Below are 72,089 nucleotides of genomic sequence, written 5' to 3' on the forward strand. Positions count from 1 at the left end.
GCAATCTCAACTCTTTATCACAACTTCGCAAAACTAACCAGCAAGTGCACTGGGTCGTCCAAGTAATAAACCTTACGCGAGTAAGGGTCAATCCCACGGAGATTGTTGGTATGAAGCAAGCTATGGTCATCTTGTAAATCTCAGTCAGGCAAATTCAAATGGTTATAGATGATTTATGAATAAAGCATAAAATAAAGATAGAGATACTTATGTAATTCATTGGTGAGAATTTCAGATAAGCGTATGGAGATGCTTTGTCCCTTCCATCTCTCTGCTTTCCTACTGTCTTCATCCAATCCTTCTTACTCCTTTCCATGGCAAGCTGTATGTTGGGCATCACCGTTGTCAATGGCTACAATCCCGTCCTCTCAGTGAAAATGTTCAACGCGCTCTGTCACAGCACGGCTATTCAGCTGTCGGTTCTCAATCATGTCAGAATAGAATCCAGTGATTCTTTTGCGTCTGTCACTAACGCCCCACAATCGCAAGTTTGAAGCTCGTCACAGTCATTCAATCCTTGAATCCTACTCAGAATACCATAGACAAGGTTTAGACCTTCCGGATTCTCTTGAATGCCGCCATCAATTCTAGCTTATACCACGAAGATTCCGATTAAGGGATCCAAGAGATATCCACTCAATCTAAAGTAGAATGGAGGTGGTTGTCAGGCACACGTTCATAGGTGAGAATGATGATGAGTGTCACGGATCATCACATTCATCAAGTTGAGGAACAAGTGATATCTTAAAACAAGAATAGGCTGAATTGAATAGAAGAACAATGGTAATTGCATTGATACTCGAGGTACAGCAGAGCTCCACACCTTAATCTATGGTGTGTAGAAACTCCACCGTTGAAAATACATAAGAACAAGGTCTAGGCATGGCCGAGAGGCCAGCCCCCATAATCTAAGAACTAGGCGTCCAAAGATGATCCTAAGATCTAAAGTGATCAAAAGATTCAAGTGATCAAAAGATGAAAATACAATAGCAAAAGATCATACTTATAGAGAACTAGTAGCTTAGGGTTTACAAATATGAGTAAATGACATAAAAATCAACTTCCGGGCCCACTTGGTGTGTGCTTGGGCTGAGCATTGAAGCATTTTCGTGTAAAGACTCTTCTTGGAGTTAAATGCCAGCTTTTGCGCCAGTTTGGGCGTTTAACTCCCATTCTTGTGCCAGTTCCAGCGTTTTACGCCAAAATTCTTGTGGTGAATTGGAATGCCTGTTTGGGCCATCAAATCTCGGGTAAAGTATAGACTATTATACATTTCTGGAAAGCCCAGGATGTCTACTTTTCAACGCAGTTGAGAGCGCGCCAACTGGGCTTCTGTAGCTCCAGAAAATCAACTTCGAGTGCAGGGAGGTCAGAATCCAACAGCATCTGTAGTCCTTTTCAGCCTCTGAATAAGATTTTTGCGCAGGTCCCTGAATTTCACCCAGAAAATACCTGAAATCACAGAAAAACACACAAACTCATGGTAAATCCAGAAAAGTGAATTTTAACTAAAAACTAATAAAAATATAATAAAAACTAACTAAAACATACTAAAAACATACTAAAAACAATGCCAAAAAGCGTATAAATTATCCGCTCATCACAATACCAAACTTAAATTGTTGCTTGTCCCCAAGCAACTAAAGATCAAATAAGATAAAAAGAAGAGACTATGCAATGAATTCCAAAAACATCTATGAAGATCAGTATTAATTAGATGAACGGGGCTTTTAGCTTTTTGCCTCTGAACAGTTTTGGCATCTCACTTTATCCTTTGAAATTCAGAATGATGGGCTTCTATAGGAACTCAGAATCCAGATAGTGCTATTGATTCTCCTAGTTAAGTATGATGATTCTTGAACATATCTACTTTATGAGTCTTGGCCGTGGCCCAAAGCACTTTGTCATCTAGTATTACCACCGGATACATACATGCCACAGACACATAACTGGGTGAACCTTTTCAGATTGTGACTCAGCTTTGCTAGAGTCCCCAATTAGAGGTGTCCAGGGTTCTTAAGCACACTCTTTTTGCCTTGTATCACAACTTTTTTTTTCTTTTTCTTTTCCCCTTTTTTCATTTTTTTTTGAATTCAATGCTTTTTCTTGCTTCAAGAATCATTTTTATGATTTTTCAGATCATCAGTAACATGTCTCATTTTTCATCATTCTTTCAAGAGCCCACATTCATGAACAACAAATTCAAAAGACATATGCACTATTCAAGCATACATTCAGAAGTCAAAGTATTGCCACGACATCAAAATGATTAATCTGCTATAAAATTCAAAATTCATGCAATCCTTCTCCTTTTCAATTAAGAACATTTTTTTTATTTAAGAAAGGTGATGGATTCATAGGACATTCATAACTTTAAGGCATAGACACTAAGACACTAATGATCATAAGACACAAACATAGATAAACATAAGCATGAAAATTCGAAAAACAGGAAAATAAAGAACAAGGAGATTAAAGAACGGGTCCACCTTAGTGAAGGCGGCTTGTTCTTCCTTTTGAAGATCTTATGGAGTGCTTGAGCTCCTCAATGTCTCTTCCTTGTCTTTGTTGCTCCTCTCTCATGATTCTTTGATCTTCTCTAATTTCATGGAGGAGAATGGAATGTTCTTGATGCTCCACCCTTAGTTGTCCCATGTTGGAACTCAATTCTCCTAGGGAGGTGTTGATTTGCTCCCAATAGTTTTGTGGAGAAAAGTGCATCCCTTGAGGTATCTCAGGGATTTCATGGTGAGTGGGATCTCTCGTTTTCTCCATCCTCTTCTTAAGTGATGGGCTTGTCTTCATCAATGAGGATGTCTCCCTCTATGTCAATTCCAATTGAATAAAAGAGGTGACAAATGAGATGAGGGAAAGCTAACCTTGCCAAGGTAGAGGACTTGTCCGCCACCTTATAAAGTTCTTGGGATATAACCTCATGAACTTCTACTTCCTCTCCAATCATGATGCTATGAATCATGATAGCCCGGTCTATAGTAACTTCGGACCGGTTGCTAGTGGGAATGATTGAGCGTTGGATAAACTCCAACCATCCTCTAGCCACGGGCTTGAGGTCATGCCTTATCAGTTGAACTGGCTTCCCTCTTGAATCTCTTTTCCATTGAGCGCCCTCTTCACAAATGTCTATGAGGACTTGGTCCAACCTTTGATCAAAGTTGACCCTTCTAGTGTAAGGGTGTTCATCTCCTTGCATCATGGGCAAGTTGAATGCCAACCTTACATTTTTCGGACTAAAATCCAAGTATTTCTCCCGAACCATTGTAAGCCAATTCTTTGGGTCCGGGTTCACACTTTGATCATGGTTCTTGGTGATCCATGCATTGGCATAGAACTCTTGAACCATTAAGATTCTGACTTGTTGAATGGGGTTGGTAAGAACTTCCCAACCTCTTCTTCGGATCTCATGTCGGATCTCCGGATATTCACTCTTTTTGAGTTTGAAAGGGACCTCGGGGATCACCTTCTTCATGGCCACAACTTCATAGAAGTGGTCTTGACGCACCCTTGAGATGAATCTCTCCATCTCCCATGACTCGGAGGTGGAAGCTTTTGCCTTCCCTTTCCTCTTTCTAGAGGTTTCTCCGGCCTTAGATGCCATAAATGGTTATGGAAAAAAAAAGCAATGCTTTTACCACACCAAACTTAGAAGGTTTGCTCGTCCTCGAGCAAAAGAAGAAAGAAGAGAGTAGAAGAAGAAGAAATAGAGGAGATGGAGGTGGCTTTGTGGTTTGGCCAAAGGGGAGAAGTAGTGTTTTGGTTATGTGAAAATGAAGGAGTGAAGATGGGTTTATATAGGGGTGGAGAGAGGGGTAGGGTTCGGTCATGTGAGGGTGGGTTGGGAGGGAAAGTGGTTTGAATTTGAATTGTGAGGTAGGTGAGGTTTTATGAAAGATGGATGTGAGTGGTGAAGAGAATAGTGGGATTTGATAGGTGAGGGGTTTTTGGGGAAGAGGTGTTGAGGTGATTGGTGAATGGGTGAAGAAGAGAGAGAGTGGTGGGGTAGGTGGGGATCCTGTGGGGTCCACAGATCCTGAGGAAAATTCATCCCTGCACCAAGTGGCGAGCAAAATTGCTCTTTATGCCAATTCTGGCGTTAAACGCCGGGCTGGTGCCCATTTCTGGCATTTAACGCCAGCTTCTTGCCCTTTCCTGGTGTTTAACGCCAGTCTGGTGCCCCTTTCTGGCGTTAAATGCCCAGAATGGTGCCAAACTGGGCGTTAAACGCCCATTTGCTACTTTTACTGGCGTTTAAACGCCAGCAAGCTTTCCTCCAGGGTGTGCTATTTTTCTTTCTGTTTTTCATTCTGTTTTTGCTTTTTCAATTAATTTTGTGACTTCCCATGATCATCAACCTACAGAAAACATAAAATAACAATGGAAAATAGATAAATATAACATTGGGTTACCTCCCAACAAGCGCTTCTTTAATGTCAGTAGCTTGACAGAGGGCTCTCATGGAGCCTCACAGATACTCAGAGCAATATTGGAACCTCCCAACACCAAACTTAGAGTTTGAATGTGGGGGTTCAATACCAAACTTAGAAGTTGGTTATGGCCTCCCAACACCAAACTTAGAGTTTGACTGTGGGGGCTCTGTTTGACTCTGTTTTGAGAGAAGCTCTTCATGCTTCCTCTCCATAGTTACAGAGGGATACCCTTGAGCCTTAAACACAAGGGATTCTTCATTCACTTGAATGATCAATTCTCCTCTACCAACATCAATCACAGCCTTTGCTGTGGCTAGGAAGGGTCTGTCAAGGATGATGGATTCATCCATGCACTTCCCACTCTCTAGGACTATGAAATCAGCAGGGATGTAATAGTCTTCAATCTTTACCAGAACATCCTTTACAAGTCCATAAGCTTGTTTTCTTGAATTGTCTGCCATCTCTAGTGAGATTCTTACAGCTTGTACCTCAAAGATCCCTAGCTTCTCCATTACATAGAGTGGCATGAGGTTTATGCTTGACCCTTGGTCACACAGAGCCTTTTTGAAGGTCATAGTGCCTATGGTACAAGGTAATGAGAACTTCCTAGGGTCCTGTCTCTTTTGAGGTAACCTCTGGCTAGTCAAGTCATCTAGTTCTTTGGTGAGCAAAGGGGGTTCATCCTCCCAAGTCTCATTACCAAATATCTTGTCATTTAACTTCATGTTTGCTCCAAGGTATTTAGCAACTTGCTCTTCAGTGACATCTTCATCCTCTTCAGAGGAAGAATACTCATCAGAGCTCATGAATGGCAGAAGTAAATTCAATGGAATCTCTATGGTCTTAGTGTGAGCCTCAAATTCCCATGGTTCCTCATTAGGGAACTCATTGGTGGCCAGTGGACGTCCATTGAGGTCTTCCTCTGTGGCGCTCACTGCCTCTTCCTCTTCTCCAAATTCGGACATGTAGGTCATGTTAATGGCCTTGCACTCTCCTCTTGGATTCTCTTCTGTATTGCTTGAAAGAGTACTAGGAGGGAGTTCAGTAACTTTCTTACTCAGCTGACCCACTTGTGCCTCCAAGTTTCTAATGAAGGATCTTGTTTCAGTCATGAAAGTTTGAGTGGTTCTGATTAGATCAGAGACCATGGTTGCTAAGTCAGAGTGGCTCTACTTAGAATTCTCTGTCTGTTGCTGAGAAGATGATGGAAAAGGCTTGCCATTGCTAAACCTGTTCCTTCCACCATTATTGTTGTTGAAACCATGTTGAGGTCTCTGTTGATCCTTCCATGAGAGATTTGGATGATTTCTCCATGAAGGATTATAGGTGTTTCCATAGGGTTCTCCCATGTAATTCACCTCTTCCATTGAAGGGTTCTCAGGATCATAAGCTTCTTCTTCAGATGAAGCGTCCTTAGTACTGCCTAGTGCATTTTGCATTCCAGACAGACTTTGAGAAATCAAATTGACTTGCTGAGTCAATATTTTATTCTGAGCCAATATGGCATTTAGAGTATCAATCTCAAGAACTCCTTTCTTCTGATTTGTCCCATTGTTCACAGGATTCCTTTCAGAAGTGTACATGAATTGGTTATTTGCAACCATTTCAATGAGTTCATGAGCTTCTGCAGGCGTCTTCTTCAGATGAAGAGATCCGCCAGCAGTGCTATCCAATGACATCTTGGACAGTTCAGACAGACCATCATAGAAGATACCTATGATGCTCCATTCAGAAAGCATGTCAGAAGAACACTTTCTGATCAATTGTTTGTATCTTTCCCAAGCTTCATAGAGGGATTCACCTTCCTTCTGTCTGAAGGTTTGGAGTTCCACTCTAAGCTTACTCAATTTTTGAGGTGGAAAGAACATTGCCAAGAAGGCATTGACTAGCTTTTCCCAAGAGTTTAGGCTTTCTTTAGGTTGTGAGTCCAACCATATCCGAGCTCTGTCTCTTACAGCAAAAGGGAATAGCATATGTCTGTAGACCTCAGGGTCAACCCCATTGGTCTTGACAGTGTCACAGATTTGCAAGAATTCAGCTAAAAACTGATGAGGATCTTCCAATGGAAGTCCATGGAACTTTCAATTCTCTTGCATTAGAGAAACTAATTGAGGCTTAAGCTCAAAGTTGTTTGCTCTAATGGCAGGGATAGAGATGCTTCTCCCATAGAAGTCGGGAGTAGGTGCAGTAAAGTCACCCAGCACCTTCCTTGCATTGTTGGCATTGTTGTTGTTTTCGGCTACCATGTCTTCTTCTTTGAAGAATTCTGTTAGGTCCTCTACAGAGAGTTGTGCTTTAGCTTCTCTTAGCTTTCGCTTCAAGGTCCTTTCAGGTTCAGGGTCAGCCTTAACAATAATGCTTTTGCCTTTGCTCCTGCTCATGTGAAAGAGAAGAGAACAAGAAAATATGGAATCCTCTATGTCACAGTATAGAGATTCCTTGAGGTGTCAGAGGAAAACAAAGATAGAAGGAAGAGGTAGAAGAATTCAAACTTAGAAAGATAGAGTTTGAATTGTACATGTTAGTCCATAAATAGAAGGATGTGAGAAGAGGGGAAGAAATAAATCAAAAAGATTTTAAAAACATTTTGAAAATTGATTGATGATTTTCGAAAACTAAGATTGAGAAAGAAGTAAAGTGATTTTTGAAAAAGATTTTGAAATTAGAAATCAAAAAGATATGATTGAAAATTATTTTTGAAAAAGATGTGATTAAGAAGATATGATTGAAAAGATATAGTTTTAAAAAGATATGATTGAGAAGATATGATTTGGAAAAACAATTTAAAAAAAGATTTGATTTTTAAAATCAATGACTTGGCTAACAAGAAAAGATATGATACAAACATTAAACCTTTCTCAACAGAAAAGGCAACATACTTGAAATGTTGAATCAAATCATTAATTTTTAGCAAGTATTTTTGAAAATGGAAAGAAATTGATTTTGAAAATATATGATTGAAAAGATATGATTTGAAAAAGATTTGATTTTGAAAAATTATGAAAACTTAAAAAAAATTGAATTAAAAACAAAATCTTCCCTTTTGTGCCATCCTGGCATTAAACGCACAGAATGGTATACATTTTGGCATTTAACGCCCAAAACGCTACCCTTTTGGGCGTTAACCGCCCATCCAAGTGCCCTGGTGATGAGCAGATATTTTATACGCTTTTTGGGGGTAATTTCATGTAGATTTTAGTATGTTTTAATTAATTTTTAGTAAAATATTATTAGTTCTTAGGCAAAAATCATATTTCTGGACTTTACTATGAGTTTGTGTGTTTTTCTGTGATTTCAGGTATTTTCTGGCTGAAATTGAGGGAGCTGAGCAAAAATCTGATTTAGGCTGAAAAAGGACTGCTGATGCTGTTGGATCCTGACCTCCCTGCACTCGAAATGGATTTTCTGGAGCTACAGGAGTTCAATTGGCGCGCTCTCAACGGCGTTGGAAATTAGACATCCAGGGCTTTCCAGCAATATATAATAGTCCATACTTTTCACGAAGATAGACGACGTAAACTTGCGTTCAACGCTAGTATCATGCAGCTGTCTGGTGTCCAGCGCCAGAAACAGGTTACAAGTTGGAGTTTAATGCCCAAAACACGTCACAACCTGGCGTTCAACTCCAGAAATAGCCCAAGCACGTGAGAAGCTTTAGTCTCAGCCCCAGTACATACCAAGTGGGCCCCAGAAGTGGATTTCTGCACCAATTATCTTAGTTTACTTATTTTTTGTAAACCTAGGCTACTAGTTTACTATTTAAACAACTTTTAGAGGATTACTTTGTACCTCATGACGTCTATAGAACTGGATTTTATATTCCTTGGCATCATGAGTCTCTAAACTCAATTGTTGGGGGTGAGGAGCTCTGCAGCGTCTCAATGAATTAATGCAATTGTTTCTATTTCATTCAAACGTGTGTGTGTTCCTATATAAGATGTTCATTTGCGCTTAATTGTGAAGGAGGTGATGATCCGTGACACTCATCACCTTCCTCAATCCATGAATGTGTGCCTGACAAATACCTCCGTTCTACATCAGATTGAATGAGCATCTCTTAGCTTCTTTAATCAGAATCTTCGTGGTATAAGCTAGAACTGATGGCGGCCATTCTTGAGGATCCGGAAAGTCTAAACCTTGTCTGTGGTATTCCGAGTAGGATTCAATGATTGAATGGTTGTGACGAGCTTCAAACTCGCGATTGCTGGGCGTGATGACAAATGCAAAAGGATCAATGGATCCTATTCCAACATGATCGAGAACCGACAGCTGATTAGCCGTGCTGTGACAGAGCATCTGGACCGTTTTCACTGAGAGGATGGGAAGTAGCCACTGACAATGGTGACACCCTTCATACAGCTTGCCATGGATGAAACTTTACAAACAATTGAGTTGAATATTACATTGCAGAAATTCAGAGGACAAAGCATCTCCAAAACTCCAACAGATTCTTCATTAATAAAGTAACAATTCCTTATTCCAAATACTTTGACTTCTTACAATTAAATCCAATTAATCTTATTGGCATCCTGACTAAGATTAATAAAATAAACATAGTCTGCTTCAAACCAATAATCTCCGTGGGATCGACCCTTACTCACGTAAGGTATTACTTGGACGACCCAGTGCACTTGCTGGTTAGTTGTACGGATCACAAATTCGTGCACCAAGTTTTTGGCGCCGTTGCCGGGGATTGTTCGGGTTTGAACAAACTAAAGGTTTATTTTATTTCTTAGATTAGGAATAATTTATTTTTGTTGCTACAGAGTCATTAAATCTTGAGTCCTTTATTCCCTTTTCAAAAAGAATTTTTCAAAATTTTTATTTTTATCTATCAATTTTCAATTTTTTTCGTGAGTTTAGTGTTTTGTTCTAAGTTTGGTGTCAATTGCATATTTTATATTTTCCTTAAATTTTCGACTTTGTGTTCTTTGTTCTTCATTGATCTTTAAGTTGTTCTTGTTTATTTTTCTTGTTTGATCTTAAGTTTTTCTTGTTTTGTGTCTTTTCTTGTTTTTCTTGTGCTTTTTCAAAACATTAACTTTTAAAAATTTATACTTTTATCCATAAATATAATACATCTTTAAAATCAACATTGAAGTTACTGCCCAATTGGCTGGAGCATTAGTAGTTGTTCTTGATAATTGGGTATCTTCTTTAAAATTTTTTTCAAAAATAATTTTTCTTTGATTGAATCTTGTGCCAAACTCTAAGTTTGGTGTTTTCTTGTTAATTTTTCTTTAATTTTCGAAAATTTGTCTTGGTTTTCTAAAAATTTTAAGTTTGGTGTTCTTTCTTTTGTTCTTGGTGTTCTTGTGAATCTTCAAGGTGTTCTTGAGTCTTTTTTGTGTTTTGATCTTAAAATTTTTAAGTTTGGTATTCCTTGGTATTTTCCCTCCAAAATTTTCGAAAATAAGGAGCATTAGATCTAAAAATTTTATGTCTTGTGTCTTTTGTGTGTTTTTCTCTTTCATCATAAAATTCAAAATTCAAAAAAAAAATATCTTTTCTAACTAGTTTTAAACTATATTTTCGAAATTTTTATATAAAAATTCAGATTTCAATTTCAAAATTTTTCAATTCTTATCCTTTTACGTTTAAAAAAAAATTTATATATATATATATATTTTTATTTCGATTTTTGTTTTATTTTATTATTTCAAAAATTATTTTTATAATAAAATAGACAATATCAACATACATATCATCTCCTTTATTCCATCATGGAACTAAGTGGAAATGAACAGTCCAGGAGGACTCTGGGGTCATATGCTAACCCCACAACTGCTTCATATGGGAGTAGTATCTGTATACCCTCCATTGGAGTTAGTAGCTTTGAGTTGAATCCTCAGCTCATTATCATGGTGCAGCAAAACTGCGAGTATTCCGGTCTTCCACAAGAAGAACCTACAGAGTTTCTGGCACAATTTTTACAAATTACTGACACAATACATGATAAGGAAGTAGATCAGGATGTCTACAGATTATTACTGTTTCCATTTGCTGTAAAAGATCAAGCTAAGAGGTGGTTAAATAACCAGCCTAAGAACAGCATAAAAACATGGAAACAGCTGTCAGAAAAATTCCTGAATCACTATTTCCCTCCAAAACAGATGACACAGCTAAGGCTAAGCATCCAAGGCTTCAAACAAGGAGATAATGAATCCCTTTATGATGCCTGGGAGAGATACAGAGAGATGCTAAGAAAATGCCCCTCTGAAATGTTTTCAGAGTGGGTGCAACTAGACATCTTCTACTATGAGCTTACAGAAAAAGCTCAGATTTCTCTAGACCACTCAGCTGGTGGATCTATACATATGAGAAAAACAATTGAAGAAGCTCAAGAGCTTATTGATACAGTTGCTAGAAATCAGCATATGTACCTAAGCAGTGAATCCTCCATGAAAGAAGAAGCTAAAACAGTAACTGCTGAACTCATCCTGTGGATCAGGCTAATGAATTCAATCAGTAATTAGACTTTCTAACTCAGCAGCTAGCCGAATTCAAGGAAATACTACAGGAAACAAGAATGGCTAACAGGAATATGGAAGTACAGTTAAAGCAAACAGAAAAGCAACTGTCAAAACAAATAACAGAAGAATGCCAAGCAGTTCAATTAAGAAGTGGAAAAACATTAAATACCTCACTTCAAAGCAGCAGGAAGCCAAGAAATGAAGAAATGGCTACCCAAAATCTCTCTGAGGACAATCAGAGCCCAGAGAGGAATAATACTGGCATTGAACGCCCAGACCATGCTCATTCCTGGCGTTCAACGCCAGAAACAAGCATGAATCCGGTGTTGAACGCCCAAAGGGAGCACAGTTCTGGCGTTCAGACGCCAGTAACAAATAAGGAGTTGGCGTCTAACACCACTCTAGCTTCCACCCCTGGCATTCAAACGCCAGTGGGAAATCAGTCACATACAAGTGCTGATAACAACCCTTCTAAAAAGGCTTCCCAACCCACTTCTACAAGTAATAAACCTGCAGCAACTAAGGTTGAGGAATACAAAGCCAAAATGCCCTATCCTCAAAAACTCCGGCAAGCGGAACAGGATAAGCAATTTGCCCACTTTGCAGACTATCTCAGGACTCTTGAAATAAAGATTCTGTTTGCAGAAGCACTTGAGCAAATACCCTCTTATGCTAAGTTCATGAAAGAGATCTTAAGTCATAAGAAGGATTGGAGGGAGACTGAAAAAGTTTACCTCACTGAAGAATGCAGTGCAGTCATTCTGAAAAGCTTACCTGAGAAGCTTAAAGATCCCGGGAGCTTTATGATACCATGCACATTAGAGGGTACTTGTACCAAGCAAGCTTTATGTGATCTTGGGGCAAGTATCAACCTAATACCTGCATCTACTATCAGAAAGCTTGGTTTGACTGAAGAAATCAAACCAACCAGGATATGTCTTCAACTTGCTGATGGCTCCATTAAATACCCATCAGGCGTGATTGAAGACATGATTGTCAAGGTTGGGCCATTTGCCTTTCCTACTGACTTTGTGGTGCTGGAAATGGAGGAGCACAAGAGTGAAACTCTCATTCTAGGAAGACCTTTCCTAGCAACTGGCCGAACCCTCATTGACGTCCAAAAAGGGGAAGTAACCTTGAGAGTCAATGAGGAGGAGTTCAAGTTGAATGTTGTCAAAGCTATGCAACATCCAGACACCCCAAATGACTGCATGAGTGTTGATATTATTGACTCTCTGGTAAGAGAGGTTAATATGGCTGAGAGTCTCGAATCAGAGCTAGAGAACATCTTTAAAGATGTTCAGCCTGATCTGGAGGAATCAAAGAGAATAATAGAACCTCTGAAAATCCCTCAGGAAGAGGAGAAACCTCCTAAACCCGAGCTCAAACCATTACCACCATCCTTGAAATATGCATTTTTGGGAGAAGGTGATACCTTTCCTGTAATCATAAGCTCTACATTAGAGCCACAGGAAGAGGAAGCACTAATTCAAGTGCTAAGGATACACAAGACAGCTCTTGGGTGGTCCATCAGTGATCTTAAGGGCATTAGCCCAGCCAGATGCATGCACAAGATCCTATTGGAGGGTAACGCCAAGCCAGTGGTCCAGCCACAAAGGCGGCTGAATCCAGCCATGAAGGAAGTGGTGCAGAAGGAGGTCACTAAATTACTAGAGGCTGGTATTATTTATCCTATTTCTGACAGCCCCTGGGTGAGCCCTGTCCAAGTTGTCCCTAAGAAAGGTGGCATGACAGTGGTTCACAATGAAAAAAATGAACTGGTTCCTACAAGAACAGTTACAGGGTGGCGTATGTGTATTGATTATAGAAGGCTCAATACAGCCACCAGAAAGGACCATTTTCCTTTACCATTCATAGATCAGATGCTAGAAAGACTGGCAGGTCATGAATACTATTGCTTCCTGGATGGATATTCAGGTTATAATCAAATTGCAGTAGATCCAAAAGATCAAGAGAAAACGACATTCATATGTCCATCTGGAGTATTTGCATACAGAAGGATGCCATTTGGTCTGTGCAATGCACCTGCAACCTTTCAGAGGTGCATGCTCTCAATTTTCTCTGATATGGTGGAAAAATTTCTGGAAGTCTTCATGGATGACTTTTCAGTATTTGGAGACTCATTCAGCTCCTGTCTTGACCATCTAGCACTTGTTCTAAAGAGATGCCAAGAGACTAACCTGGTTTTAAACTGGGAAAAATGTCACTTTATGGTGATTGAAGGAATTGTCCTTGGGCACAAAATCTCGAACAAGGGAATAGAGGTGGATCAAGCTAAGGTAGAGGTAATTGAAAAATTACCACCACCTGCCAATGTTAAGGCAATTAGAAGCTTTCTGGGGCATGCAGGATTCTATAAGAGGTTTATAAGGGATTTTTCAAAAATCGCCAAACCTCTGAGCAACCTGCTAGCTGCTGACACGCCATTTGTCTTTGATAAAGAGTGTCTGCAGGCATTTGAGACTCTGAAAGCTAAATTAGTCACAGCACCAATAATCTCTGCACCAAACTGGACATTGCCATTTGAATTAATGTGTGATGCCAGTGACCATGCCATTGGTGCACTGTTGGGACAAAGGCATGACAAGCTCCTGCATGTCATTAACTATGCCAGTCGTGTTCTAAATGACGCACAGAAGAATTATACAACCACAGAAAAAGAGTTGCTTGCAGTGGTTTACGCCATTGACAAGTTTAGATCCTATTTAGTAGGATCAAAAGTGATTGTGTACACTGATCATGCTGCTCTTAAATATCTACACACAAAGCAGGATTCAAAACCCAAACTTATCAGATGGGTGTTGCTTCTGCAAGAGTTTGATATAGAAATAATAGACAGAAAAGGGACAGAAAACCAAGTAGCAGATCACCTATCCCGAATAGAACCAGTAGAAGGGGCGTCCCTCCCTCTTACTAAGATCTCTGAAACCTTTCCGGATGAGCAACTCTTTGCCATCCAGGAAGTGCCATGGTTTGCAGATATTGCAAACTACAAGGCAGTGAGGTTCATACCCAAAGAGTACAGTAGGCAGCAATCAAAGAAATTGATCATAGATGCAAAGTACTATCTTTGGGATGAACCATATCTCTTCAAGAGATGTGCAGATGGAGTAATCCGTAGATGTGTGCCTAAAGAAGAAGTGCAGAAAATCCTATGGCACTGCCATGGATCACAGTATGGAGGACATTTTGGAAGTGAGCGAACAACCACAAGAGTTCTCCAATGTGGCTTCTACTGGCCTACTCTCTATAAAGATTCCCGAATGTTTGTACTTAATTGTGACAGTTGCCAAAGATCTGGCAATCTGCCTCACAGTTATGCCATGCCTCAACAAGGGATCTTGGAGATTGAGATGTTTGATGTATGGGGTATTGACTTTATGGGACCTTTCCCACCATCATACTCAAACACTTATATTCTGGTGGCAGTGGATTATGTATCCAAATGGGTGGAGGCTATTGCAACACCCACTAATGACACTAAGACAGTGTTAAAATTCCTCCAGAAACACATCTTCAGCAGATTTGGTACCCCTAGAGTATTAATCAGTGATGGGGGCACTCATTTCTGCAATAAGCAGCTTTACTCTGCTTTGGTTCGTTATGGAGTTAGCCACAGGGTAGCTACTCCATATCACCCACAGACTAATGGGCAAGCTGAAGTCTCAAATAGAGAACTCAAAAGAATCCTGGAACGGACTGTAATTAACCGTAGAAAGGATTGGGCAAGAAGCTTGGATGATGCTCTGTGGGCATACAGAATAGCATTCAAGACCCCTATAGGGACCTCTCCATACCAGCTTGTGTATGGAAAGGCATGTCACTTGCTAGTGGAACTGGAACACAAGGCCTACTGGGCAACCAGATTTCTGAACCTTGATGCCAAGTTAGATGGAGAAAAATGATTGCTCCAGTTAAATGAGCTAGAGGAATTTAATTCTAGGCTATTTAATTCTAGGCTCAAATTATTCCCCGGGAAATTAAAATCCCGGTGGAGAGGTCCATATGTGATTACAAGTGTATCACCATATGGATACGTAGAGCTTCAGGATAATGAATCTAACAAAAAGTTCATTGTTAATGGACAGAGAGTTAAACATTACCTTGAAAGCAATTTTGAGCAAGAAAGCTCAAAACTGAGACTTGATTAAAAGCTCAGTAATAGTCCAGCTAATGACATTAAAGAAGCGCTTGCTGGGAGGCAACCCAGCAATTCACAAAATTTGATTTTATTTGTTTTTGCTAATTAATTGATTTTTACAGGTATATGTCAAAGTATCTTCAAAGGTAAAATAGCAATTGATTGAATTCACAGAGTTACAGGGAATTTTGGAAGCTCACTGGCGTGAAAAAGCCAGTAAGAAACGTTTTGGGCGTTGAACGCCCAAAAGAAGCACCCACTGGGCGTTCAACGCCAGTAAGGGTAGCCATCTGGGCGTTAAACGCCAGAAAGGAGCATCTTCTGGGCATTGAACGCCAGAAAGAAGCACCTTCTGGGCGTTTAACGCCAGATTGACAGCGTCCAGGGCGTTCAGAAAAATGCCTAGTGACAAAGGACTTCCTGGCGTTCAATGCCAGAAAGAAGCAACAGCTGGGCGTTGAATGCCCAGGAGAAGCAACAATTGGGCGTTAAATGCCCAAAACATGCAGCAGTTGGGCGTTTAACGCCAGGATGGTGGGGAGGAGGTAAAGTTCGTTTTCCTTTACAAATTTTCTAATTTTTTATGTTTCGAATCATGATTTCTTGCATAAACATGTTTCAAAATGTCATCCTTCAAATCAAAATAGTTTTCTAAAAACCCTAATTTCTAAAATCCCTTTTTCAAAAATATGAAATGTATCTTAATTCATAAACACAAATCTTTTTCCAATCCAAATCTTTTTCAAATCTTTTTCAACTCATCATATCTTTTGGATTTCGAAATTGCCTCTCCCTCTATTCCTCTCCTATCCTTTCTTTTGCTTGAGGACAAGCAAACCTCTAAGTTTGGTGTGATTTGCCATGATCACTGAGCTAAAACTCATCAAGATCATGGCACCTAAGGGAACAAGAAGAGCAAGGGCATGAGTTAAGGGAGCTGAAGCGCCAGAAATTAATCCTTGAAGGACCAAGCACCCCACGGATCAGAGGAACATCCACTTCCCAAAACATAGGTTGTTGAGTTCTAATTTTAACTTTAACTCTGTGATAGTGTTATTGTAGAAATTTACCTTAGAAGATATATAGGAGTAGTAGTAATTAGCATATCTATTTTGATTTTATTTTCAATTAAGTTATAATTTATTTTTCTCATCATCATCAAACATGAATAAAATAGAAGATTTTTAGAATAAAGAGGCAATAATTTTTTCGAGTTCTTAATAAGAAAAATTCTAATTATTTATATGTGGTGGCAATACTTTTTGTCTTCTGAATGAATGCTTGAACAGTGCATATTTTTGATCTTGTTGTTTATGAATGTTAAAATTGTTGGCTCTTGAAAGAATGATGAAAAAGAGAAATGTTATTGATGATCTGAAAAATCATGAATTTGATTCTTAAAGCAAGAAAAAGCAGTGAAAAAAAAAACTTTTACAAGAAATCATTGGATCAAGAAAAAGAAAAAGCCAATAGCCCTTAAAACCAAAAGACAAGGGTGAAAAGGATCCAAGGCTTTGAGCATCAGTGGATAGGAGGGCCCAAGGAAATAATTCCAGGCCTAAGCGGCTAAATCAAGCTGTCCCTAACCATGTGCTTGTGGCATGCAGGTCCAAGTGAAAAGCTTGAGACTGAGTGGTTAAAGTCGTGATCCAAAGCAAAAAGACTGTGCTTAAGAGCTCTGGACACCTCTAACTGGGGACTTTAGCAAAGCTGAGTCACAATCTGAAAAGGTTCACCCAGTCATGTGTCTGTGGCATTTGTGTATCCGGTGGTAATACTGGAAAACAAAGTGCTTAGGGCCACGGCCAAGACTCATAAAAGTAGCTGTGTTCAAGAATCAACATACTTAACTAGGAAAATCAATAATACTATCTGAATTTTGAGTTCCTATGGATGCCAATCATTCTGAATTTCAAAGGATAAAGTGAGATGCCAAAACTATTCAGAAACAAAAAGCTACTAGCCCCGCTCATCTAAATTAGAATCTGAGCTTCACTTAAAACTCGGAGATTTTATTACTCCTTAAATTCTTTTTATCCTATTTTATTCATCTAGTTGCTTGGGGACAAGCAACAGTTTAAGTTTGGTGTTGTGATGAGCGGATATTTTATATGCTTTTTGGGGGTAATTTCATGTAGATTTTAGTATGTTTTAATTAGTTTTTAGTAAAATATTATTAGTTCTTAGGCAAAAATCATATTTCTGGACTTTACTATGAGTTTGTGTGTTTTTCTGTGATTTCAGGTATTTTCTGGCTAAAATTGAGGGAGCTGAGCAAAAATATGATTTAGGCTGAAAAAGGACTGCTGATGCTGTTAGATCCTGACCTCCCTGCACTCGAAATAACTTTTCTGGTGCTACAGGAGTCCAATTGGCGCGCTCTCAACGGCGTTGGAAAGTAGACATCCAGGGCTTTCCAGAAATATATAATAGTCCATATTTTGCACGAAGATAGATGATGTAAACGGGTGTTCAACGCCAGTATCATGCAGCTGTCCGGCATCCAGCGCCAGAAACAGGTTACAAGTTGGAGTTCAACGCCCAAAACACGTCACAACCTGGCGTTCAACTCTAGAAACAGCCCAAGCACGTGAGAAGCTTTAGTCTCAGCCCCAGTACACACCAAGTGGGCCCCAGAAGTGGATTTCTGCACCAATTATCTTAGTTTACTTATTTTCTGTAAACCTAGGCTACTAGTTTACTATTTAAACAACTTTTGGAAGATTACTTTGTACCTCATGACGTCTATAGAACTGGATTTTATATTCCTTGGCAGCATGAGTCTCTAAACTCCATTGTTGGGGGTGAGGAGCTCTGTAGCGTCTCAATGAATTAATGCAATTGTTTCTATTTCATTCAAACGTGTGTGTGTTCCTATCTAAGATGTTCATTCGCGCTTAATTGTGAAGGAGGTGATGATCCGTGACACTCATCACCTTCCTCAATCCATGAATGTGTGCCTGACAAACACTTCCGTTCTACATCAGATTGAATGATCATCTCTTAGCTTCTTTAATCAGAATCTTCGTGGTATAAGCTAGAACTGATGGCGGCCATTCTTGAGGATCCGGAAAGTCTAAATCTTGTCTGTGGTATTCCGAGTAGGATTCAAGGATTGAATGACTGTGACGAGCTTCAAACTCGCGATTGTTGGGCGTGATGACAAATGCAAAAGGATCAATGGATCCTATTCCAACATGATCGAGAACCGACAGCTGATTAGTCGTGCTGTGACAGAGCATCTGGACCGTTTTCACTGAGAGGATGGGAAGTAGCCACTGACAATGGTGACACCCTACATACAGCTTGCCATGGATGGAACTTTACAAACAATTGAGTTGAATATTACATTGCAGAAATTCAGAGGACAAAGCATCTCCAAAACTCCAACAGATTCTTCATTAATAAAGTAACAATTCCTTATTCCAAATACTTTGACTTCTTACAATTAAATCCAATTAATCTTATTGGCATCCTAACTAAGATTAATAAAATAAACATAGTCTGCTTCAAACCAATAATCTCGGTGGGATCGACCCTTACTCACGTAAGGTATTACTTGGACGACCCAGTGAACTTGCTGGTTAGTTGTACGGATCACAGATTCGTGCACCACATGGCTGGCGTTTAAACGCCAATTTTCCTTCTTCACTGGGCATTTTGAACGTCCAACTTTTTCTGTGTAATTCCTCTACTGTATATTCTGAATCTTCAATTCTCTGTATTATTGACTTGAAAAGACACAAATTAAAAAATTTTTGGATTTTTAATGATGAGGAAAAGTCAAAATGCAACTAATATCAAATAAACAATGCATGCAAGACACCAAACTTAGAAGTTTGTATACTACTGACACTAACAAATTGAGAATGCATATGAGAAACAACAAAACACACAAAACAAGAGAATTTAAAGATCAAAGCAAGTAAATCATCAAGAACAACTTGAAGATCAATGAAGACACATGATAAATGCAAGAAGAACAGAAACATGCAATTGACACCAAACTTAAAATGAGACACTACACTCAAACAAGAAATATTTTTGGTTTTTATGATTTTGTAATTTTTTTGGTTTTTTCGAAAATTATATGGAGAAGAAAATAAAGAGATTCAAATTTTTAATAAGAATTCCAGGAATCATGCAATGTTAGTCTAAAGCTTTAATCTAAAGGAATTAGACATGGCTAGCCAAGCTTCAGCAGGACATTACATTCAAGAGCTAAATTGATGAAGATCAATCAGCTTTGGTGATGATAAGAACATCACCTTGAAACACTAGAATTCATTCTTAAAAATTTTGAAAAATACCTAATCTAAGCAACAAGATGAACCGTCAGTTGTCCAAACTCAAACAATCCCCGGCAACGGCGCCAAAAACTTGGTACACGAAATTGTGATCATCAATGGTGCCATCAACATGGTACGCTCAATTGCAATCTCAACTCTTTATCACAACTTCGCACAACTAACCAGCAAGTGCACTGGGTCGTCCAAGTAATAAACCTTACGCGAGTAAGGGTCGATCCCACGAAGATTGTTGGTATGAAGCAAGCTATGGTCATCTTGTAAATCTCAGTCAGGCAGATTCAAATGGTTATAGATGATTTATGAATAAAGCATAAAATAAAGATAGAGATACTTATGTAATTCATTGGTGTGAATTTCAGATAAGCGTATGGAGATGCTTTGTCCCTTCCGTCTCTCTGCTTTCCTACTGTCTTCATCCAATCCTTCTTACTCCTTTCCATGGCAAGCTGTATGTTGGGCATCACCGTTGTCAATGGCTACAATCCCATCCTCTCAGTGAAAATGTTCAACGCGCTCTGTCACAGCACGGCTATTCAGCTGTCGGTTCTAGATCATGTCGGAATAGAATCCAGTGATTCTTTTGCGTCTATCACTAACGCCCCATAATCGTGAGTTTGAAGCTCGTCACAGTCATTCAATCCTTGAATCCTACTCAGAATACCACAGACAGGGTTTAGACCTTCCGGATTCTCTTGAATGCCGCCATCAATTCTAGCTTATGCCACAAAGATTACGATTAAGGGATCCAAGAGATATCCACTCAATCTAAAGTAGAACGGAGGTGGTTGTCAGGCACATGTTCATAGGTGAGAATGATGATGTGTGTCACAGATCATCACATTCATCAAGTTGAGGAACAAGTGATATCTTAGAACAAGAATAGGCTGAATTGAATATAAGAACAATAGTAATTGCATAAGAACAAGGTCTAGGCATGGCCGAGAGGCCAGCCCCCATAATCTAAGAACTAGGCGTCCAAAGATGATCCTAAGATCTAAAGTGATCAAAAGATTCAAGTGATCAAAAGATGAAAATACAATAGCAAAAGGTCCTACTTATAGACAACTAGTAGCTTAGAGTTTACAAATATGAGTAAATGACATAAAAATCCACTTCCGGGCCCACTTGGTGTGTGCCTGGGCTGAGCATTGAAGCATTTTCGTGTAGAGACTCTTCTTGGAGTTAAACGCCAGCTTTTGTGCCAATTTGGGCGTTTAACTCCCATTCTTGTGCCAGTTCCGGCATTTTACGCCAGAATTCTTGAGCTGACTTGGAACGCCTATTTGGGCCATCAAATCTCGGGCAACGTATGAACTATTATACATTGCTGGAAAGCCCAGAATGTCTACTTTCTAACGCATTTGACAGCGCGCCAATTGGGCTTCAGAAAATCCACTTCAAGTGCATGGAGGTCAGAATCCAACAGCATCTGCAGTCCTTTTCAGCCTCTGAATCAGATTTTTGCTCAGGTCCCTCAATTTCAGCCAGAAAATACGTGAAATCATAGAAAAACACACAAACTCATAGTAAAGTCCAAAAAAGTGAATTTTAACTAAAATCAAATAAAAATATAATAAAACTAACTAAAACATACTAAAAACAATGCCAAAAAGCGTATAAATTATCCGCTCATCAGTGACTGCTACCAGAAATATTGCTGCCAAGGCGGCTGGGGAGGGTCCTCCTAAGTGCGCGAGAAGCCATCAGTGCCGAGTTCCCCCGGGGTGAAGAAGGTGATCCCAACACCTCGGGTCCGCTTGGTTGATCCTCACCCTACTTCTGCCGCTCCATCTACTGCCCCTCCAAGTAAGAAGCAAAAGACGGCTGAGCCCTTCGACCTCAATGCCCCTGATTTCAATGCCATTGAGTTTGTATATCAATAAATCGGGCCTTATGGTATCATCTCCATGGACGATGTGTCCATTCTCCATCATCTGGAGTTTATGGCCCGCCCGAAATCATGTAAGGATGGCATATATGTCGGCTGCTATACATCGGACTGCTAAAAATCTTCCTCTCCATGCTACCAAAGCATTTATGGAGGAGGCAAAGCAGGAGTTTGACCGGATGAAGGGGCTGAAGGAGGAGCTTGAATTAAAGGTGACCAAGTTGGAGAAGGATCTATAGAATGAGAAGGCGAGTTCCCTTTCACTGGTAGCTTCTTTGAGATTGGCCGAGGACACAGCCTTGATGCATAAGGAGAGTTACGTTACGAGTTATCGGGAGGTGATGCACCTGAGGGAGGAGTTGAGCAATGCCCGGGAAGATTATTTTGAGCTCCAAGGTCATCTCGTTGGTAGCGTGACTGTTGCTTACGAGAACTTAAAGGAGCAAGTTCGGCTCATTGCTCTCGAGGCCGATCTCACCCCTTTCAGCCTGGACAATGTTGTCAGGGATGGCAAGATTGACCCTGATGACGATGGTGATGATGATGCTGATCCTCCTCTTGTGTCCTCTGCCAAAGTGTCGACCTCTTCTGTTCCTTCGGTTGCACCTGATTTGGATTGCCAGGTTCTGAACCGGGAGGATGGAACTATAGATGCCGTGCCTATTCAGACTCGTCCTCCTTCTCCTTGTCCTGATGTTGCCAAGAAGGCTCCTGATGCTTGCTGATCTCTTTCTAGATATTTATGTAGTTGGCCTGGCTTGTGGCTTTTTAAAACTTTGTTTTTTTTTTTTTTTGCTGACGGTTTCTAGTTGCTTGTTTTAGCAAATTTATTTTGAAAAACAAAAAGTTGCTCGCTATCTTTAGCAGGTGTTGATGGCCGCTGTTCCGGGGCCTTATAACTTTTGTGGAGTAATAGAGGTAGTTTTTTGTCTTGGCATCTTTTCAGTTTTCTAGCTATAATACCTTCTTAGGTTACAGACATGCCATGACCTTGGTAGCTCTCACCCTTCGAGGGTGGAAACCCTATAGCAGCCTTTTCCTAGTACTTCTGTAACTCGGTATGGCCTTTTCCGGTTGGCTGCTAGCTTCCCTTCTCCTGACCGACCTGCTCCGATATCATTTTGGATTAAGACGAGATCGTTGGTGGCGAAGCTTTGCTGGATTACCTTCTGATTATACCTTAAAGCCATTCAACATTTTAGCGCTTCCTCTCTAATCCGAACTCTTTCTCGGACTTCTATAAGTAGGTCGAGCTCTTCCCTTTGAGCTTGGGAGTTGGTATCTTCATTGTAGAAGATCACTCTGGGGGATCCTTTTTCCATCTCTATGGGGATCATTGCCTACATTCGATAGGCACGTCGGAAGGGCGACTCTTTGGTAGTGGAGTGTGGGGTCGTCTGATATACCTATAGGACTTGAGGGAGCTCTTCGGCCCAAGCTCCCTTAGCGTCCTGTAGTCTCCATTTTAGCCCGGTCAATATGACTTTGTTGGTGGCTTCCTGATAAACCCCATTTACAGGGTTTATCTTGTGTTGAATTTAGGGGATTTTATCACCTTTTACCCACATTTATTCAATGAAATAGCATGGTTTTATAATTTCTCCCTTAATTGCGCTTAAGAGTGAAAACATGCTTTTTAGGACTTACAATAGCTAAATCTAATTCTCCTTGATTCCATTAGATGCCTTGATATGTTTGCTAAGTGATTTCAGATTTAGGAGGCAAGGATTGGATCAAGGGAATGAAGGAAAAGCATGTAGAAATGGAGAACTCATGAAGAAATGTAGGAATCGCAAAAGTTGTCAAGCCGACCTCTTTGCACTTAATCGACCATAACTTGAGCTAGAGAGGTCCAAATGATGCAGTTCTAGTTGGGTTGGAAAGCTAACATCTGGGGCTTCAAAACGATTTAAGATTTGCCATAGTTGCATCGCGCATAGGGGCGCGCACGTGCACGGTACACGGACGCACCGATGGTGGCACATGATGCACTTAATGCAACTTGTGGCCAGTGATTTTAGAATCCTTGTGGGCCCAATCCAACTCATTTCTGATGCTATTTAAGCCAAGGATTTAAAAGGGATGAGGCATCTAGTGATCATTAGTTTAATTTAGCTTAGTTTAGTAGTTAGAGTTAGTTTCTAGAGAGAGAAGCTCTCACTTCTCTCTAGGATTAGGATTAGGTTTAGTTCTTAGATCTAGGTTTTCATCCACTCTTTCTTCTACTTCTACTCTTCAATTCTTTGTTCTTACATTCATTCTTCTTCTATTCTTTTGTTGTAATTTCCTTTATGTTGTTCTTGTACTTTGTTGTAGATCTACTATTGTTCCTTCTCTTTTCTTTCAATTCAATTCAAGGTAATTCGTAATAAGTGTGTTTCTTTTGATTATTGTTATTAATTCCTTGCAATAATTATTGTTAGATTTTATTCTTGTTGTCAATTTGCTTTGCTTTTCTTTTGTACCTTCCAAGTGTTTGATGAAATGCATGGTTGGATTTTAGTGTATGTTTTGTTCCTCTTGGCCTAGGTAGAGTAATTAGTGACTCTTGAGTTATCTAATTCCTTTGTTGATTGATAATTAGAAGTTGCTAATTTATTTGAGTGCCTCTAAAGCTAGTCTTTCCTTTAGGAGTTGATTAGGACTTGAGGAATCAAATTGATTCATCCACTTGACTTTCCTCCATTGTAGAGGTTAACTAAGTGGGGGTAATGGACAACTTGTTATCACAATTGAGGAGGATAACTAGGATAGGACTTCTAGTTCTCATATCTTGCCAAGAGCTTTGTTACTCATCATGTCACTTTTTCTGAGTTACTTTTTATAACTTCTTGCATTAACTTGAGCTTCTATCGCTTCACCTTGCCGACTTCTCTTAATCGGGCGATGAATTTTGCGTATTATGAGCATAAATTAACGGGTATTGGTAGGAAACTTTTAGGAAATTGGTAACATTCATTCAAAATATAAATAAAAGTGTATACATGTGAGTGCTTACCCCTCTAGGTCAGGCAGTTTTTTAGATCTGGGCCTGGCGCCTCATTAAAAAACCTTTTTAGGAAAAGGAGTGCGCCTTGACCTAAGATCTTTACTATTTTCTAGCTATAATACCTTCTTAGGTTACAGACATGCCATGACCTTGGTAGCTCTCACCCTTCGAGGTCGGACACCCTATAGTAGCCTTTTCCTAGTACTTCTGTAACTCGGTATGGCCTTTTCCAGTTGGCTGCTAGCTTCCCTTCTCCTGACCGACCTGCTCCGATATCATTTTGGATTAAGACGAGATCGTTGGTGGCGAAGCGTTGCTGGATTACCTTCTGATTATACCTTAAAGCCATTCGACATTTTAGCGCTTCCTCTCTAATCCGAACTCTTTTTCGGACTTCTGGAAGTAGGTCGAGCTCTTCCCTTTGAGCTTGGGAGTTGGTATCTTCATTGTAGAAGATCACTCTGGGGGATCCTTTTTCCATCTCTACGGGGATCATTGCCTACACTCGATAGGCACGTCGGAAGGGCAACTCTTTGGTAGTGGAATGTGGGGTCGTCTGATATACCTATAGGACTTGAGGGAGCTCTTCGGCCCAAGCTCCCTTAGCGTCCTGTAGTCTCCGTTTTAGCCCGGCCAATATGACTTTGTTGGTGGCTTCTTGATAAACCCCATTTGCAGGGTTTATCTTGTGTTGAATTTAGGGGATTTTATCACCTTTTACCCACATTTATTCAATGAAATAGCATGGTTTTATAATTTCTCCCTTAGTTGCGCTTAAGAGTGAAAACATGCTTTTTAGGACTTAAAATAGCTAAATCTAATTCTCCTTGATTCCATTAGATGCCTTGATATGTTTGCTAAGTGATTTCAGATTTAGGAGGCAAGGATTGGGTCAAGGGAATGAAGGAAAAGCATGTAGAAATGGAGAACTCATGAAGAAATGTAGGAATCGCAAAAGTTGTCAAGCCGACCTCTTTGCACTTAATCGACCATAACTTGAGCTAGAGAGATCAAAATGATGCAGTTCTAGTTGGGTTGGAAAGCTAACATCTGGGGCTTCAAAACGATTTAAGATTTGCCATAGTTGCATCGCGCATAGGGGCGCGCACGTGCACGGTACACGGACGCACCGATGGTGGCACATGATGCACTTAGTGCAACTTGTGGCCAGTGATTTTAGAATCCTTGTGGGCCCAATCCAACTCATTTCTGATGCTATTTAAGCCAAGGATTTAAAAGGGATGAGGCATCTAGTGATCATTAGTTTAATTTAGCTTAGTTTAGTAGTTAGAGTTAGTTTCTAGAGAGAGAAGCTCTCACTTCTCTCTAGGATTAGGATTAGGTTTAGTTCTTAGATCTAGGTTTTCATCCACTCTTTCTTCTACTTCTACTCTTCAATTCTTTGTTCTTACATTCATTCTTCTTCTATTCTTTTGTTGTAATTTCCTTTATGTTGTTGTTGTTCTTGTACTTTGTTATAGATCTACTATTGTTCCTTCTCTTTTCTTTCAATTCAATTCAAGGTAATTCATAATAAGTTTGTTTCTTTTGATTATTGTTATTAATTCCTTGCAATAATTGTTGTTAGATTTTATTCTTGTTGTCAATTTGCTTTGCTTTTTTTTTGTACCTTCCAAGTGTTTGATGAAATGCTTGGTTGGATTTTAGTGTAGGTTTTGTTCCTCTTGGCCTAGGTAGAGTAATTAGTGACTCTTGAGTTATCTAATTCCTTTGTTGATTGATAATTAGAAGTTGCTAATTTATTTGAGTGCCTCTAAAGCTAGTCTTTCCTTTAGGAGTTGATTAGGACTTGAGGAATCAAATTGATTCATCCACTTGACTTTCCTCCATTGTAGAGGTTAACTAAGTGGGGGTAATGGACAACTTGTTATCACAATTGAGGAGGATAACTAGGATAGGACTTCTAGTTCTCATATCTTGCCAAGAGCTTTGTTACTCATCATGTCACTTTTTCTGAGTTACTTTTTATAACTTCTTGCATTAACTTGAGCTTCTATCGCTTCATCTTGCCGACTTCTCTTAATCGGGCGATGAATTTTGCGTATTATGAGCATAAATTAACGGGTATTGGTAGGAAACTTTTAGGAAATTGGTAACATTCATTCAAAATATAAATAAAAGTGTATACATGTGAGTGCTTACCCCTCTAGGTCAGGCAGTTTTTTAGATCTGGGCCTGGCGCCTCATTAAAAAACCTTTTTAGGAAAAGGAGTGCGCCTTGACCTAAGATCTTTACTATTTTCTAGCTATAATACCTTCTTAGGTTACAGACATGCCATGACCTTGGTAGGTCTCACCCTTCGAGGTCGGACACCCTATAGTAGCCTTTTCTTAGTACTTCTGTAACTCGGTATGGCCTTTTCCAGTTGGCTGCTAGCTTCCCTTCTCCTGACCGACCTGCTCCGATATCATTTTGGATTAAGACGAGATCGTTGGTGGCGAAGCGTTGCTGGATTACCTTCTGATTATACCTTAAAGCCATTCGACATTTTAGCGCTTCCTCTCTAATCCGAACTCTTTTTCGGACTTCTGGAAGTAGGTCGAGCTCTTCCCTTTGAGCTTGGGAGTTGGTATCTTCATTGTAGAAGATCACTCTGGGGGATCCTTTTTCCATCTCTACGGGGATCATTGCCTACACTCGATAGGCACGTCGGAAGGGCAACTCTTTGGTAGTGGAATGTGGGGTCGTCTGATATACCTATAGGACTTGAGGGAGCTCTTCGGCCCAAGCTCCCTTAGCGTCCTGTAGTCTCCGTTTTAGCCCGGCCAATATGACTTTGTTGGTGGCTTCTTGATAAACCCCATTTGCAGGGTTTATCTTGTGTTGAATTTAGGGGATTATATCACCTTTTACCCACATTTATTCAATGAAATAGCATGGTTTTATAATTTCTCCCTTAGTTGCGCTTAAGAGTGAAAACATGCTTTTTAGGACTTAAAATAGCTAAATCTAATTCTCCTTGATTCCATTAGATGCCTTGATATGTTTGCTAAGTGATTTCAGATTTAGGAGGCAAGGATTGGATCAAGGGAATGAAGGAAAAGCATGTAGAAATGGAGAACTCATGAAGAAATGTAGGAATCGCAAAAGTTGTCAAGCCGACCTCTTTGCACTTAATCGACCATAACTTGAGCTAGAGAGGTCCAAATGATGCAGTTCTAGTTGGGTTGGAAAGCTAACATCTGGGGCTTCAAAACGATTTAAGATTTGCCATAGTTGCATCGCGCATAGGGGCGCGCACGTGCACGGTACACGGACGCACCGATGGTGGCACATGATGCACTTAATGCAACTTGTGGCCAGTGATTTTAGAATCCTTGTAGGCCCAATCCAACTCATTTCTGATGCTATTTAAGCCAAGGATTTAAAAGGGATGAGGCATCTAGTGATCATTAGTTTAATTTAGCTTAGTTTAGTAGTTAGAGTTAGTTTCTAGAGAGAGAAGCTCTCACTTCTCTCTAGGATTAGGATTAGATTTAGTTCTTAGATCTAGGTTTTCATCCACTCTTTCTTCTACTTCTACTCTTCAATTCTTTGTTCTTACATTCATTCTTCTTCTATTCTTTTGTTGTAATTTCCTTTATGTTGTTGTTGTTCTTGTACTTTGTTATAGATCTACTATTGTTCCTTCTCTTTTCTTTCAATTCAATTCAAGGTAATTCATAATAAGTTTGTTTCTTTTGATTATTGTTATTAATTCCTTGCAATAATTGTTGTTAGATTTTATTCTTGTTGTCAATTTGCTTTGCTTTTTTTTTGTACCTTCCAAGTGTTTGATGAAATGCTTGGTTGGATTTTAGTGTAGGTTTTGTTCCTCTTGGCCTAGGTAGAGTAATTAGTGACTCTTGAGTTATCTAATTCCTTTGTTGATTGATAATTAGAAGTTGCTAATTTATTTGAGTGCCTCTAAAGCTAGTCTTTCCTTTAGGAGTTGATTAGGACTTGAGGAATCAAATTGATTCATCCACTTGACTTTCCTCCATTGTAGAGGTTAACTAAGTGGGGGTAATGGACAACTTGTTATCACAATTGAGGAGGATAACTAGGATAGGACTTCTAGTTCTCATATCTTGCCAAGAGCTTTGTTACTCATCATGTCACTTTTTCTGAGTTACTTTTTATAACTTCTTGCATTAACTTGAGCTTCTATCGCTTCACCTTGCCGACTTCTCTTAATCGGGCGATGAATTTTGCGTATTATGAGCATAAATTAACGCGTATTGGTAGGAAACTTTTAGGAAATGGATAACATTCATTCAAAATATAAATAAAAGTGTATACATGTGAGTGCTTACCCCTCTAGGTCAGGCAGTTTTTTAGATCTGGGCCTGGCGCCTCATTAAAAAACCTTTTTAGGAAAAGGAGTGCGCCTTGACCTAAGATCTTTACTATTTCTAGCTATAATACCTTCTTAAGTTACAGACATGCCATGACCTTGGTAGCTCTCACCCTTCGAGGTCGGACACCCTATAGTAGCCTTTTCCTAGTACTTTTGTAACTCGGTATGGCCTTTTCCAGTTGGCTGCTAGCTTCCCTTCTCCTGACCGACCTGGTCCGATATCATTTTGGATTAAGACGAGATCGTTGGTGGCGAAGCGTTGCTGGATTACCTTCTGATTATACCTTAAAGCCATTCGACATTTTAGCGCTTCCTCTCTAATCCGAACTCTTTTTCGGACTTCTGGAAGTAGGTCGAGCTCTTCCCTTTGAGCTTGGGAGTTGGTATCTTCATTGTAAAAGATCACTCTGGGGGATCCTTTTTCCATCTCTACGGGGATCATTGCCTACACTCGATAGGCACGTCGGAAGGGCAACTCTTTGGTAGTGGAACATGGGGTCGTCTGATATACCTATAGGACTTGAGGGAGCTCTTCGGCCCAAGCTTCCTTAGCGTCCTGTAGTCTTCGTTTTAGCCCGGCCAATATGACTTTGTTGGTGGCTTCTTGATAAACCCCATTTGCAGGGTTTATCTTGTGTTGAATTTAGGGGATTTTATCACCTTTTACCCACATTTATTCAATGAAATAGCATGGTTTTATAATTTCTCCCTTAGTTGCGCTTAAGAGAGAAAACATGCTTTTTAGGACTTAAAATAGCTAAATCTAATTCTCCTTGATTCCATTAGATGCCTTGATATGTTTGCTAAGTGATTTCAGATTTAGGAGGCAAGGATTGGATCAAGGGAATGAAGGAAAAGCATGTAGAAATGGAGAACTCATGAAGAAATGTAGGAATCGCAAAAGTTGTCAAGCCGACCTCTTTGCACTTAATCGACCATAACTTGAGCTAGAGAGGTCCAAATGATGCAGTTCTAGTTGGGTTGGAAAGCTAACATCTGGGGCTTCAAAACAATTTAAGATTTGCCATAGTTTCATCGCGCATAGGGGCGCGCACGTGCACGGTACACGGACGCACCGATGGTGGCACATGATGCACTTAATGCAACTTGTGGCCAGTGATTTTAGAATCCTTGTGGGCCCAATCCAACTCATTTCTGATGCTATTTAAGCCAAGGATTTAAAAGGGATGAGGCATCTAGTGATCATTAGTTTAATTTAGCTTAGTTTAGTAGTTAGAGTTAGTTTCTAGAGAGAGAAGCTCTCACTTCTCTCTAGGATTAGGATTAGGTTTAGTTCTTAGATCTAGGTTTTCATCCACTCTTTCTTCTACTTCTACTCTTCAATTCTTTGTTCTTACATTCATTCTTCTTCTATTCCTTTGTTGTAATTTCCTTTATGTTGTTGTTGTTCTTGAACTTTGTTATAGATCTACTATTGTTCCTTCTCTTTTCTTTCAATTCAATTCAAGGTAATTCATAATAAGTTTGTTTCTTTTGATTATTGTTATTAATTCCTTGCAATAATTGTTGTTAGATTTTATTCTTGTTGTCAATTTGCTTTGCTTTTTTTTTGTACCTTCCAAGTGTTTGATGAAATGCTTGGCAGGATTTTAGTGTAGGTTTTGTTCCTCTTGGCCTAGGTAGAGTAATTAGTGACTCTTGAGTTATCTAATTCCTTTGTTGATTGATAATTAGAAGTTGCTAATTTATTTGAGTGCCTCTAAAGTTAGTCTTTCCTTTAGGAGTTGATTAGGACTTGAGGAATCAAATTAATTCATCCACTTGACTTTCCTCCATTGTTGAGGTTAACTAAGTGGGGGTAATGGACAACTTGTTATCACAATTGAGGAGGATAACTAGGATAGGACTTCTAGTTCTCATATCTTGCCAAGAGCTTTGTTACTCATCATGTCACTTTTTCTGAGTTACTTTTTATAACTTCTTGCATTAACTTGAGCTTCTATCGCTTCACCTTGCCGACTTCTCTTAATCGGGCGATGAATTTTGCGTTTTATGAGCATAAATTAACGCGTATTGGTAGGAAACTTTTAGGAAATTGATAACATTCATTCAAAATATAAATAAAAGTGTATACATGTGAGTGCTTACCCCTCTAGGTCAGGCAGGTTTTAGATCTCGGCCTGGCGCCTCATTAAAAAACCTTTTTAGGAAAAGGAGTGCGCCTTGACCTAAGATCTTTACTATTTTCTAGCTATAATACCTTCTTAGGTTACAGACATGCCATGACCTTGGTAGCTCTCACCCTTCGAGGTCGGACACCCTATAGTAGCCTTTTCCTAGTACTTCTGTAACTCGGTATGGCCTTTTCCAGTTGGCTGCTAGCTTCCCTTCTCCTGACCGACCTGCTCCGATATCATTTTGGATTAAGACGAGATCGTTGGTGGCGAAGCTTTGCTGGATTACCTTCTGATTATACCTTAAAGCCATTCGACATTTTAGCGCTTCCTCTCTAATCCGAACTCTTTCTCGGACTTCTGGAAGTAGGTCGAGCTCTTTCCTTTGAGCTTGGGAGTTGGTATCTTCATTGTAGAAGATCACTCTGGGGGATCCTTTTTCCTTCTCTACGGGGATCATTGCCTACACTCGATAGGCACGTCGGAAGGGCGACTCTTTGGTAGTGGAATGTGGTGTCGTCTGATATACCTATAGGACTTGAGGGAGCTCTTCGGCCCAAGCTCCCTTAGCGTCCTGTAGTCTCCGTTTTAGCCCGGCCAATATGACTTTGTTGGTGGCTTCCTGATAAACCCCATTTGCAGGGTTTATCTTGTGCTGAATTTAGGGGATTTTATCACCTTTTACCCACATTTATTCAATGAAATAGCATGGTTTTATAATTTCTCCCTTAGTTGCGCTTAAGAGTGAAAACATGCTTTTTAGGACTTAAAATAGCTAAATCTAATTCTCCTTGATTCCATTAGATGCCTTGATATGTTTACTAAGTGATTTCAGATTTAGGAGGCAAGGATTGGATCAAGGGAATGAAGGAAAAGCATGTAGAAATGGAGAACTCATGAAGAAATGTAGGAATCGCAAAAGTTGTCAAGCCGACCTCTTTGCACTTAATCGACCATAACTTGAGCTACAGAGGTCCAAATAATGCAGTTTCAGTTGGGTTGGAAAGCTAACATCTGGGGCTTCAAAACGATTTAAGATTTGCCATAGTTGCATCACGCATAGAGGCGCGCACGTGCACGGTACACGGACGCACCGATGGTGGCACATGATGCACTTAATGCAACTTGTGGCCAGTGATTTTAGAATCCTTGTGGGCCCAATCCAACTCATTTCTGATGCTATTTAAGCCAAGGATTTAAAAGGGATAAGGCATCTAGTGATCATTAGTGTAGTTTAGCTTAGTTTAGTAGTTAGAGTTAGTTTCTAGAGAGAGAAGCTCTCACTTCTCTCTAGGATTAGGATTAGGTTTAGTTCTTAGATCTAGGTTTTCATCCACTCTTTCTTCTACTTCTACTCTTCAATTCTTTGTTCTTACATTCATTCTTCTTCTATTCTTTTGTTGTAATTTCCTTTATGTTGTTCTTGTACTTTGTTGTAGATCTACTATTGTTCCTTCTCTTTTCTTTCAATTCAATTCAAGGTAATTCATAATAAGTGTGTTTCTTTTGATTATTGTTATTAATTCGTTGCAATAATTATTGTTAGATTTTATTCTTGTTGTCAATTTGCTTTGCTTTTCTTTTGTACCTTCCAAGTGTTTGATGAAATGCATGGTTGGATTTTAGTGTATGTTTTGTTCCTCTTGGCCTAGGTAGAGTAATTAGTGACTCTTGAGTTATCTAATTCCTCTGTTGATTGATAATTAGAAGTTGCTAATTTATTTGAGTGCCTCTAAAGCTAGTCTTTCCTTTAGGAGTTGATTAGGACTTGAGGAATCAAATTGATTCATCCACTTGACTTTCCTCCATTGTAGAGGTTAACTAAGTGGGGGTAATGGACAACTTGTTATCACAATTGAGGGGGATAACTAGGATAGGACTTCTAGTTCTCATATCTTGCCAAGAGCTTTGTTACTCATCATGTCACTTTTTCTGAGTTACTTTTTATAACTTCTTGTATTAACTTGAGCTTCTATCGCTTCACCTTGCCGACTTCTCTTAAACAGGCGATGAATTTTGCGTTTTATGAGCATAAATTAACGCGTATTGGTAGGAAACTTTTTAGGAAATTGATAACATTCATTCAAAATATAAATAAAAGTGTATATATATGAGTGCTTACCCCTCAAGGTCGGGCAGTTTTTTAGATCTCGGCCTAGCGCCTCATTAAAAAACCTTTTTAGGAAAAGGAGTGCGCCTTGACCTAAGAACTTTACTATTTTCTAGCTATAATACCTTCTTAGGTTACAGACATGCCATGACCTTGGTAGCTCTCACCCTTCGAGGTCAAACACCCTATAGTAGCCTTTTCCTAGTACTTTTGTAACTGGGTATGGCCCTTTCTAGTTGGCTGCTAGCTTCCCTTCTCCTGACCGACCTGCTCCGATATTATTTCGGATTAAGATGAGATCGTTGGTGGCGAAGCTTTGCTGGATTACCTTCTGATTATACCTTAAAGCCGTACGACATTTTAGCGCTTCCTCTCTAATCCGAACTCTTTCTCAGACTTTTGGAAGTAGGTCGAGCTCTTCCCTTTGAGCTTGGGAGTTGGTATCTTCATTGTAGAAGATCACTCTGGGGGATCCTTTTTCCATCTTTATGGGGATCATTGCCTACATTCGATAGGCACGTCGGAAGGGCGACTCTCTGGTAGTGGAATGTGGGGTCGTCCGATATACCTATAGGACTTGAGGGAGCTCTTCGGCCCAAGCTCCCTTAGCGTTCTGTAGTGTTCGTTTTAGCCCGTCCAATATGACTTTGTTGGTAGCTTCCTGATAAACCCCATTTTCAGGGTTTATCTTGTGTTAAATTTAGGGGATTTTATCACCTTTTACCCACATTTATTCAATGAAATAGCATGGTTTTATAATTTCTCCCTTAATTGCGCTTAAGAGTGAAAACATGCTTTTCAGGACTTAAAATAGCTAAATATAATTCTCCTTGATTCCATTAGATGCCTTAATATATTTGTTAAGTTATTTCAGATTTAGGAGGCAAGGATTGGATCAAGGGAATGAAGGAAAAGCATGTAGAAATGGAGAACTCATGAAGAAATGTAGGAATCGCAAAAGCTATCAAGTCGACCTCTTTGCACTTAATCGACCATAACTTGAGCTACAGAGGTCCAAATGATGCGGTTTTAATTGGGTTGGAAAGCTAACATCCGGGGATTCGAAACGATATAAGATTTGCCATCGTTGCATCGCGCATAGGGGCGCTGGTGCACGAAATTATGATCATCAACAATGGCGCCAAAAACTTGGTAGCGCTCTCAAATGTGAATCACACTTAGTTACAACTCCGCACAACTAACAAGCAAGTGCACTGGGTCATCCAAGCAATACCTTACGTGAGTAAGGGTCGATCCCACGGAGATTGTTGGTATGAAGCAAGCTATAGTCATCTTGTAAATCTCAGTTAGGAAGATAGTAAATGTTATGGAGTTTTCGAATAATAATAATAAATAAGCAGAAAATAAAGATAGAGTTACTCATGTAATTCAATGGTGGGAATTTCAGATAAGTGCGTGGAGGTGCTTGTCCCTGTTGGATCTCTGCTTTTCTACTGTCTTCCTTCAATCCTTCTTATTCTTTTCCATGGCAAGCTGTATGTAGGGCATCACCGTTGTCAATGGCTACATCCCATCCTCTCAGTGAAAATGGTCCAAATGCTCTGTTACAACACGGATAATCATCTGCCAGTTCTCGATCATGTTGGAATAGAATCCCTTGATTCTTTTGCGTTTGTCATCACACCCAACAATCACGAGTTTAAAGCTCGTCACAGTCATTCAATCCCAGAATCCTACTCGGAATACCACAGACAAGGTTAGACTTTTCGGATTCCCATGAATGCCGCCATCAATTCTAGCTTATACCACGAAGATTCTGATTAAGAATCCAAGAGATATGCGCCCAATCTAAGGTAGAATGGAAGTGGTTGTCAGTCACGCATTCATAGGTGAGAATAATAATGAGTGTCACGGATCATCACATTCATCATGTTGAAGTGCAACGAATAACTTAGAACAGGAATAAAATGAATTGAACAGAAAATAGTAGTAATTGCATTGAAACTCGAGGCACAGTAGAGCTCTACACCCTTAATCTATGGTGTGTAGAAACTCCACCGTTGAAAATACATAAGTGATGAAGGTTCAGGCATGGCCGAATGGCCAGCCCCCAAACATGATCAAAAGATCAAAAAATACAATTCAAGATGTAAATACAATCGTAAAAGGTCCTATTAATACTAGACTAGCTACTAGGGTTTACAGAAATAAGTAATTGATGCAGAAATCCACTTCCGGGGCCCACTTGGTGTGTGCTTGAGCTGAGCTTGAGCTTTACACGAGCTGAGGCTTCTATTGGAGTTGAACGCCAAGTTGTAACGTGTTTTTGGCGTTCAACTCTGGTTCGTGACGTGTTTCTGGCATTTGACTATTATATATTGCTGGAAATATCTGGATGTCTACTTTCCAACGCCGTTGAGAGCGTGCCATTTGGAGTTCTGTAGCTCCAGAAAATCCATTTCGAGTGCAGGGAGGTCAGAATCCAACAACATCAGCAGTCCTTTGTCAGCCTTTTATCAGAGTTTTGCTCAGGTCCCTCAATTTCAGCCAGAAAATACCTGAAATCACAAAAAAACACACAAACTCATAGTAAAGTCCAGAAATGTGAATTTAGCATAAAAACTAATGAAAACATTCCTAAAAGTAACTATATCCTATTAAAAACTACTTAAAAAAATGCCAAAAAGCGTATAAATTATCCGCTCATCACAACACCAAACTTAAATTGTTGCTTGTCCCCAAGCAACTGAAAATAAATTAGGATAAAAAGAAGAGAATATACTATAAATCCCAAAATATCAATGAATATTAATTCTAATTAGATGAGCGGGACTTGTAGCTTTTTGCTTCTGAACAGTTTTGGCATCTCACTTTCTCCTTTGAAGTTTAGAAAGATTGGCATCTATAGGAACTTAGAATTTCAGATAGTGTTATTGATTCTCCTAGTTAAGTATGTTGATTCTTGAACACAACTACTTTTATGAGTCTTGCCGTGGCCCTAAGCACTTTGTTTTCCAGTATTACCACCAGATACATAAATGCCACAGACACATAGTTGGGTGAACCTTTTCAGATTGTGACTCGACTTTGCTAAAGTCCCCAGTTAGAGGTGTACAGAGCTCTTAAGCACACTCTTTTTGCTTTGGATCACGACTTTAACCACTCAGTCTCAAGCTTTTCACTTGGACCTACATGCCACAAGCACATGGTTAGGGACAGCTTGATTTAGCCACTTAGGCCTGGATTTTATTTCCTTGGGCCCTCCTATCCATTGATGCTCAAAGCATTGGATCCTTTTTACCCTTGCCTTTTGGTTTTAAGGGCTATTGGCTTTTTCTGCTTGCTTTTTCTTTTTCTTTCTATATTTTTTGCCATTTTTTCGCAAGCTTTTGCTTTTTCACTGCTTTTTCATGCTTCAAGAATCAATTTCATGATTTTTCAGATTATCAATAGCATTTCTCTTTGTTCATCATTCTTTCAAGAGCCAACAATTTTGACATTCATAAACAACAAGATCAAAATTATGCACTATTCAAGCATTCATTCAGAAAACAGAAAGTATTGTCACCACATCAATATAATTAAACTAAATTCAAGGATAAATTCAAAATTCATGTACTTCTTGTTCTTTTGAATTAGAAACATTTTTCATTTAAGAGAGGTGAAGGATTTATGGAATTATTCATAGCCTTAAGACATAGTTACTAAATACTAATGATCATGAAGTAGAGACACAAAACATAAACAAACATAAAGTATAAAAATAGAAAAACAGAAAAAAAATTATGAACAAAGAATGAGTCCACCTTAGTGATGGTGGTTCTTTCTTCTTAAAGAGCCAATGATGCTTTTTGAGATCCTTTATGTCTCTTCCTTGCCTTTGTTGCATGATCCCTAGTGATTTTGGTGCTCCTATCCTTAGTTGCTCCCAATAATTATGTGGAGGAACATGTATCCCCTGAGGTATCTCAGGGATTTCTTGATGAGGGAATTCCTCGTGCTCTCTTGATGTGCAGTTAAATGCTCTATTACTGAGCTATGGACCCTTGAGATGAATCTCTCCGTCTCCCATGACTCAGAGGTGGAAGGAATTGTCTTCCCTTTTTCTTCTTCTTCTTTTTTTTGAGGTTTTTCTGGCCTTAGGTGCCATCAATGGTAATGGAAAAGCAAAAAAGCTATGCTTTTACCACACCAAACTTAGAATGTTGCTCGCCCTCGAGCAAAAGAAGAAAGAATGGAAGAAGAAGAAGAAGATATGGAGGAAAGGGAGAGAGGTGTGTATTTGGCTATGTAGGGTGGGTTTGGGTGGGGAAGAGATGATAGATGTGAGTGGTGAAGAGGTAACGGGGAAGAGAGATTGAGGTGATTGGTAAAGGGTTTTTAGGGAAGAGAGTTTGAATGTGAAGAAGAGGAGAGAAGGTGAGTTGAGGTAGGTGGGGAGCCTGTGGGGTCCACAGATCCTGGGATGATCCAATGGGGTCCACAGATCCTGAGGTGTCAAGGATTTACATCCCTGCACCAACTAGGCATGTAAAATGCCTTTACATACAATTCTGGTGTTTAAACGCCGAAGTGATGCTTAGGTTGGGCGTTCAACGCCCAATTGCAGCATGTTTCTGGCGTTGAACGCCAGTTCCATGCTTGTTTCTGGCGTTCAGCGCCAGCTCTCCTTAGGGTATATTCCTGGCGTTTAAACGCCAGGATGCTGCTTGTTTCTGGCATCAACGCCAGATCCATGCTCTGTTCTGGCGTTGAACGCCAGCCAGATGCTCCTTACTGGCGTTTGAACGCCAGTAAGTCCTTCCTCTAGGGTGTGATTTTTCTTCTGCTATTTTTGATTCTGTTTTTAATTTTAATATTTTTTCATGACTCCACATGATCATGAACCTAATAAAACATAAAAGAATAATGAAAATAAAATAAAATTAGATAAATAAAAATTGGGTTGCCTCCCAATAAGCGCTTCTTTAATGTCAATAGCTTGACAGTGGGCTCTCATGGAGCCTCACAGGTGATCAGGTCATGTTGTAGACTCCCAACACCAAACTTAGAGTTTGGATGTGGGGATTCAACACCAAACTTAGAGTTTGGTTGTGGCCTCTCAACACTAAAATTAGAGTTTGATTGTGGGGGCTTTGTTTGACTCTGTACTGAGAGAAGCTTTTCATGCTTCCTCTCCATTGTTAAAGAAGAAGATCCTTGAGCCTTAAACATAAGGTAATCCCCATTCAATTGAAGGACTAATTCTCCTCTGTTAACATCTATCATAGCTCCTCCTGTGGCTAGGAAAGGTATTTCAAGGATGATGCATTCATCCTCCTCCTTCCTAGTGTCTAAGATTATGAAATCAGTAGGGATGTAAAGGCCTTCAACCTTTACCAACACATCCTCTACCAATCCATAAGCTTGTCTTACTGACTTGTCTATCATTTGTAATGAGAATATGGCAGGTTGTACCTCAATGATTCCCAATTTCTCCATTACAGAGAGTGGCAAAAGATTTATGCCTGACCCTAGGTCACACAGAGCTTTCTCAAAGGTCATGGTGCTTATGGTACAGGGTATTACGAATTTGCCAGGATCTTGTCTCTTTTGAGGTAAAGTTTGCTGAACACAGATATCTAGTTCACTAATGAGCAAGGGAGGTTCACCTTCCCAAGTCTCATTACCAAATAACTTGGCATTCAGTTTCATGATAGCTCCTAGATATTGAGCAACTTGCTCTCCAGTTACATCTTCATTCTCTTCAGAGGAAGAATAGTCTTCAGAGCTCATGAATGGAAAAAGGAGGTTTAATGGGATCTCTATTGTCTCTATATGAGCCTCAGATTCCTTTAGGTCCTCAATAGGGAACTCCATCTTGCTTGAGAGACGTCCCATGAGGTCTTCCTCAGTGGGATTCACGTCCTCTCCTTCCTCTCTAGGTTCGGCCATATTGATTATATCAATGGCCCTGCACTATCTTTTTGGATTTTCTTCAGTATTGCTTGGGAGAGTACTAGGAGGAGTTTCAGTGATTTTCTTACTCAGCTGGCCTACTTGTGCCTCCATATTTCTGATGGAGGACCTTATTTCACTCATGAAACTTAAAGTGGCCTTAGATAGATCAGAGACTAAATTTGCTAAGTTAGAGGTACTCTATTCATAATTCTCTGTCTGTTGCTGAGAAGATGATGGATAAAGCTTGATATTGCTGAGCCTATTTCTTCCACCATTATTAAAGCCTTGTTGAGGCTTTTGTTGATCCTTCCATGAGAAATTTGGATGATTTCTCCATGATGAATTATAGGTGTTTCCATAAGGTTCACCCATATAATTTACTTCTGCTATTGCAGGGTTCTCAGGATCATAAGCTTCTTCTTCAGAAGATGCCTCTTTAGTACTGTTGGATGCATTTTGCCATCCATTCAGACTTTGAGAAATCATGTTGACTTGCTGAGTCAACATTTTGTTCTGAGCCAAAATGGCATTCAGAGCATCAATTTCAAGAACTTCCTTCCTTTGAGGCGTCCCATTATTCACGGAATTCCTCTCAGAAGTGTACATGAACTGGTTATTTGCAACCATGTCAATAAGTTCTTGAGCTTCTGCAGGCGTTTTCTTTAGGTGAATGGATCCACCTGCAGAATGGTCCAATGACATCTTAGAGAACTCAGATAGACCATAATAGAATATATCTATCATGGTCCATTCTGAAAACATGTCAAAAGGACATCTTTTGGTCATCTGTTTGTATCTTTTTCAAGCTTCATAGAGGGATTCACCATCTTTTTGTTTGAAGGTCTGAACATCCACTCTAAGCTTGCTCAGCTTTTGAGGAGGAAAGAACATAGCCAAGAAGGCCGTGACCAGCTTATCCCAGGAGTCCAGGCTATCTTTAGGTTGAGAGTCTAACCATGCTCTAGCTCTGTCTCTTACAGCAAAAGGGAAAAGCATGAGCCTGTAGACTTCAGGATCTACTCCATTAGTCTTAACAGTCTCACAGATCTGCAAGAACTCAGTTAAAAACTGGTAAGGATCTTCTGATGAAAGTCCATGAAACTTACAGTTCTGTTGCATTAGAGCAACTAGTTGAGGTTTCAGCTCAAAATTATTTGCTCCAATGGCAGGAATTGAGATGCTTCTTCCATCAAACTTGGAAGTAGGTGTAGTATAATCACCAAGCATCCTTCTTTCATTATTGTTGTTGGGTTCGGCTGCCATCTCCTTTTCTTGTTCGAAAATTTCAGCAAGGTTGTCTCTGGATTGTTGTAATTTAGCTTCTCTTAGTTTCCTCTTCAGAGTCCTTTCAGGTTCTGGATCAGCTTCAACAAGAATGCCTTTTTCCTTGTTCTTGCTCATATGAAAGAGAAGAGGACAGAAAAAGAAGAGGGATCCTCTATGTCACAGTAAAGAGGTTCCTTATTAGTAGTAGAAGAAGAAAGGGGATAAAGAAAGGAGAATCCAACACAAGGGTGAGGATAAGGACAGTGATTTGAGATGAAGAGAAGTGTTAGTAAATGAATAAATAAATAGAATAATATGAGAGAGGGAGAAACTTTTGAAAATAAATTTTAAAAAGGAGTTAAATGATTTTCAAAAAATAAAGATAAGAAATAAAATTAAAATTAAAATTTAAAACAATTAATTAATTAAAGAAAGAATTTTTGAAAAAGAGGGAGGTATTTTCGAAAATTAGAGAGAGAAAAGTTGTTAGGTGGTTTTGAAAAAGATAAGAAACAAACAAAAAGTTAATTAGTTAGTTGAAAAAGATTTGAAAATCAAATTTGAAAAGATAAGAAGATAAGAAGATAAGAAGTTAAAAAAGATATTTTAAAATCAAATTTTTGAAAAAAGATAAAATTTTTAAAAAAATATGATATAAAAGATAAAATGAAAAGATATGACTAAAAAGATATGGTTAGAAAAGATTTAATTTTTAAAATTAAAATTAATTACTTAACTAACAAGAAACTAAAAGATATGATTCTAGAATTTAAAATTGAACCTTTCTTAACAAGAAAGTAACAAACTTCAAATTTTTGAATCAATCATATTAATTGTTAGCATAATTTTCGAAAATAAATATAAAACTAAGAAGAAGATTTTTGAAAAATATTTTAAAACATTAAATTTTCAAAAATTAAATAAAAAATGAAAAAGATTTGATTTTTGAAAAAGTTTTGAAAAGATAAGATTTTTAAAATTTGAAAATTTGACTTGACTTACAAGAAACAACTAATTTTAAAAATTTTTTACTAAGTCAACCCAAATTTTTTAAATTTTGAGAGAAAAAAGGAAAAGATATTTTTTTGATTTTTGAATTTTTAATGATGAGAGAGAAAAACATAAATATGACCCAAAACATGAAAATTTTGGATCAAAACCAATGATGCATGCAAGAACACTATGAATGTCAAGATGAACACCAAGAACACTTTGATGATCATGATGAACATCAAGAACATATTTTTGAAAAAGTTTTGATGCAAAGAAAACATGCAAGACACCAAACTTAGAAATCTTTAATGCTTAGACAATATGAATGCAAAGATGCACATGAAAAACAATAAAAGACACAAAACAAGAAAACATCAAGATCAAACAAGAAGACTTACCAAGAACAACTTGAAGATCATGAAGAACACTATGAATGCATGAATTTTCAAAAACTGCAAGGACAAGATAAATATGAAATTGACACCAAACTTAAAACATGACACAAAACTCAAACAAGAAACAAAAAATATTTTTGGTTTTTATGAGTTTATGATTTTTTTGTATTTTCTTACCAAATTTTTCAAAAAAATATTTTGGAAAAAGTAAGTAATGAATTCATAGTCCTCAATCAAAATCCTATGAGTTAGACATGGCTTAGTAGCCAGCCAAGCTAAAACATGTTATATGAAACTCTAGGACTCATTCTTGAAAACTCTGAAAATTTTCGAAAACAGGTGAGAAATTTTGAAAAATATTTTTGAAAACTTTTTGAAAAGAAAATAAAAAAAATTACCTAATCTGAGCAACAAGATGAACCGTCAGTTGTCCAAACTCGAACAATCCCCGGCAACGGCGCCAAAAACTTGGTGCACGAAATTGTGATCATCAACAATGGCGCCAAAAACTTCGTAGCGCTCTCAAACGTGAATCACACTTAGTCACAACTCCGCACAACTAACCAGCAAGTGCACTGGGTCGTCCAAGTAATACCTTACGTGAGTAAGGGTCGATCCCACGGAGATTGTTGGTATGAAGCAAGCTATAGTCATATTGTAAATCTCAGTTAGGCGGATAGTAAATGTTATGGAGTTTTCGAATAATAATAATAAATAAGCAGAAAATAAAGATAGAGTTACTCATGTAATTCATTGGTGGGAATTTTAGATAAGTGCGTGGAGGTGCTTGTCCCTGTTGGATCTCTGCTTTTCTATTGTCTTCCTTCAATCCTTCTTATTCCTTTCCATGGCAAGCTGTATGTAGGGCATCACTGTTGTCAATGGCTACATCCCATCCTCTCAATGAAAATGGTCTAAATGCTCTGTCAAAGCACGGCTAATCGTCTGTCGGTTCTCGATCATGTTGGAATAGAATCCCTTGATTCTTTTGCGCTTGTCATCACGCCCAACAATTGCGAGTTTGAAGCTCGTCACAGTTATTCAATCCTGGAATCCTACTCGGAATACCACAGACAAGGTTAGACTTTCCGGATTCCCATGAATGCCGCCATCAATTCTAGCTTATACCACAAAGATTCTGATTAAGGAATCCAAGAGATATGCGCCTGATGAGCGGATAATTTATACGCTTTTTGGCATTGTTTTTAGGTAGTTTTTAGTAAGTTCAAGCTACTTTTAGGGATATTTTCATTAGTTTTTATGTTAAATTTACATTTCTGGACTTTACTATGAGTTTGTGTGTTTTTCTGTGATTTCAGGTAATTTCTGGCTGAAATTGAGGGACTTGAACAAAACTCTGAAAAAAGGCTGACAAAAGGACTGCTGATGCTGTTGGAATCTGACCTCCCTGCACTCGAAATGGATTTTCTGGAGCTATAGAACTCCAAATGGCGCGCTCTCAACGGCGTTGGAAAGTAGACATCCAGAGCTTTCCAGAAATATATAATAGTTTATACTTTATTCGGAAATTGACGACATAACATGGCGTTGAACGCCAAGTACATGCTGCTGTCTGGAGTTAAACGCCAGAAACACGTCATGATCCAGAGTTGAACGCCCAAAACATTTTATAACTTGGCGTTCAACTCCAAGAAAAGCCTCAGCTCGTGGATAGATCAAGCTCAGCCCAAACATACACCAAGTGGGCCCCGGAAGTGGATTTATGCATCAATTACTTACTCATGTAAACCCTAGTAGCTAGTTTAGTATAAATAAGACTTTTTACTAGTGTATTAGTCATCTTTTGGCCATTCGGTCTTTTGATCATTCAGGGGGCTGGCCTCTCGGCCATGCCTGAACCTTTCACTTATGTATTTTCAACGGTGGAGTTTCTACACACCATAGATTAAGGGTGTGGAGCTCTGCTGTACCTCAAGTTTCAATACAATTACTATTATTTTCTATTCAATTCTCTTTTATTCCTATTCTAAGATATTCGTTGCACTTCAACTTGATGAATGTGATGATCTGTGACACTCATCATCATTCTCACCTATGAACGCACGTGACTGACAACCACTTCCGTTCTACCTTAGGCCAGGCGCATATCTCTTAGATTCCCCAATAGAATCTTCGTGGTATAAGCTAGATAGATGGCGGCATTCATGGGAATCCGGAAAGTCTAACCTTGTCTATGGTATTCCGAGTAGGATTCCGGGAATCTGGAAAGTCTAACCTTGTCTGTGGTATTCCGAGTAAGATTCCGGTATTGAATGACTGTGACGAGCTTCAAACTCCTGAAGGCTGGGCATTAGTGACAGACGCAAAAGAATCAATGGATTCTATTCCAACCTGATTGAGAACCGACAGATGATTAGCCGTGCTGTGACAGAGTACTTGGACCATTTTCATTGAGAGGATGGGATGTAGCCATTGTTAAGGGTGATGCCTCCAGACGATTAGCCGTACAGTGACAGCGCATAGGACCATTTTCCCGAGAGGATTAAAAGTAGCCATTGATGATGGTGATGCCCTACATACAGCTTGCCATGGAAAGGAGTAAGAAGGATTTGATGAGAGCAATAAGAAAGTAGAGATTCGAAAGGATTCTAGCATCTCCACACGCCTATCTGAAATTCCCACTATTGATTTACATAAGTATTTCTATCCCATTTTATTTTCTGATTATTATTAATTTTCGAACTCATCATAAACCATTTAATCTGCCTGACTGAGATTTACAAGGTGACCATAGCTTGCTTCATACCAACAATCTCTGTGGGATCGACCCTTACTCACGTAAGGTATTACTTGGACGACCCAGTACACTTGCTGGCTAGTTGAACGGGGTTGTGAGCTTCTCTAACAGTGCCTGTAACTCTTTTGGTCCAACAACAACACTAAGCTGTTGGTGCCATTACCAGGGATTATTAAGATCCCAATTTATCATACCATGATCTCTTTGGGGTATTTTTGATTTCATACAAATTCAAAGAGACCAATCTTGAGGATCACAATTTCGTCCACCAAGTTTTTGGCGCCATTGCCGGGGATTGTTCGGGTATGAACAACTGACGGTTCATCTTGTTGCTCAGATTAGGTAATTTTCTTTTCAAAAATCTTTTTCAAAATTTTTCTTTTCTTTTTCGTTTTTTCCAAAAATATTTTCGAAAAAAATTAATAAAAATCCAAAAAAATTTAGAAAATCATAAAAATCAAAAATATTTTGTGTTTTTTGTTTGAGTCTTGAGTCATGTTTTAAGTTTGGTGTCAATTGCATGCTTTAAAAAAATTTTTCTTGCATTTTTCGAAAAATACATGCATTCATAGTGTTCTTCATGATCTTCAAGTTGTTCTTGACAAGTCTTCTTGTTTGATCTTGATGATTTCTTATTTTATGTTATCTGTTGTTTTTCATGTGCATTTTTCGTTTGTTAGAGTCCATGCATTAAAGATTTCTAAGTTTGGTGTCTTGCATGTTTTCTTTGCATCAAAAATTTTTCAAAAATATGTTCTTGATGTTCATCATGATCTTCAAAGTGTTCTTGGTGTTCATCTTGACATTCATAGTGTTCTTGCATGCATCATGAGTTTTGATTCATAATTTTTATGTTGTGAGTCATTTTTATGTTTTTCTCTCTCATCATCAAAAATTCAAAAATCAAAAATATATCTTTTCCTTTTTTTTCTCTCCAAATTTTTGAAATTTTGGGTTGACTTGGTCAAAAATTTTTAAAATTAGTTGTTTCTTACAAGTCAAGTCAAAATTTCAATTTTAAAAATCTTATCTTTTTAAATTATTTTCAAAATCTTTTTCTTATCTTTATATCAAATTTTTGAAAACTCACTAACAATTAATGTGATTGATTCAAAAATTTGAAGTTTGTTACTTTCTTGTTAAGAAAGGTTCAATCTTTAAGTTCTAGAATCTTATCTTGTAGTTTTTTATTAGTGAAGTAAGTAATTTCAAATTTTTGAATTAAATCATTTTATCTTTTATCATATCTTTTTCAAAAATTTTATCTTTTTCAAAATTTGATTTCAAAATATCTTATCTAACTTCTTATCTTCTAATCTTTTCAAATTTGATTTTGATATCTTTTTCAACTAACTATTTGACTTTTTGTTTGTTTCTTATCTTTTTCAAAACCACCTAACTACTTTTCCCTCTTCAATTTTCGAAAATACCTCTCTCTTTTTCAAAAATTATTTTCAATTGTTTAAATTTTAATTTTTTATCTTTAATTTTCGAAAATAACTAACTCCTTTTCAAAAATATTTTCGAAAATCCCTCTCTCATCTTTTTTTATTTATTTACTAATACTTCTTTTCATCTCTTATCACCTCCCCTATCCTTACTCTTTATACAGACTATTCATCCCTCTCCTTCCATTATCCCCTTTCTTCTTCTACTAACATAAAGGAATCTCTATACTGTGACATAGAGGATTCCTTTTTCTTTTCTTGTTCTCTTCTTCCCTATATGAGCAGGATCAAGGAAAAAGACACTCTTGTTGAAGCTGATCCAGAACCTAAAAGGACTCTGAAGACGAAACTAAGAGAAGCTAAATTACAACAATCCAGAGGCAACCTTTCTGAAATTTTCGAACAAGAGAAGAAGATGGCAGCCGAAAATAATAACAATGCAAGGAGGATGCTTGGTGATTATACTACACCTAAGGCCAGAGAAACCTAAAAAAAAAAAAGAAAAAAAGAGAAAAGGGAAGACAAAAAGCTTCCACCTCCAAGTCATGGGATATGGAAAGATTCATGTAAAGGGTCTATAGCTCAGTGGTAGAACATTTGACTGCAAATCAAGAGATCCCTGAGATACCTCAGGGGATACATTTTCCTCCACACAATTATTGGGAGCAACTAAGGATAGGAGCACCAAAATCACTGAGGATCAAGCAACAGAGGCAAGGAAGAGACATAGAGGAGCTCAAAAAGCACCATTGGTCCTTCAAGAAGGCGCCACCCTCACTAAGGTGGACTCATTCCTTGTCATTTTTTTCTGCTTTTCGTTTTTTATGTTATATATTTATTTATGTTTTGTGTCTCTACTTTATGATCATTAGTAGTTAGTAACTATGTCTTAAAGCTATGAATAATTCCATAAATCCTTCACCTCTCTTAAATGAAAAATATTTTTAATTCAAAAGAACAAGAAGTACATGAATTTCGAATTTATCCTTGAATTTAATTTAATTATATTGATGTGGTGACAATACTTTTTGTTTTCTGAATGAATGCTTGAACAGTGCATATTTTTGATCTTGCTGTTTATGAATGTTAAAATTGTTGGCTCTTGAAAGAATGATGAACAAAGAGAAATGTTATTGATGATCTGAAAAATCATGAAAATTGATTCTTGAAGCAAGAAAAAGCAGTGAAAAGTAAAAAGCTTGCGAAAAAAAATAGGCGAAAAAAATAGAAAGAAAAAGAAAAATCAAGCTGAAAAAGCCAATAGCCCTTAAAACCAAAAGACAAGGGTAAAAAGGATCCAAGGCTTTGAGCATCAATGGATAGGAGGGCCCAAGGAAATAAAATCCAGACCTAGGCGGCTAAACCAAGCTGTCCCTAACCATATGCTTGTGTCATGCAGGTCCAAGTGAAAAGCTTGAGACTGAGTGGTTAAAGTCATAATCCAAAGCAAAAAGAGTGTGCTTAAGAGCTCTGGACACCTCTAACTGGGGACTCTAGCAAAGCTGAGTCACAATCTGAAAAGGTTCACCAAGTTATGTGTCTGTGGCATTTGTGTATCCGGTGGTAATACTGGAAAATAAAATGCTTAGGGCCACGACCAAGACTCATAAGTAGCTGTGTTCAAGAATCAACATGCTTAACTAGGAAAGTCAATAACACTATCCGAAATTCTAAGTTCCTAGAGAAGCCAATCATTCCAAACTTCAAAGGAAAAAGTGAGATGCCAAAACTGTTCAGAAGCAAAAAGCTACAACTCCCGCTCATCTAATTAGAATTAATATTCATGGATATTTTGGGATTTATAGTATATTCTCTTCTTTTTATCCTAATTGATTTTCAGTTGCTTGGGGACAAGCAACAATTTAAGTTTGGTGTTGTGATGAGCGGATAATTTATACGCTTTTTGGCATTGTTTTTAGGTAGTTTTTAGTAAGTTCAAGCTACTTTTAGGGATGTTTTCATTAGTTTTTATGTTAAATTCACATTTCTGGACTTTACTATGAGTTTGTGTGTTTTTCTGTGATTTCAGATAATTTCTGGCTGAAATTGAGGGACTTGAACAAAACTCTGAAAAAAGGCTGACAAAAGGACTGCTGATGCTGTTGGAATCTGACCTCCCTGCACTCGAAATGGATTTTCTGGAGCTATATAACTCCAAATGGCGCGCTCTCAACGGCGTTGGAAAGTAGACATCTAGAGCTTTCCAGAAATATATAATAGTTTATACTTTATTCGGAAATTGACGACGTAACTTGGCGTTGAACGCCAAGTACATGCTGCTGTCTGGAGTTAAACGCCAGAAACACGTCATGATCCAGAGTTGAACGTCCAAAACATTTTATAACTTGGCGTTCAACTCCAAGAAAAGCCTCAGCTCGTGGATAGATCAAGCTCAGCCTAAACATACACCAAGTGGGCCCCGGAAGTGGATTTATGCATCAATTACTTACTCATGTAAACCCTAGTAGCTAGTTTAGTATAAATAAGACTTTTTACTAGTGTATTAGTCATCTTTTGGCCATTCGGTCTTTTGATCATTCAGGGGGCTGGCCTTTCGGCCATGCCTGAACCTTTCACTTATGTATTTTCAACGGTGGAGTTTCTACACACCATAGATTAAGGGTGTGGAGCTCTGCTGTACCTCAAGTTTCAATACAATTACTATTATTTTCTATTCAATTCTCTTTTATTCCTAATCTAAGATATTCGTTGCACTTCAACTTGATGAATGTGATAATCTGTGACACTCATCATCATTCTCACCTATGAACGCGCGTGACTGACAACCACTTCCGTTCTACCTTAGGCCGGGCGCATATCTCTTAGATTCCCCAACAGAATCTTCGTGGTATAAGCTAGATAGATGGCGGCATTCATGGGAATCCGGAAAGTCTAACCTTGTCTGTGGTATTCCGAGTAGGATTCTGGGAATCTGGAAAGTCTAACCTTGTCTGTGGTATTCCGAGTAAGATTCCGGTATTGAATGACTGTGACGAGCTTCAAACTCCTGAAGGCTGGGCGTTAGTGACAGACGCAAAAGAATCAATGGATTCTATTCCAACCTGATTGAGAACCGACAGATGATTAGCCGTGCTGTGACAGAGCACTTGGACCATTTTCACTGAGAGGATGGGATGTAGCCATTGTTAAGGGTGATGCCTCCAGACGATTAGCCGTGCAGTGACAGCGCATAGGACCATTTTCCCGAGAGGATTAAAAGTAGCCATTGATGATGGTGATGCCCTACATACAGCTTGCCATGGAAAGGAGTAAGAAGGATTGGATGAGAGCAATAAGAAAGTAGATATTCGAAAGGATTCTAGCATCTCCACACGCCTATCTGAAATTCCCACTATTGATTTACATAAGTATTTCTATCCCATTTTATTTTCTGTTTATTATTAATTTTCGAACTCATCATAAACCATTTAATCTGCCTGACTGAGATTTACAAGGTGACCATAGCTTGCTTCATACCAACAATCTCTGTGGGATCGACCCTTACTCACGTAAGGTATTACTTGGACGACCCAGTACACTTGCTGGCTAGTTGAACGGGGTTGTGAGCTTCTCTAACAGTGCCTGTAACTCTTTTGGTCCAACAACAACATTAAGCTGTTGGTGCCATTACCAGGGATTATTAAGATCCCAATTTATCATACCATGATCTCTTTGGGGTATTTTTGATTTCATACAAATACAAAGAGACCAATCTTGAGGATCACAATTTCGTCCACCAGTGCCCGGTCTAAGGTAGAACGGAAGTGGTTGTCAGTCACGCGCTCATAGGTGAGAATAATGATGAGTGCCACGGATCATCACATTCATCATGTTGAAGTGCAACAAATATCTTAGAATAGGAATAAAATGAATTGAATAGAAAATAGTAGTAAGTGTATTGAAACTCGAGGTACAGCAGAGCTCCACACCCTTAATCTATGGTGTATAGAAACTCCACCGTTGAAAATACATAAGTGATGAAGGTTCAGGCATGGCCGAATGGCCAGCCCCCAAACATGATCAAAAGATCAAAAAATACAATCCAAGACATAAATACAATAGTAAAAGGTCCTATTTATACTAGACTAGCTACTAGGGTTTACAGAAATAAGTAATTGATGCAGAAATCCACTTCCAGGGCCCACTTGGTGTGTGCTTGGGCTTAGCTTGAGCTTTACACGAGCTGCGGCTTCTATTGGAGTTGAACGCCAAGTTGTAACGTGTCTTTGGCGTTCAACTCTGGTTCATGACGTGTTTCTGGCGTTTGACTCCAGAATGCAGCATGGAACTCGGGTTGAGTGCCAGTTTACATCATCTAATCACGAATAAAGTATGAACTATTATATATTGCTAGAAATCTCTGGATGTCTACTTTCCAACGTCGTTGAGAGCGCACCATTTAGAGCTCTGTAGCTCCAGAAAATCCATTTCGAGTGTAGGGAGATCAGAATCCAACAGCATCAGCAGTCCTTTGTCAGCCTTTTATCAGAGTTTTGCTCAGGTCCCTCAATTTCAGCCAGAAAATACCTGAAATCACAGAAAAACACACAAACTCATAGTAAAGTCTAGAAATGTGAATTTAGCATAAAAACTAATGAAAGCATCCCTGAAAGTAACTATATCCTATTAAAAACTACTTAAAAATAATGCCAAAAAGCGTATAAATTATCCGCTCATCAGGCGTGCACGCGCACGGTACGCGGACGCGCAGATGGTGGCACATGATCCACTTAATGCAACTCATGGCCAGTGATTTTAGAAACCTTGTGGGCCCAATCCAACTCATTTCTGATGCTATTTAAGCCAAGGATTTAGGAGGGATGAGGCATCTAGTGATCATTAGTTTAGTTTAGCTTAGTTTAGTAGTTAGAGTTAGTTTCTTGAGAGAGAAGCTCTCACTTCTCTCTAGGATTAAGATTAGGTTTAGTTCTTAGATCTAGGTTTTCATCCACTCTTTCTTCTACTTCTACTCTTCAATTCTTTGTTGTTACATTCATTCTTCTTTTATTCTTTTGTTGTAATTTCCTTTATGTTGTTCTTGTACTTTGTTGTAGATCTAGTAGTGTTCCTTCTGTTTTCATTCAATTCAATTCAACGTAATTCATAATAAGTGTGTTTCTTTTGATTGTTGTTGTTAATTCCTTGCAATAATTGTTGTTAGATTCTATTCTTGTTGTCAATTTGCTTTGCTTTTCTTTTGTACCTTCCAAATGTTTGATGAAATGCTTGGTTGGATTTTAGTGTAGGTTATGTTCCTCTTGGTGTAGGTAAAGTAATTAGTGACTCTTGAGTTATCTAATTCCTTTGTTGATTGATAATTAGAAGTTGCTAATTGATTTGAATGCCTCTAAAGCTAGTCTTTCCTTTAGGAGTTGATTAGGACTTGAGGAATCAAATTGATTCATCCACTTGACTTTCCTGCATTGTAGAGGTTAACTAAGTGGGAGTAATGGACAACTTGTTATCACAATTGAGGAGGATAACTAGGATAGGACTTCTAGTTCTCATATCTTGCCAAGAGCTTTGTTAGTTGTTAGTTTATTTTCTTTGCCATTTATAATTCGTATCTAAAATCTTAAAAACCCCAATTATAACTCATAACCAATAACAAGGCACTTTATTATAATTCCGAGGGAGAACGACCTGAGGTTCCAATATTTCGGTTGATAAATTTAGGGGTTTGTTTTAGTGACAAACAACTTTTTGTATGAAAAGATTATTGTTTGGATTTATTTTATTTATTTTATTATATAAGAAAAATAATTTTCAAAATAATAAAATGAAATAAAATAAAAACTAAAATAAAAAATAAAAATAAAAAATAAAAAAATTTGAAAATATTTTATGAAGATTTTCGAAAAAGTGAGGAGAGAGAAAGTGGTTAGGTATTTTTGAAAAAGATGTGATTTTTTTTAATCTTAAAAGGATAAGATTTTGAAAATTTTTGAAATTGAAATCTGAATTTTTATGAAAAATTTCGAAATATTTGCTTAAAAATAGTTAGAAAAGATATTTTTTTGATTTTTGAATTTTATGATGAAAGAGAAAAACACACAAAAGACACAAGACTTAAAATTTCTAGATCTAATGTTCCTTGTTTTCGAAAATTTTGGAGGAAAAACACCAAGGAATCCCAAACTTAAAAATTTTAAGATCAAAACAAGGAAAACTCAAGAACACCTTGAAGACTCACAAGAATACCAAGAACAAAAGAAAGAACACCAAACTTAAAATTTTTAGAAAACCAATTAAAATTTTTGAAAACTAAAGAAAAATTAACAAGAAAACACCAAACTTAAAGTTTGGCACAAGATTTAATCAAAGAAAAATTATTTTTGAAAAAATTTTAAAAAGAAGATACCCAATTACCAAGAACACAAACCAACGCTCTAGCCAATTGAGCTATAAATGTAACGTGTTTTAAAGAGGTATCTTTAATAAATAAAAAATATTTTTTTTTGAAAACTAATATTTTGAAAAAAGCACAAGAAAAACAAGAAAAGACACAAAACAAGACAAACCAAAGATCAAACAAGAAAAATTGACAAGAACAATTTGAAGATCAAGAAGAACACATGCATGAATTTTCGAAAAATGTATAAATTTTTAAAAACATGCAATTGACACCAAACTTAAAACATGACACTAAACTCATAGAAAAACTAAAAACTAATAAAGAAAAATAATATTTTTGAAATTTTTTTCTTTTTTTTAAAAAAAAGGATAATAAAAGATGCAATTCTAGTGACTCGAAACCAAAAAGACTAATTTTTCCTAATCTAAGCAACAAGATTCACCGTCAGTTGTTCAAACTCAAACAATCCCCGTCAACGGCGCCAAAAACTTGGTGCACGAAATTGCAATCACACTTTTTGCAATCCGCACAACTAAACAGCAAGTGCACTGGGTCGTCCAAGTAATACCTTACGTGAGTAAGGGTCAAATCCCACGGAGATTGTTGGCTTGAAGCAAGCTATGGTTATCTTATTAATCTTAGTCAGGATACCTGTTCATATCCTGGGTTGAACTGTCCGACCCGGGATGTTCGACGGATAAAGCGACCGACCTCTTCAGGTCAGGACAACCCGACCTCTTTTCAAAGAGCTCGGCCAAGTTGACAGGAAAGCCCAAATAAGGGCCCAAGTAGAGGAACACGCCCCAAATCTTAAGGCAGCCCAAGCCTACAGAGAGAAGGGCAGTTCCCTGGAAGATAAGATGACCTCACTCAAAAGATAAGATAAGATAAGATAACTAACTTATCTTATCCAAAAAAGGTCACTCCACACCACTATAAATACACTGGAGCACCCAGGTATAACTCATACTCTAATTCTACTCAATACCTGCTTAATACCCTTGCTAACTTAAGCATCGAAGTCCCTTGCAGGTACCCCCCACCCTCCGGGAACGAAGTATCAGCACCATCACCAAGTCCAACAAGTCGGACACACCAGCTCCGGTCGCTATACACCTGCCGGATACGACGGCTCCGACCAACACAGAAGATCTCGATCGAGATCGACCTACAGTTTCAGGTAACCCTCGGAACATTGGCGCCGTTACCGGGGAACCTGGAAGTTGATGGTGTTTTTGTGGAAAAACGAATTTCCAACACACAAATCCAACCAGCAAGTATACCGGGTCGCATCAAGTAATAATAACTCACATGAGTGAGGTCGATCCCACAGGGATTGATGGATCAAGCAACTTTAGTGGGTGATTAGTTTAGTCAAGCTAACATTAAAGGGATATTAGATGAAATGTAGCCAACAGAATTATAAATGAAAGGAAACTTAAAGTTGCAGAAAGTAAAATTGCATAAAACATAAATAACAAGAAAGTAAAATAGCTAAAACTTAAATTGCAAGAAAAGTAAATTGCATGAAATGTAAAGGGGATTGGGTGCAGGAAATTTAAAGGAAAGCAATAAGCAGCACTTAGAATAATTGCAGAATAATTAAATTGCATGAAAAGTAAAAGGACTTGGGTGCTAGGAATTAAAATTCAACAAGAGAATGTAAGGAGCAATCAAGCAGAAGAGTAACTTGCAACAAATCTTAAACAGAAAGCAGAATTGCTTGAAGAAGCAAACAGAAATTAAATTCAGTTTAATTGCCAAATGAGATTGAAGATCTCAGGAAATCAAAGAAACTAGAAAACAAGTCTAGATCTCAATTCCTTTCTTGATCCAACCAAGAACAATTGCAGAAGGAAAGAAGATGAAAGTAGTAAATAGAGCTTTGATTCAAATCAAAATTCCTTGAATTATGCAGAAGAACAAAGCAGAGATGTTGCGGATGGAGAATGAAAACAGAATTCCTTTCAACCTCAATCCAAAATTCAAACAGAAAGGAAAATTAAAAGAGAGAGAGCTATCTACTACTACTACTCCCTAATGGAGCAAGCCTTCCTTTCATCGAGCTTCCAATTGATGCCTTTATATAGGCTTTACTAAATGAAAAATGAAAATGAAATTAAAACAAATTACAAAAATGAAAATCCTAATTTAATTGATCCATGTGCCTTTGAGTGATGATGTGGGCTTTGCTTGCTTTGGATTTGAGGAGAAATGGGTTTGGTTGGCCTTGATTCAATTTGGAGAGGAATTGAATTTCAATGGAATTTTGGTTGAATTTTGGCCCATGAGTGTTTGCTCCCAAGAGGCTGCCCTGTCCTTGTGGAGGGCAGAGCAGGAAATGGTGCGTGCGGCCCTCGTTGCGTGCGTGCTTGGTGCGTCAGGATGCTGCCCTGCCCTTGTGGTGGGCAGGGCAGAGTTGCCATGGTGCGCGTTTGTTGCTGGCCGAAACTCCTTTGGTGCGCGACAATTGTGCAAGCTGGCCGTGCCAATTTTTGTGCCATGCACCAAGAATTGCTGCCTTGTCCTTGCAGAGGGCAGGGCAATGTTGCCAAAAGGTGAGGTTCCAAGTTCGAAACTTGGTGGAGGCACACGCTGCTCCTTTTCCTTGGGTTCCTTGGCACCTAATTCACGCATAAGGCTTGGCTTCCTTGGAGGTCTTGTGTTTGAACCTTGGTGAAAGCACTTGAGGAGCAATTTTTCCTTGATTTTCCATGAAGAGAGCATGACATTGCCTTGCTCTTCAAGAGGGCAGAGCAGAAAATTGAGCGCTACTTTGCTTTGGGGTGAGGCTCCAGCTTTGAACCTTGGTGGAAGCACATTGGTTTATTTTCGCTTATTTTTTGCCCTTAAAGATGCCTTTCATTCCTGCCTCAATTGTACGTCAAATATGAATTGCTATATATCGTTGGAAAGCTCTGAATGTCAGCTTTCCAACGCAACTAGAAGCACATCAATTGGACGTCTGTATCTCAAGTTATAGCCCTTTGAAGGAGGCATGGTCATGCTGTGAGCGCCCAGATTTTACCTTAGCGAAAATTCTTGCTTCCAACCTCACTTTGCATCATGATTCTGCCCTGCCCTTGGCAAGAGCAGGGCAGTGTGTGCTGATTGCCTATTCTCCTTTAATTTGGTCATGGGCCACGCTTTTAAAAGCGTGGCCTAAGGCTCCAAAGTGTGCTCCAACTTCAAAGTGTGTCCTAAAGCTCTTTTTTCTCCTTTTTTTGTGCTTCTTTGCTTCTTTTTCTTCTTATTTCCTACAAAATTTATAAAATTAAAAGATCAAGGAAATATACCAATTAAGTTTAAAAGCATTCAATATTTAAGCACAAATTATCAATTTCTTGTATGAAAAAGCATAGAAAAATAGGTATATGATGACATGTCATCAGAAGTCATCCCAACACCATGGCGGACAACCATGACAACAACCATGACTCAGGTTTGGAAGATAGAACGCCACACAAGAACACGGATGCTATACTTAAAGATGCTCCAGAATTCAATGGAGACAAAAATCCATCAAATCCTAGGGCGATAGAAGCACTTCAAAATCGATTGAAGCAACTTGAAAAAGGAGCCCAACATCAACGCGAAAAAGGAGAGGATCTACGTCGGGAGATAAGGCGGCGCTGAGAATTAGAAGATAAGCTTATGAAACTCGAAGCCGATCTCAAACTAAAGCTACACGACCCTCCACGGAGGATAGCTTAAAGAAAGATCAAAATCCGTTCACCAGGGAAATTATAAAGACCAAAATCCCAAAAAATTTCAAACTTCCGGATATGACTCTATACGATGACACCTCGGACCCCAACCACCATCTCAGCAACTTCAGAAGTAGAATGTACCTCACTGACACCTCAGATGCAGTTCGCTGCAAAGCCTTTCCAACAACTCTTACCAAGACAGCCATTAGATGGTTCGATAACTTACCTCCAAAATCCATCTCGAGTTTCGACGACTTGGCCAAAAAGTTCCTGGCCCGATTTTCCATACAAAAGGACAAAGCTAAACACGCACCCAGCCTATTAGGGATCAAACAAGGAGTCTTCGCAACTACATGGAAATATTCAACAAAACATGTATGGATATACAAAGTCTACCAACGGAAGCTGCCATCATGGGTCTCATAAATGGCCTACGAGAAGGACCATTTAGCCAATCTATATCAAAGAGGTACCTGACATCCCTAGATGAAGTACCTGAACGGGCGTAGAAGTACATCAATATGGAGGAGAATTCTCGACTTGGGGAAGCCTCGAGGCTCGGTTCTGCCTACCGAGATAAAGATAAAGAATCCAGGAAAAAAGAAGATCGCTCCGAAGAGAAAATCAAAAAATATCATAACTACACCCCTCTTAGGGTATCCCTGGTAGATATTTACAAAGAAGTCTGCCATACGGAAAAAATACCCCCAGCTCGGCCACTTAAAGGAAAAAAGGGAGGAGGAAATCGGAACGAATACTATGAGTATCATCGAGTCCGAGGACATTCCACCAACGAATGCTTTGATTTGAAGAACGTCATAGAGAAATTAGTTAGGGAAGGAAAACTAGATCGGTTTCTGGCCAACCAGGACGAGGAACCAAGAAAAAGAAGAAGGGATGAAGATGTTGGACGATCTGAACAATCACCCCGCACACCGGAAAGACATATCCACGTGATCTACGGTGGATTTGCTGGAGGAGGAATCTCCAAATCATCCCGCAAGCGACACCTCAAAGAAGTGTATCATGTCGAATGTAAGAAAGAGGTGCCAGACATCCCAGCAATCAGTTTACCAAAGAAGATGCATTTGGAATCATCGCAGGACATGACGACCCCATGGTCATCACAATCATATTGGCAAACGCCAACCTCCACCATACATTAATTGACCAAGGAAGCTCCGCCGACATCTTATTCAAAACTGCCTTCGACAAGCTCGGCTTAGAAGAAAAAGAACTAAGAGCATACACGAACAACCTGTTCGGACTTGGGGATACCCCATTACAGCCACTTGGATACGTATCGTTACATATAACCTTCGGAAAGGGGAACCAATCCAGAACACTTAAGATAGATTATATCGTGGTCGACGTAAGCTCAGCCTACAATGCCTTAATAGGTCGGACAACATTAAATCAACTCGGAGCGATAGTTTCAACTCGACATCTATGTATGAAATTCCCAACTACAGAAGGAATAGCTACAATAAAAGCAGATAAAAAGATGGCGTGTCGCTATTATAACGAAAGTCTAAATCTCCGAGGCAAAGGAGGAGAGTTCCACACAATCGAACTCGGCAGAGATCAGAGACGAGAAGAACTCTGCCCGCGACCCGAAGGGGAAATAGAAAGAGTCCAGATCGGAGATACCTTGGACAAACAACTAATATTGGCACGATCCTAAAAGGAGACGCAAAAGAATTGCTAATACGGTTTTTACGAGATAATGTTGATCTCTTTGCCTGGAAAGCTGTCGACATGTCAGGCATAGATCCCGAACTAATGAGTCACAAGCTGGCAGTCTACCCGGGATCCCAGCCGTTACAACAAAGATGAAGAAAACTCGGGCCAGACCGATCTCAAGCTGTAGAAGAACAAGTACAAGCACTACTAGAGGCAGGGTTCATAAGAGAAGTTAAATACCCACTATGGCTAGCAAACGTCGTCTTGGTGAAAAAGTCAAATGGGAAGTGGCGAATGTGCACCGACTACACCGACCTCAACAAAGCCTGCCCAAAAGTCCCTTATCCACTACCAAGCATCGATGCTCTAGTCGATGCCTCATCAGGATATAGGTATCTCTCGTTCATAGACGCATACTCAGGCTACAACCAGATTCCAATGTACCCACCGGATCAGGAAAAGACCTCGTTCTCACACCAAAAGCATATTATTGCTATATCGTAATGCCTTTCGGCCTTAAGAATGCGGGAGCCACTTATCAAAGGCTAATGAATAAAGTCTTTTCAAACCACATCGGAAAAATCATGGAGGTCTATGTGGACGACATGTTGATAAAGACACAAAGTGAAGAAACATTACTAATCGACTTGATTCAAGTGTTCAACACCATATGGAAGCAGGACATGCGACTCAACCCGGCTAAATGCACCTTCGTAGTAGAGGCAGGAAAATTCCTGGGCTTCATGCTCACACAAAGAGGAATCGAGGCAAATCCAGATAAATGCCAGGCCATACTTAACATGAAATGCCCGACCTACGTCAAAGAAGTCCAACAACTCAATGGGAGATTGGCGGCCTTGTCCAGATTCCTAGCAGGGTCAGCAATAAGATCCCTCCCCTTCTACGCTACCTTAAGGAAGAGAAAAAACTTCGAGTGGACAACGGAACGTGAACAAGCTTTTCGAGACTTTAAAGAATTCCTGGGACAGCCCCCCATCCTATCTCAACCATGAGAGGGAGAACCACTCATACTATACCTCGCCATAGGAAGTCGGGCAATAGCTTCAGCACTAATTAGAGAAGATGAAGGGGGACAACAACCCGTCTACTTCATTAGTAAAGCACTACAGGGGTCAGAGCTAAACTACCAAAAAATAGAGAAGTTCGCCTACGCTTTGATACTCACATCCCGATGACTTCGCCCATACTTCCAAGCGCACACCATCAAAGTTCGGACCAACCAGCCCATAAAAGGGATACTGCAGAAAACAGATCTAGCAGGAAGAATCCTACAGTGGGCACTCGAGTTATCCGAGTTTGACCTCCAATACGAAGCGCGGACCGCCATCAAATCACAATACCTGGCCGACTTCATTACAGAATTCACAAACACCACAGAAATCCCCATAGAGTGGAACATATACGTGGATGGTTCCTCAAATAAAGCCGGAAGCGGTGCAGGTGTGATAATCGAAAGCAACCAAGGAACCCAACTTGAGCTTTCCCTGAAATTTGGGTTCCCGGCCTCAAACAACCAGGCGGAATATGAAGCGTTATTAGCTGGTTTGAAGCTGGCTAGGGAAGTTGGAGCTCAGAAACTCAACATCTACAGTGACTCACAAGTTGTTACCTCGCAAATAACAAGAAGCTACCAAGCCAAAGACCCTACCATGAAAAAATATTTGGATAAAACCAAAGAATAGCTCAGACAACTTGGAGAATATAGGATCTGCCACATACCCCGCGAGCAAAATGCCCGAGCTGACGCGCTCTCAAAGCTAGCCAGCACCAAACCAGGGGGCAACAATAGAAGCCTCATCCAGGAAATACTGCAGAACCCATCAATATCTGAAGAAGAAAAAATCCTAGCCATAACAAGTCGGGATCAAGGATAGATGACCCCCATAATTAACTACCTCAAAACAGAAGTGCTTCCCACAGATGAAAGGGAGGCAAAGAGGTTAAAAAGGGAGGCACAGTACTACACTATCATAAACAACATCCTATACAAAAGAGGGATCTCAACACCATTATTAAAATGCGTCCCGACATCCAATACAAAGGAAGTCTTGGAAGAAGTACACAGCGGCATTTGTGGCAACCATCTCGGAGCACAAGCTCTCACCAAAAAAGTACTCTAGGCATGCTTCTATTGGCCAACTCTACGAAAGGAAGCTACAGAATTTGTAAAGACATGTCCACCATGTCAAAAGCATGCCAACTTTCACATCGCCCCGCCAGAAAAACTCATTAGCGTGACCTCACCCTGGCCATTTGCAAAATGGGGACTCAATCTTCTCGGACCCTTCCCACAGGGATCGGGACAAGTAAAATTCCTCATACTAGGAGTAGACTATTTCACAAAATGGATCGAGGCAGAACTCCTAGCCAATGCTACTGCTCAAAGAAGCTGGAAATTCCTATATAGGAACATCGTTACAAGGTTTTGGGTCCCATACTCCATCACCACAGACAATGGCACCCAATTCACAGATACATGCTTTAGGAAGTTAGTGGCCGACTTGAATATAAAACACCAGTTCACCTCCGTTGAACATCCCCAAGCGAACGGACAAGCCGAAGCGGCCAACAAAGTCATATTGGCCGGGTTGAAGCATAGACTGCAAGAAGCAAAAGGGGCTTGGGCCAAGGAACTTCCACAAGTCCTATGGGCGTATCGGACGACCCCCTATTCCACCATGAACGAATCACCATTCGAACTAGCATACGGAGTGGAGGCAATGATTCCAATAGAGGTTGAAGAAGGATCTCCCCGAGTAGTCCACTACAATGAGCAAACAAATTCTCAACTCCAAAGAGAAGAGCACGACCTACTTCCAGAAATCCAAGAAAGAGATCAGATCAGAGAAGAGGCATTAAAGCGACGAATGGCTTCCGGGTATAATCAGAGGGTAGTGCCAAGAGATTTCACAGAGAACGATCTCATCTTAATCCGAAATGATATTGGAACAACTCGACCTGGAGAAGGAAAGTTGGCAGCTAATTGGAAAGGACCCTACCGAGTCACACAAGTACTTGGGAAGGGCTACTACAGACTTTCCAAACTCGAGGGACGAGTACTCCCCAGATCATGGCACGCCTGTAATCTGAGAAGGTACTATAGTTAGATAAAAGTCTCATCACAAGACGCACTCGTTTTCCTGAAAAGGTTTTTTAATGAGGCGTCAAGATTGAGATTTAATCCGACTTAAGGGTATAAAAAAATCCCGCATGTATATATTTGCACTTTCTTTAAATAAAAAATACATTTCAGATATTCTACAAATGCTCAAGACGCATTAATCTGAAGCATTCATCAACCGATTATAAAGCAACAGATCGAACAAGAAGTGAAGAACAGTTTCACTATACAATCTTGATAGGAATAATCGACCGACAAAGGTGAAAATGCGATTCACCTAAAGGTCGATTAAACCAGGACAGAAACCACAATCTACAAATCGGCAAAAGATGAACACAGAATAATCCAAGAAGTTATCGAAAGTGATCCCGAAAAAAGAACCTGACGAGGTCTTATGGATTGCTATATAATAACTTAAAAAAGACTGGCCGAATATTAAAAAATCAGATCAAACCAGTCCAAGTTATCAGCAAATCCCTGGAAAGAGGTCTGGCCAACCCTATTAAAGAGGAATTGCTATAACTTAGAAGAGATCAACCTAACGAAGTCGATTTCCTACAAAACAAGTTGTAAAAGTAATCCCTAAAAGAGACCTAACAAAGGTCCAAGAAAGAGGATTACAAAAACAACTTAGAAGAGATTGACCTAACGAAGTCGGTTTCCTACAAAACAAGTTGTAAAAGTAATCCCTGAAAGAGACCTAACAAAGGTCCAAGAAAGAGGATTACAAAAACAACTTAGAAGAGATCGACCTAACGAAGTCGGTTTCCTACAAAACAAGTTGTAAAAGTAATCCCTGAAAGAGACTTAACAAAGGTCCAAGAAAGAGGATTACAAAAACAATTTAGAAGAGATCAACCTAACGAAGTCGGTTTCCTACAAAACAAGTTGTAAAAGTAATCCCTGAAAGAGACCTACCAAAGGTCCAAGAAAGAGGGTTACAAAAACAACTTAGAAGAGATCGACCTAACGAATTTGGTCTCCTACAAAGATAAGTTATAAAAGTAATTCCTTAAAGAGACTTGGCAAAGGCTCAGAAAAGAGGATTACAAAAATAACTTAGAAGGGGACCAACATAAAAGAAATCGGTTATAAGGCGCTAAAAATAAAAAACAAAAGCAAGGAAACCGAAAAACAAGTTGGACCCCCCACAAGTCACGACCTCAAAAGGATCCAAGCTACAAACAAAAAGTACAAAAGCAATCTAAAGAGGCCAAGCAGCAAGATTCCGACAGACACCCTGCTAGAGCACAATGGAAGCATAGTATGATAAAGCTTCAAAAAGGCCATCGAAATCAACCTCAGAGAAACCATTTTGTTTTCAAAATAAGTTGCTAAAAACAGCAACTAAAGTATCAACAGTCAATAAAACATCATTCACAAAAACAAGTTCAAAAGCCCACAAATCAGGCTATTTACACAAATATTCAGAAAAAAGATCAGCTAAGATCAGGAGCCTTCCCGGCAGCATCAGTACGGGGAGAAGGAGGGCGAGTCTGAAGGGGCACAGCATCTACGGTTCCATCATCCCGGTTCAGAATCTGGCAATCTGGATCAGATGTAACGGGAGGAACAGAGGAGGTCGACACCTTAAGAGAAGGCACTGGGGGAGGATCAGTCTCATCATCATCCTGGTCATCAGGGACAATCTTACCATCCCTCACGACATTGTCCAAGCTGATGAGAGTCAAGTCGGCATCAGGAGCAACAACCCGGAACTGCTCCATCAGGTTCTCGGAGGCGGCAGTTACGCTACCCACAAGGTGACCCTGAAGCTCACCATAATTAACCCGAGCAGTTTCCAAATCCTCCTGAAGATGCATCAATTCCCTATAAGCCGAGACATAGCTATCCTTATGTTTCAGTGCCATGTCCTCGGCCAGCTTCAAAGAAGCAGCCAAGGCAATAGAACTGGCCTTCTCACCCTCCAGCTCCTTCTCCACCTTCGCTAACTTCACCTCTAACTCCTCCTTCAGACCCTTGATTCGATCAAATTCCGACTTGGCCTCTTCCATGAAGGATTTTGTGGCATGAAACGGAATCCCCTGAACTGTTCGGAATATAGCCACACCCATATGAGCCATCTTCACACTACTTTTGGTGATAAAATCCAGATGCTGAAGAAGAGAAACGTCGTCCATAGAAAGCCCACCATAGGGGGCAATTTGCTGGTCAACAAACTCGATAGCATCAAAATCCGGGGCATCCAGGTTGAAGGGCTCGGATGTCTTTTGCTTTTTTAAGGGAGGGACACCAGAAGCAACGGCAGAAGTCTGAGGAGGATCGACCTGATGAAACCGAGGAGTAGGAATCACTTTCCTCGGCCCAAGGGAACTCGGCACAGCAGGCTTCACTAGGACCTGTGACGATCCCTCACCAGCCACCTTGACCGAGATGTTCAGAGCAGCGGTTGCCTTCTTTGCCCTTTTGAAGGCCTTCATGGAGTCACTATTCTTTGACATCTCTGCAAATACAAAATCAGCCACAACAAAGAATTACAAATCTGATAAGAGGAAGAAAAAGGAAACAAGTATAGAAACAAGTCAGACAAATACCCAAAACAGCCCGAACTAAGGACGGGTCATTCAAAAATCTTTTTGTATCAAGATGGGGTAGTTTCCCCTAGAGATCCTCAAGAACAACTACAAAAGCGCGCTCGACATCATCAAACATCTCCCAAGTATAGCGAGACACTCTTACATCCTTCTGCCACTCTATAGAGAAAGAGGGCTCATCATTTTCATCAAGAAAAAAGGGGCGGGCCCCCTCAACAGCACGAACCTTAAAAAAGTAGTTCTTGAAGTCCTTAAAAGACTCGTCATACATAGCAAAAACCTTATGGCCCTGGGCAGACCTAAAGGAAACCCAGGAAGCTTTCTTTTTCGAAGAACCGCCAGGCTTGGTGGAAACAAACAAGTAAAGGAAAAGAGTTTGAGAGGGTGTTACATTTAATTCTCGGCAGAGAAGCTGAAAAATTTTAATAAAACCCCAAGAATTCGGGTGAAGCTGGGATGGAACAATGTTACACGACCACAACAGGTCGGTCTCAAAAGCAATAAAAGGAAAAGAAACATTCAACTGACTGAAGAAGTATTCATAAGCATAAAAGAAGGGACGCTCTCCCTCAACAGAAGTCGGAAAGCAGACTCTCTCATCAGAATCAGGAGCAACAAGCTCGTAATCCTCCTCACGGGCATTGTTACCACAAATCCTATGGCGCTTCCTCAGTTTTGTGCAAAATTCAGTATCCACAACAGAAACACACAACAAAACAAGGGAGTCCAGCCAATCGGACATCCCCTCGGGAACTCTGGAAGACATCTCTACAACGTTATTGCGAGAAGACATGAGGCCAACTAATCCTACAAGTAAGAAAAGAAGATGGGGTTACTAAAAACATCTCCGATAAGGGAGAAAATAACTCAATACGATACAGGCGAAACAAACAGAAAAGGAAAACCCCAAGACTCAAACCAAAAGTCTTGGGGCATCCCTTGGAGGCAATAATCAAGTAAGGTTTCTAGGAAAATCTACAGCTCCTACCCCAGCATTTCTCAAGCAAGAAAAAGACTTCAAATAAGCAAACATTTTCAGAAGCATAAGCCATTACAGTCTACCAAGCAAAAAGCATTCCCGAACATCAAGCATGCCAAGCAGAGACCCTTAAAGATGCAACCTTTTTTCAAGATCAGACAAAAGCAACCTTCAAATAAAACAAGGAATAGACGCGGACAGCAGTATCAGAACAGAAACAACAAAGAACATGCAAAGACCTAAAAGCATCAAGCAAAAGCAAAAGGATCATGCAGAAGATAGAGAAAACTCACAGAAAGCACATTTCAACAAATCTAGGGCACAACGGAAACAGAAAGATCCAAATTTTCTCAAAAAAGGGAGGATCAGAATCAAAACCTCATCACAAAACCAAAAACAAAGAAAAAGCACGAAATGGGACTAACCTGGAGACGAAAGAAGCTTCGAAGAAAAATAAATGGAGGTGCAGAAGTGAAAGTTGCCCCAAAATTCGCCAAGCGACGCCGCGAACGCCAGGAAGCAGAAGTACAAGCAAAAGACAAAGAGCAAAGAGGGAAGAGGAAAAAAGTTGCGAAGAAGTTACAAGGAAAATAAAAGAAGAGAAACCATTTTCTGGGTTTTCAAAATCAAAAGTAAAAGAGCTTAAGGGAACTGGGGCAATTAATGCTCAAAGTTAAAGAAGGCATTAAACCCTCGCACGTTCCCAAAAAAAGCACCGATATAAAAGCGCGCGTCTTTTTAGAGGAAACATTCTACATTCAAAGCTGCTACAAAAGAATCAATGAAATGCTTGAGTTCGGCTCACCAAAGAAGGACCGAAGTCAAAGACTCGACCACAAAAAAGAAGACCGAGCTCAAGCAGGGGCACTGTTCATATCCTAGGTTGAACTATCCGACCCGGGATGTTCGACGGATAAAGCGACCGACCTCTTCAGGTCAGGACAACCCGACCTCTTTTCAAAGAGCTCGGCCAAGTCGACAGGAAAGCCCAAATAAGGGCCCAAGTAGAGGAACACGCCCCAAATGTTAAGGCAGCCCAAGCCTACAGAAAGAAGGGCGGTTCCTTGGAAGATAAGATGGCCTCACTCAAAAGATAAGATAAGATAAGATAAGTAACTTATCTTATCCAAAAAAGGTCACTCCACACCATTATAAATACACTGGAGCACCCAGGTATAACTCATACTCTGATTCTACTCAACACCTGCTTAATACCCTTGCTAACTTAAGCATCGGAGTCCCTTGCAGGTACCCCCACCCTCCGGGAACGAAGGATCAGCACCATCACCAAGTCCAACAAGTCAGACACACCAACTCCGGCTGCTATACACTACCGGATACGACGGCTCCGACTAACACAGAAGATCTCGACCGAGATCGACCTACAGTTTTAGGTAACCCTCAGAACAATACCAATTATAGTTATCAATTGACTTGCAAATAAACAAGAGAGCATGGATTAAATAATACTTATTATGCAGTAATGGAGAATATGTTGGAGTTTTGGAGATGCTTTGTCTTCTGAGTTCCTGCAACATAATGCTTTCTCACTTTCATACATGCAAGGCTCCTTCCATGGCAAGCTGTATGTAGGGCATCACCGTTGTCAATGGCTACTTCCAATCCTCTCAGTGAAAATCGTCAAAATGCTCTGTCATAGCAAGGCTAATCATCTGTCAGTTCTCGATCATGTCGGAATAGGATCCATTGATCATTTTGCATCTGTCACTACGCCCAACACTCGTGAGTTTGAAGCTCGTCACAGTCATCCAATCCCATAATCATACTCGGAATACCACAGACAAGGTTTAGACCTTCCGGATTCTCAAGGATGCTGCCAAAGGATTCTAGCTTATACCACGAAGATTCTGATTAAGGAATCTAAGAGATACTTATTCAATCTAATGTAGAATGGTGGTGGTTGTCAGGCACATGTCCATGGGTTGAGAATGGTGATGAGTGTCACAGATCATCACCTTCTTCATATTGAAGTGCGAATGAACATCTTAGATAGAAACAAGCATGTTTGAAGGAAAAACAGAAATAATTGCATTAATTCATCGAAACGTTGCAGAGCTCCTCACCCCCAACAATGGAGTTTAGAGACTCATGCCGTCAAAAAGTACAAAGTTCAGATCTAAAAATGTCATGAGATACAAAACGACTCTCTAAAAGTTGTTTAAATACTAAACTAGTAACCTAGGTTTACAGAAAATGAGTAAACTAAGATGGATAGTGCAGAAATCCACTTCTGGAGCCCACTTGGTGTGTGCTGGGCCTGAGACTTAAGCTTCTCATGTGCCTGGGCTGTTTTTGGAGTTAAATGCCAGGTTGTAACCTGTTTCTGGCGTTTAACTCCAACTTGCAACCTGTTTCTGGCGCTGAACGCTAGAATGCAACATGGAACTGGCCTTAAACGCCAGTTTACGTCGTCTATCTTCATGTAAAGTATGGACTATTATATATTTCTGGAAATACCTAGATGTCTACTTTCTAACTCAGTTGAGAGCGCACCAGTTGGACTCCAATAGCTCCAAAAAATTCATTTGGAGTGCAGGGAGGTCAGAATCCAACAGCATCAGCAGTCCTTTTTCAGCCTGAGTCAGATTTTTGCTTAGCTCCCTCAATTTCAGCCAGAAAATACCTAAACTCACAGAAAAACACACAAACTCATAGTAAAGTCTAGAAATATGATTTTTTCCTAAAAACTAATAAAAATATACTAAAAACTAACTAAAACATACTAAAAATTACATGAAATTACCCTCCAAAAAGCGTATAAAATATCCGCTCATCTCAACACCAAACTTAAACTGTTGCTTGTCCTCAAGTAACTAGATAAATAAAATAGGATAAAAAGAAATCAAGAAGCAATAGTATCTCAGAGTTTTAAGTGAAGCTCAGATTCTAACTAGATGAGCGGGACTAGTAGCTTTTTGCTTCTGAACAGTTTTGGCATCTCACTTTATCCTTTGAAATTCAGAATGATTGGCATCCATAGGAACTCAAAATTCAGATAGTATTATTGATTCTCCTAGTTTAGTATGTTGATTCTTGAACACATCTACTTGATGAGTCTTGGCCGTGGCCCTAAGCACTTTGTTTTCCAGTATTACCACCAGATACATAAATGCCACAAACATATAACTGGGTGAACCTTTTCAGATTGTGACTTAGCTTTGCTCAAGTCCCCAATTAGAGGTATCCAGAGTTCTTAGGCACACTCTTTTGCTTTGGATCACGACTTTAACCACTCAGTCTCAAGCCTTTCACTTGGACCTGCATGCCACAAGCACATGGTTAGGGACAGCTTGATCTAGCCGCTTAGGCCTGGATTTACTTCCTTGGGCCCTCCTATCCATTGATGCTCAAAGCCTTGGATCCTTTTCACCCTTGCCTTTTGGTTTAAAGGGCTATTGGCTTTTTCTACCTCTTTTGCTTTTCTCTTTTTCTTTTTTTTTCACTGCTTTTTCTTGCTTCAAGAATCAATTTCATGATTTTTCAGATTAGCAATAATATTTCTCTTGTTCATCATTCTTTCAGGAGCCAACAATTTTAACATTCATAAAATTCAATATCAAAAAATATGCACTGTTCAAGCATTCATTTAGAAGACAAAAAGTATTGCCACCACATATAAATAATTAGAATTTTTCTTATTAAGAACTCGAAAAATGTTGCCTCTTTATTCTAAAAATCTACTATTTTATTCATGTTTGATGATGATGAGAAAATTAAATTATAGCTTAATTGGAGATAAAATCAAAATAGAAATACTAATTACTACTACTCATATATAACTTCTAAGGTAAATTCCTAATAAGAACAATTATCACAGAGTTAAGGCTAAGATTAGGACTCAACAACCTTTAGTTTGGGAGATGATGGGTGCTCCTTCAACCTGTGGGGTGTCTGGTCCTTCAAGAGACAGCTTCTGGCGCTTCAGCTCCTGTATCTCTGGCTATTCATCTTCTTTCAGATCGAATTGAACTTCTGGGATCACTGATCTTAGACCCATTATTTTGTGGTAATGGTCTGCATGTTTTTTTTTTGTTAAGAACTTCTCTTGATTCCAAAGTGGTTTTGGAATATTCTCTTTCTTGCCTCTTGAAGTGGTTTGTTTTCCCTTAGGTGCCATGATCTTGATGAGTTTTAGCTCAGTGATCACGGAAAAACACACCAAATTTAGAGGTTTGCTTGTCCTCAAGCAAAAGAAAGGAAAGGAGAGGAATAGAAGGAGAGGCAATTTCAAAAATTCATAAGATATGATGTGATTTTGAAAAAGAATTGAAAAGAGATTGAAGAAGAATGAAGAAATATTTTTAGGATTAAGATTTTTTTTTTCATTTTGAAGTTGAAAAATGAGAATTTGTAACATGTTCATGCAAGAAATCATGAATTGAAACATGAAAAATGGAAAAATTTTGAAGTGAAAACGAATTTACCTCCTCCCCACAATCCTGGAGTTAAATGCCCAAATGCTGCATGTTTTGGGCATTTAACGCCCATCTGTAGCTTCTCCTTGGCATTTAACACCCAGCTGTTGCTTCTGGCTGGCGTTAAACGCCAGGAATTCTTTTGTCACTGGGCGTTTTTTTTGAATGCCCAGGATGCTGTAAATCTGGCGTTCAATGCCCAGAGAGTGCTTCTTTCTGGCGTTTAACGCCCAGAAGATGTTTTTTTCTGGCGTTTAACACCCAGATGGCTATCTCTACTGGCGTTAAACGCCCAGTAGATGCTTCTTTTGGGCGTTCAACGCCGAAAACAGCTCTTACTGGTTTTTTCGCACCAGTAAGCTTCCTTTTTGCTGTTTCATCTTCTGAATCCTTCTGTAACTCTATGAACTCAAGCAATTGCTATTTTACCTTGAAGATAATGGACATAAACCTGTAAAAATCAATTAATTAACAATTAAGCCTTGTTAATGGCTGGGTTGCCTCCCAGCAAGCGCTTCTTTATTGTCTTTAGCTGGACTATTACTGAGCTTTAATCAAGTCTTAGTTTTGAGCATTCTTGCTCAAAATTGCTTTCAAGATAATGTTTGACTCTCTGTCCATTAACAATGAAATTTTTGTTAAAATCATTATCTGAAGCTCTATGTATCCATATGGTGACACACTTGTAATCACATATGGACCTCTCCACCGGGATTTCAATTTCCCGGGAATAATCTGAGCCTAGAATTAAATAGGAGAACTTTCTGCCCTAGCTCAAACACTCTGGATGACAGTTTCTTATCATGCCATCTTTTTGCTTTCTCTTTGTAAATTTTTGCATTTTCGAAAGCATTGAGTCTGAATTCCTCTAGCTCATTTAGCTAGAGCAATCATTTTTCTCCAGGTTATTTGGCATTAGGGTTTAGGAATCTGGTTGCCCAATAGGCCTTATGTTCCAGTTCCACTGGCAAGTGACAGGCTTTTCCATACACAAGCTGGTATAGAGAGGTTCCTATATGAGTCTTGAATGCTGTTCTGTATGCCCACAGAGCATCATCCAAGCTTCTTGCCCAATCCTTTCTATGGTTAATCACAGTCCATTCCAGGATTCTTTTAAGTTATCTATTAGAGACTTCAGCTTGCCCATTTGTCTGTGGATGATATGGAGTAGCTACCCTGTGGCTAACTCTATATCGAACCAAAGTAGAGTAAAGCTGTTTATTGCAGAAATGAGTGCCCCCATCACTGATTAGTACTCTAGGGATACCAAATCTACTGAAGATGTGTTTCTGGAGGAATTTTAGCACGGTCTTAGTATCATTAGTGGGTGTTGCAATAGCTTCCACCCATTTGGATACATAATCCACTACCACCAGAATATAAGTGTTTGAGTATGATGGTGGGAAAGGCCCTATGAAGTCAATACCCCATACATGAAACAACTCAATTTCCAAGATCCCTTGTTGAGGCATGGCATAACTGTGAGGCAGATTGCCAGATCTTTGGCAACTGTCACAATTAAGTACAAACACTCGGGAGTCTTTATAGAGAGTAGGCCAGTAGAAGCCACATTGGAGGACTCTTGTGGCTGTTCGCTTACTTCCAAAATGTCCTCCATACTGTGATCCATGGCAGTGCCAGAGGATCTTCTGTGCTTCTTCTTTAGGCATACATCTACGGAATACTCCGTCTGTACATCTCTTGAAGAGATATGGTTCATTCCAAAGATAGTACTTTGCATCCGTGATCAATTTCTTTGATTGCTGCCTACTGTACTCTTTGGGTATGAATCTCACTACCTTATAGTTTTCAATGTCTGCGAACCATGGCACTTCCTAGATGGCAAAGAGGTGCTCATCCGGAAAGTTTTCAGAGATCTCAGTAAGAGGGAGGGACGCCCCTTCTACTGGTTCTATTCGAGACAGGTGATCTGCTACTTGGTTCTCTGTCCCTTTTCTGTCTCTTATTTCTATATCAAACTCCTGCAGAAGCAACACTCATATGATGAGTCTAGGTTTTGTATCCTGCTTTGTTAGTAGATATTTAAGAGTAGCATGGTCAGTGCACACAATCACTTTTGATCCTACTAAATAAGATCTGAACTTGTCAATGGCATAAACCACTGCAAGTAACTCTTTTTCTGTGGTTGTGTAGTTCTTCTGTACGTTATTTAAAACACGACTGGCATAGTAAATGATGTGCAGAAGCTTGTCATGCCTTTGTCCCAACACTGCACCAATGGCATAGTCACTGGCATTACACATCAGTTCAAATGGTAATGTCTAATCTGGTGCAAAGATGACTGGTGCTGTGACCAGCTTAGCTTTCAGAGTCTCAAATGCCTGCAGACACTCCTTATCAAAGATAAATGGCATGTCAGCAGCTAGCAGATTACTCAGAGGTTTGGCGATTTTTGAAAAATCTTTTATAAACCTCCTATAGAATCCTGCATGCCCAGCAAGCTTCTGATTGCCTTAACATTGGCAGGTGGTGGTAATTTTTTAATTACCTCTACCTTAGCTTGATCCACCTCTATTTCCTTGTTCAAAATTTTGTGCCCAAGGACAATTCCTTCAGTCACCAAAAAGTGACCTTTTTTCTAGTTTAAAACCAGGTTAGTCTCTTAGCACCTCTTTAGAACAAGTGCTAGATGGTTAAGACAGGAGCTGAATGAGTCTCCAAATACTGAAAATTCATCCATGAAGACTTCCAGAAATTTTTCCACTAGATCAGAGAAAATAGAGAGCATGCACCTTTGAAAGGTTGCAGGTGCATTGCACAGGCCAAATGGTATCCTTCTGTATGCAAATACTCCGGATGGACATGTGAATGCTGTTTTCTCTTGATCTTGGGGATCTACTGTAATTTGATTATAACCTGAATATCCATTCAGGAAGCAGTAGTATTCATGACCTACTAATCTTTCTAGCATCTGGTCTATGAATGGTAGAGGAAAATGATCCTTTCTGGTAGCTGTATTGAGCCTTCTGTAATCAATACACATACGCCACCCTATAACTGTTCTTGTAGGAACCAGTTCATTTTTTTCATTATGAACCACTGTCATGCCACCCTTCTTAGGGGCAACTTGGATAAGGCTTACCCAGGGGCTATCAGAAATAGGATAAATAATCCCAGCCTCTAGTAATTTAGTGACCTCCTTCTGTACCAGCTCCTTCATGGCTGGATTCATCCGCCTCTGTGGTTGAACCACTGGCTTAGTGTCACCCTCCAATAGGATCTTGTGCATCCATCTGGCTAGGCTAATGCCCTTAAGATCACTGATGGACCACCCAAGAGCTGTCTTGTGTGTCCTTAGCACTTGAATTAGTGCTTCCTCTTCCTGTGGTTCTAAGGTATCACATTCTCCTAGAAATGCATATTTCAGGGATGGGGGTAATGGCTTGAGCTCGGTTTTGGGAGGTTTCTCCTCTTCCTGAGGGATTTTCAGAGGTTCTATTATTCTCTCTGATTCCTCCAGATCAAGCTGAGTATCTTTAAAGATATCCTGTAGCTCTAATTTGAGACTCTCAGTCATATTGACCTCTTTTACCAGAGACTCAATAATATCAATGCTCATGCAGTCATTTTGGGT

Source organism: Arachis hypogaea, chromosome 3, assembly GCF_003086295.3.
Source record: "Arachis hypogaea cultivar Tifrunner chromosome 3, arahy.Tifrunner.gnm2.J5K5, whole genome shotgun sequence".
In the NCBI taxonomy this organism is placed as follows: domain Eukaryota; kingdom Viridiplantae; phylum Streptophyta; class Magnoliopsida; order Fabales; family Fabaceae; genus Arachis; species Arachis hypogaea.